Source organism: Arachis hypogaea, chromosome 12, assembly GCF_003086295.3.
Source record: "Arachis hypogaea cultivar Tifrunner chromosome 12, arahy.Tifrunner.gnm2.J5K5, whole genome shotgun sequence".
NCBI lineage: Eukaryota > Viridiplantae > Streptophyta > Magnoliopsida > Fabales > Fabaceae > Arachis > Arachis hypogaea.
In genome coordinates this window covers 31997157-32069245 of record NC_092047.1, presented here as the reverse complement: position 1 = coordinate 32069245, position 72089 = coordinate 31997157, and the positions used below count along the sequence as shown (strand labels likewise).

The window sequence follows — 72089 nt, the reverse complement described above, 5'->3', positions numbered from 1 at the left end:
CCTCTTTCCAGAATTTCCTTTTCTTGTGATCAGTTAGGCATTCTGCTTTAGCTTCCTCACCATCATTAACAAGTACGCCATCACCTAATTCAACTATCCTACCTCTTAACCGCACTTCAGTACCTCATTTCCGCTCTTGGCAACAACCTTCTAAGCAAATTAGGGTTCCTCGACCATGACCCTTTTACTATCAACACGGCCAAGCACTTTTTCCATACCACACTCGTCTTCTTCCTCGCCATCTTCACCAACACCAACCTCCTCCGCCACGCCAATGTCGACACCTTCATCGTCTTCCGATCTCTCACCCCTCTCCTCGTCGCCCATGTAGACATCGTCTTCCGCCACTAATCTTGCCCCTCCAAACTCACATTTATCTCTCTCGCCAGCGTGGGTATGTCGTGATTCTGCTTTACCTCACTGTTTATTCTTTGGATTTTGCTTATCTTGTCACAATCACACTAAGATGGTTTACATCAAGCATATGGTCATGAATCTAGAGTTGAACATTTAGGGTTTTATTTTGTACAATAATTTGTTCTCTCTCATGATTTTGTTCTGGTTCCTTATCTATGAGAATCTTGAGGTTTTTGATGCTGTGAAATTTCAATTTTGGGTGTTTGTTTGATCCTACAAAAAGGGGATGATGGTGGTAAAGGGTGATGATAGCTGGCGGTCGTGGGTCCTGACGGTGGGTAGTGGCACTGGAGAGGGGAGGGGAGGCGGTGATATTCAGGAAATGTGTTGGTGGTGGTGAGGGTTGTAAAAGTTTAGAATTTGGGAAAGAAGAAAAAGGATGGGGTAATTTAGGAATTTTAATAAAAAGTTAACAAAAAATTAGAGTTTGGATACTTTTGTCACACGAAACTCATCTTTCATGGGTACAACATTAATTTCTTTATTTGATGGGTACTTTTATTGGTATTTATAAAGTTTATAGATACAAATGGTAGTTTATTCTTAAGTTTAACCAACACTTAAATATTGTTGGCTATAAACTTTTGTGTGGTCCTGTACGATGCAATAGAAAGAGATAAATACTAATTTGGCACCCGAAAAATTCAGGCGCTGACAAAATAGTACCTAATAGATGTTATCTATAAAATGGTCATTGAACAATTTTTAAATTTGACAAAAGTGACCATCCATCGTTTAACTCTGTTTTCATTGACGAAAAAACTGAGTTAGCAAAAAAATTTGATGAAACTCCTAATTTACCCTTGATTCTACTGTCACTATATCTATCTCTTTCTCTCTCTTTCGTCTGTATTCTTTCTTTCTTCTTTTTCTTCACAGATGAAAATGAAAAATCATCATCATCAACCCCGTGGCATCACTATCAACAAGCCACACTCATTCATTTTTCGAGAGAAAGATTAAAACTTTAGCAACTAAATAATAATCAAAATTTATGAATGAACTAATTTTTTTTATCCATAATCACACAAGAAAATTCCGAGAGCGGGGAGGTGAGGAAGAAGAAAAACAGAAGCAACGACAACATAACCATAAAGAAAAATAGAAACGACAATAAAATATAATCGAAACAAAACATATTAAAGCAACAATCAAAAAGAAGAAGAAAAATAAAAATAGCACCGTAAAAGAGAAGAACACCACCACCACAACGAAGAAGAGAAGAAGAACATAAATACCAGATCCCAACCTCAGATAATATGCTGAGAAGGAAACAAAGAGAACCCCCAAGAGAAGCATGGAGTTACAACTATTCCCTAACGCTGTTCGGAAACTCGCCATCAATGGTGTTCACGCCTATTTCCGTGTATCACGATGGCAACGGAGAATTCTCCGAGGATTCCTCTGGATGGGTCCTTTGCAACGAATCAAGTTTCATCGTCAAAAGTTCGATTTGTCGGCGAAGCCTCTGAAAAATTTTGTAAAGAATTGTTTAACCAAGAGTTTGAATTCAAAAAAATGTAGCCAGATTTAGAACCATTGTTTTTTTTTTATTTTTTGTCTATAAAAAATTCATTCTTGTTATTGTTGATAAAGAACAAGATGATGATGATGTTGTGTGGTGAGAAGATAGAGTGATGGCAAAATTGAGATAGGGTGAGAGATAGGTGACAATGGGAGTTGGAGTGAGAGAGAATGAGATTATGATTTGTGACTAAGGAGTAAATTAAGGATTTTATCATTTTTTTTTTGCCAACTTAGCGTTTTTCATTAATGAAAATGGAGTTAAGCAACGGATGGTCACTTTTGTCAAAACTAAAAATTGTCTAGGGATTATTTTGTTGATAACATCTATTAGATACTATTTTGTCATTGTCTAAATCTTTCGGGTACCAAATTAGTATTTACCTTTTGGTCACTTTAATTTAATTGGATTGTTATAATTATTTTTGTTTTGATTCATGCACGTCAAGTGCCTCTATATAACACTTTGAATTTTGAATTATATATTATGTTTGTATATCTCTTAAGTAACAATTGAGCTAAAAGATTATTGATTCTGTTTAAAAATAATTATAAATATTAAAGTAATTTTACTTTTTTACATGTAATTAATGACTTTCTTGATTGACTTAGAGAGTTATTTGCTTATTTATTGAAGAAACAATGCAAGATCATCATGATGATTATATAAAGGAAATATTTGGGTTTTAATTCTGACAACTATTGAAATGTTCGTTTCTTGTTTTATTGCTTTAAATCAATCATATATAAATGAGTAGTGTAAATTATAATTAATTTTATATGTTATTTTTAATTTTTGTTTTGATTTGCCACATTTTTAGGAGTGTCAAAATGGTGACCACAAGACTTAAGAATATTTTTGATCTATTGATGATATTAATCTATTTAAAACTTTAATTTATGGTTAAACTTATAGAATTAACTTTTTTGTTATTCTACTTTAAAATAATTTTAGTTAAAATAAAAAATTTTTAAATTATTTACGTTATTATGTATTATACAAATATTGACTTCGTTAGTAAATTAGCAAATATATTAATTAAATAAAAAATGAATATCATTTGCTAAATTGCGTGTGTAATTTGTATTAAAAGAAATTATTACAAAATGAATGTTGTGTTTTTGTATCTAATTAATGAAATAGCTCTAGATAGTTGCTTATCCAATTGAAAGACATATAAATAATATTAAGGCATATTTGTATCTGGTTAGCCCATAAAAATTAAACTTAAAATTGTGTAATGGATCTAGTACTTTCAATTTTCCTACTAATATTAATAATAAAGAAATATCCAAACACAATATTAGTGGATTTGAAGATACACAAGTGATTGAGGTCTCATAATCTTCTCCTTTGTTAATTTATTATTGCTTTGAAAATTCTTTTAAAAAAATGGTCAAAATATATGTCTCCCTTTCTTTTTTATTAATCTAATCTATTAATATATCTTCTTCTCTTGTGCTTTAAGGGGCAATAATAAATAGAAAATGGGAAAAAAACATAAAAAAGAGGGAACACAAGTACACAACAACTCTAAATATTCTCTCCCAATTAGAGGGAAAAAAAACATAAAGAAAACAAAATAGTGTGACGCTCCGCCAACAGTAAGAGGGGAGGATTTTGAAAAAAAAAATAGAAAAATAAAAAAATTTAGTTAATTTTGCTTCTTTTTAACATGGAAAATCACGGGCCAAAACTGCACATGGCCCGACTTGCCTGGAAGATCCGGTTTACCTTCAAACATTTTAAAAGTTAATTTGATGTAATTTTATCGAGTTTAGACTGGATAAGGTGTCTTAAAAATAGATTCGGCCATTATTTTGGATCGAATCCGGTCAAGAGGAATCCAGTTTCATTCGACCCATGTGCATCCTAAGAGAACTAAAAATGATATATATATATATATATATATATATATATATATATATATATATATTTTAAATTTATTTTAATATTATGTTATATTAATTATAAGCTTATTGTTTTATTTTTAATCACACTTGTTGAATTAGAAAATAGATAAAAAAAGAATCAAATTAGAATTTATGGACAAATGCAAATTCAAATATGGATATCAACTTTTCGGTAACAAGTTTCTTCTTTATAAATAAATCTTTTTATAAATTATTGTTAAAACTTTAAAGACCTGATTTTCACCCGGTTTGGATCCAGTATAGTTGTGACCCGAAAATGTTTAGATTTCATCGGGTCTAGGGCCCGGATAGGGTCTAAAAAAATAGATCCGGTGTATATTTAGGGTCGGGTCTGGATCAAGACAAACTCAGTTTCACCTGGCCAATAAACAGCCCTATTTCTACCCATGAAATCTGCGAATACTAAAAAGTATTTATTAAACAAAAATATCTAACGTTATATTCATAAAAGATGAGTTTCTTGTTATAAAAGTATTCAAACTCTAATTTTTTTTCTTAATAACATTTTTAAAATACCTTACATTTTATCTTCTTTTTCAAATTCCAAACTTTTGCAACCTTCACCATTACCCACACCTTCTTGATTATTACTACCTCTCATCCCCCTCTTTCCAGAATTTCCTTTTCTTGTGATCAGTTAGGCAATCTACTTTAGCTTCCTCACCATCATCAACAAGTACGCCATCACCTAATTCAACTACCCGACCTCTTAACTGCACTCCAGTACCTCACTTCCGCTCTTGGCAACTACCTTCTTAGCAAATTAGGGTTCCTCGACCATGACCCTTTTACTATCAACACAGCCAAGCACTTTTTTCCTACCGCACTCGTCTTCTTCCTCGCCATCTTCACCAACACCATTCTCCTCCGACACACCAACGTCGACACCATCATCGTCTTCCGATCTCTCACCCCTATCCTCGTCACCCTTGTAGACACCGTCTTCCGCCACTAATCTTGCCCCCTCCAAACTCACATTTTTCTCCCTCGCCGGCATGGGTATGTTGTGATTCTGCTTTACCTCACTATTTATTCTTTGGATTTTTCTTATCTTGTCACAATCACACTAAGATGGTTTACATCAAGTACATGGCCATAAATCTAGAGTTGAACACTTAGGGTTTTATTTTATACAATAATTTGTTCTCTCTCATGATTGCGCTCTTGTCCTAGTTCCTTACCTACGAGAATCTTAAGGTTTTCGATGCTCTGAAATTTCAATTTTGGGTGCTTGTTTGATCCTACAAAAAAGGGGATGATGGTGGTAAAGGGTGATGATAGTGGTCCTAGCGGTCGTGAGTCCTGACGGTGGGTGGTGGCACTGGAGAGGGGAGGGGAGGCGGTGATATTCAGAAAATGTGTTGGTGGTAGTGAGGGTTGTAAAAGTTTGGACTTTGGAAAAGAAGATAAAGGATGGGGTAATTTCGGAATTTTATTATAAAGTTAACAAAAAATTAGAGTTTGGATACTTTTGTCACACGAAACTCATCTTTCATGGGTACAACATTAATTTCTTTGTTTGATGGGTACTTTTATTGGTATTTATAAAGTTTATAGATACAAATGGTAGTTTATTCTTAAGTTTAACCAACATTTAAAGATTGTTGGCTATAAACTTTTGTGTGGTCCTGTACGATGCAATAGAAAGAGATAAATACTAATTTGGCACCCGAAAAATTCAGGCGCTGACAAAATGGTACCTAATAGATGTTATTGACAAAATGGTCATTGAACAATTTTTAAATTTGAAAAAAGTGACCATCCGTCGTTTAACTATGTTTTCATTGACGAAAAAAACTGAGTTGGCAAAAAAATTTGATGAAATTCCTAATTTACCCTTGATTCTATTGTCACTATATCTATCTCTTTCTCTCTCTTTCGTCTGTATTCTTTCTTTCTTCTTTTTCTTCACAGATGAAAATGAAAAATCATCATCATCAACCCCGTGGCATCACTATCAACAAGCCAAACTCATTCATTTTTCGGGAGAAAGATTAAAACTTTAGCAACTAAATGATAATCAAAATTTATGAATGAACTAATTTTTTTATCCATAATCACTCACGAAAATTCCGAGAGTGGGGAGGTGAGGAAGAAGAAAAATAGAAGCAGCGACAATATAACCATAAAGAAAAATAGAAACGACAATCAAATATAATTGAAACAAAATACATTAAAGCAACAATAAAAAAAAAGAAAAATGAAAATAGCATCGCAGAGGAGAAGAAGAACACCACCACCACAACGAAGAAGAGAAGAAGAACATAAATACCAGATCCCAACCTCAGATAATATGCTGAGAAGGAAACAAAGAGAACCCCCAAGAGAAACATGGAGTTACAACCATTCCCTAACGTTGTTCGGAAACTCGCCATTGATGAGCGGATAATTTATACGCTTTTTGGCACTATTTTTAGGTAGTTTTTAGTATGATTTAGTTAGTTTTTAGTATATAATTATTAGTTTTTAAATAAAAATCACATTTCTGGACTTTACTATGAGTTTGTGTGTTTTTCTGTAATTTCAGGTATTTTCTAGCTGAAATTGAGGGACCTGAGCAAAAATCTGATTCAGAGGCTGAAAAAGGACTGCAGATACTGTTGGATTCTGACCCTACTGCATTCAAAATAGATTTTCTGGAGCTACCGAAGCCCAATTGGCACTCTCTTAATTGCGTTGGAAAGTATACATCCTGGGTTTTCTAGCAATATATAATAGTCCATGCTTTGCCTAAGATTTGATGGCCCAAACTGGCGTTCAAAGTCAGCCCAAGGAATTCTGGCGTAAAACGCCTAAACTGGTACCAGAATTGGAGTTAAACGCCCAAACTGGCACCAAAGCTAGCGTATAACTCCAGGAACAGCCTAAGCACGAAAAATTTTCAATGTTCAGCCCAAGCACACACCAAGTGAGCCTCGGAAGTGGATTTTTGCATCATTTACTCATTTTTGTAAACCCTAGGCTACTAGTTCATTATAAATAGGACCTTTTTACTATTGTATTTTCATCTCTGGAACATATTATGTAATTTATACGTTCTGAGACCTCCATGGGAGGCTGGCCATTCGGCCATGTCTACCCTATTTTCACTTATGTATTTTCAACGGTGGAGTTTCTACACCCCATAGATTAAGGTGTGGAGCTCTACTGTTCTTTATGAATTAATGCAAAGTACTATTGTTCTTCTTTTCAATTCAAGCTTATTCTTATTCTAAGATATTCACTCGCACTTCAACCGGATGAATGTGATGATCCGTGACACTCATAATTATTCTCACTTATGAACGCGTGCCTGACAACCACCTCTGTTCTATCTGCAATAGCTTGAGTGTGTATCTCTTAGCCTCCTGGTCCACAATGCATGGTTGCCTCTCCTGACAACAGAGCCTTCCATTCCGTGAGATCAGAGTCTTCGTGGTATAAGCTAGAATCAATTGGCAGCATTCTTGAGATCCGAAAAGTCTAAACCTTGTCTGTGGTATTCCGAGTAGGATCTGGGATGGGATGACTATGACGAGCTTCAAACTCGCGAGTGTTGGGCGTAGTGACAGACGCAAGAGGATCAATGGATCCTATTCCAACATGAGTGAGAACCGACAGATGATTAGCCTTACGTAACCCGTAGCCGGACCATTTTCACTGAGAGGATGGATGGTAGCCATTGACAACGGTGATCCCCCAACATAGAGCTTGCCATGGAAGGGAGTATGCATGACTGGATGAAGGCAATAGAAAAGTGATGACAAGTCATCTTAGCCTAGTTTCACTAGCTTTTTTATTTTGTTTTCGATTGATTTATGCACTTTCTTGAGCCATAAGCGAGCCAATTGGGTAGATTTCCATGTTTCCTTTGATTTAATCAACCATGGATGAATTAATGCAATTTCATGAGATTTTATGCTATAATTGTCATATATTATGAAAGGATAACAAACTCATGATTTTGAGCAAAGCTTTGATGTGTTTAGTTGATTGATGATAGGTGAAAAGAGTTTTGAAGAAGGTTGAAGAAAGAAGGAATGGCTAGGAGCAAGAGAGAATAAAAAGTTTGAGCCAAAGTTTGCCTCAAACTTTAGCTCAAACTTTTAAAAGAGTTGAAAACATACCAGAGGAAAAAAAAGCTTGAGCCAAAGTTTGCCTCAAACTTTAGCTCAAACTTCTGGAAGAATTGAAAACACTCCAGAGGAAAAAAGCTTGAGCAAAAGTTTGCCTCAAACTTTAGCTCAAACTTTTTGGCAAACGTTGGCATCACAAAACCAACACCCTGGAGGAGAAAAGTTTGCGCCAACGTTTGCCTCAAGCTTTTTGGCAAACGTTGGCGTCACACACATTTACAAGGGGGCCAACGTTTGAGCAAAAGTTTGACCTCAAACTTTGGCTCAAACGTTGGTAGCAGCAAGCTTAAGCCATCTGGTATAAAAAGTTTGAGTAAAAGTTTGCCTCAAACTTTTACTCAAACTTTTATGATTTCAACCCGGTTCACAATGGATCTTTCTCCAACTCCAAGAGCAATCAACCAAGGCCTTTATCAACCCAATTCCATCAAGAACAAAGGCCCAATTCAAGGCTTGAAGACCATTTGAAGAAAGTGTATAAATAGCTTAGGATTTAAGTTTTCAGGGAGTTTTTTTTTCCTTTTAGAGCTTTTCCTTTGAGTTTTGCTGAGTAGTTTTGGAGAGCTTTTCGGTTGAGAGTATTTGGAGATTCTGAGTCTTGGGGAAGGAGAATTGAATTCTCTTCCTCTTAGTTTTCTTGCTTTCAATTTCATTTACAATTTGTCTTGGATCTTGGGTTGGAGAATTGAAGGAATTCTGTTTCAATCTAATCCTGAGATCTCTCTATTTTATTTACTGCATAATTGAATTTAAATTTCTGTTCATTGTCTCTTCTTCTACTCATTCTGCTATTTACTTATCTCTATTTCTTGCAATTGAATTCTACATTTGGATCTAGGAAGGCATTGAGATCTAGACTCGGTTATCTAGTCTCTTGGGTCCTGAGATCTGGAGTTCGCAATTTTAAATTCTCTGTTTAAAGCTTTTCAAGTTCATTTACATTTCCGTTTTAGATCCGGTTCAATTCAAGTCACCTTCTACTTGTCTGATTAATGCAATTTACTTTTCCTTGTTTAAATTCTGCAAATCCACTTCCCAATTCCCTTTACAATTCAAGCCATTTACATTTCTTGCACTTTAAGATTCTGCAATTTACATTTCTTGCGTTCTAAGTTTCTGCCATTTAATTTCTTGCTCTTTAAGATTCAGCACATTTACCTTCTCTGCTCTTTAATTTACTGCAATTGTCCCTCTCCCTTTTAATTTCATGCAATTTAGCTCCTGTCGAATACAAACCACTCAAATCAACTCTTGATTCGCTTGACTAAATCAACCACTAAACTAAAATTGCTCAATCCCTCAATCCCTGTGGGATCGACCTCACTCCCGTGAGTTTTATTACTTGATGCGACCCGGTGCACTTGCCGGTTAGTTTTGTGTGTTTGGGATTCGTTTTTCGTTTTCCGAAAATACACATCAAGTTTTTGGCGCCGTTGCCGGGGATTGAAATAGATTGACAATGATTACGTGAAGTGGAGATCTAGATCAGGCACTTTTTCTTTTCTGTTTCTCTAATTTTTGACTAACACGCTAACTGTTTGAAATTTTGCTTGAACTAGACTTCATTCTAGCAATAGATTGAAGTGTTACTGGTGGTGTTTCTTTTGTTTTGCTTGTATGTCAGGTACAGGGAGATCCATTCCTGTTTTATCTGAAACTGACCAGAGAACTCTTAGAAGGTTAAGAAGAGCTGAAAGAGGGAAAAATATTGTTGGAGAGGAAGAATCTGAGGAAGAATATCACGAGATGGAAGGAGATCCATCTAATCCAGGAGGAGGGGTTAACAATAACCCACAACAGAGGAGAGTACTGGCCTCCTATACCTTTGCAAATGCTAGACATTGTGGAAGCAGCATTCTCACCCCCAATGTCAATGCAAACAACTCTGAACTAAAGCTTATAGAGAAAAAAATAATAGTCAAGGACAAAGGAATAATGAGAGGTCATAGCAGTGTGTTGCTTGATGCTTGAAGGAGACTTTCTAAGCCTAAAAGTCAATAAGAAGTGAGTATTTACATATCCACAGAAAACCCCATGAACTACCAATAATACTCTGCTAGCATGAACATCCTCTTCCATTTCATTCTTTCCTCTCAATGATTCTTTTCTTGCTTGGGGACAAGCAAGCTTTAAGTTTGGTGTTGTGATGACAAGTCATCTTAGCCTAGTTTCACTAGCTTTTTTCTTTTGTTTTCGATTGATTTATGCACTTTCTTGAGCCATAAGCGAGCCAATTGGGTAGATTTCCATGTTTCCTTTGATTTAATCAACCATGGATGAATTAATGCAATTTCATGAGATTTTATGCTATAATTGTCATATATTATGAAAGGATAACAAACTCATGATTTTGAGCAAAGCTTTGATGTGTTTGGTTGATTGATGATAGGTGAAAAGAGTTTTGAAGAAGGTTGAAGAAAGAAGGAATGGCTAGGAGCAAGAGAGAACAAAAAGTTTGAGCCAAAGTTTGCCTCAAACTTTAGCTCAAACTTTTAAAAGAGTTGAAAACATACCAGAGGAAAAAAAAGCTTGAGCCAAAGTTTGCCTCAAACTTTAGCTCAAACTTCTGGAAGAATTGAAAACACTCCAGAGGAAAAAAGCTTGAGCAAAAGTTTGCCTCAAACTTTAGCTCAAACTTTTGGGAGAAAAGCTTGAGCCAACGTTTGCCTCAAACTTTTTGGCAAACGTTGGCATCACAAAACCAACACCCTGGAGGAGAAAAGCTTGCGCCAACGTTTGCCTCAAACTTTTTGGCAAACGTTGGCGCCACACTTGCACACCCTGGAGGAGAAAAGTTTGCGCCAACGTTTGCCTCAAGCTTTTTGGCAAACGTTGGCGCCACACACATTTACAAGGGGGCCAACATTTGAGCAAAAGTTTGACCTCAAACTTTGGCTCAAACGTTGGTAGCAGCAAGCTTAAGCCATCTGGTATAAAAAGTTTGAGTAAAAGTTTGCCTCAAACTTTTACTCAAACTTTTATGATTTCAACCCGGTTCACAATGGATCTTTCTCCAACTCCAAGAGCAATCAACCAAGGCCTTTATCAACCCAATTCCATCAAGAACAAAGGCCCAATTCAAGGCTTGAAGACCATTTGAAGAAAGTGTATAAATAGCTTAGGATTTAAGTTTTCAGGGAGTTTTTTTTTCCTTTTAGAGCTTTTCCTTTGAGTTTTGCTGAGTAGTTTTGGAGAGCTTTTCGGTTGAGAGTATTTGGAGATTCTGAGTCTTGGGGAAGGAGAATTGAATTCTCTTCCTCTTAGTTTTCTTGCTTTCAATTTCATTTACAATTTGTCTTGGATCTTGGGTTGGAGAATTGAAGGAATTCTGTTTCAATCTCATCCTGAGATCTCTCTGTTTTATTTACTGCATAATTGAATTTAAATTTCTGTTCATTGTCTCTTCTTCTACTCATTCTGCTATTTACTTATCTCTATTTCTTGCAATTGAATTCTACATCTGGATCTAGGAAGGCATTGAGATCTAGACTCGGTTATCTAGTCTTTTGGGTCCTGAGATCTGGAGTTCGCAATTTTAAATTCTCTGTTTAAAGCTTTTCAAGTTCATTTACATTTCCGTTTTAGATCCGGTTCAATTCAAGTCACCTTCTACTTGTCTGATTAATGCAATTTACTTTTTCTTGTTTAAATTCTGCAAATCCACTTCCCAATTCCCTTTACAATTCAAGCCATTTACATTTCTTGCACTTTAAGATTCTGTAATTTACATTTCTTGTGTTCTAAGTTTCTGCCATTTAATTTCTTGCTCTTTAAGATTCAGCACATTTACCTTCTCTGCTCTTTAATTTACTGCAATTGTCCCTCTCCCTTTTAATTTCATGCAATTTAGCTCCTGTCGAATACAAACCACTCAAATCAACTCTTGATTCGCTTGACTAAATCAACCACTAAACTAAAATTGCTCAATCCCTCAATCCCTGTGGGATCGACCTCACTCCCGTGAGTTTTATTACTTGATGCGACTGGTGCACTTGCCGGTTAGTTTTGTGTGTTTGGGATTCGTTTTTTGTTTTCCGAAAATACACATCAAGTTTTTGGCGCCGTTGCCGGGGATTGAAATAGATTGACAATGATTACGTGAAGTGGAGATCTAGATCAGGCACTTTTTCTTTTCTGTTTCTCTAATTTTTGACTAACACGCTAACTGTTTGAAATTTTGCTTGAACTAGACTTCATTCTAGCAATAGATTGAAGTGTTACTGGTGGTGTTTCTTTTGTTTTGTTTGTATGTCAGGTACAGGGAGATCCATTCCTGTTTTATCTGAAACTGACCAGAGAACTCTTAGAAGGTTAAGAAGAGCTGAAAGAGGGAAAAATATTGTTGGAGAGGAAGAATCTGACGAAGAATATCACGAGATGGAAGGAGATCCATCTAATCCAGGAGGAGGGGTTAACAATAACCCACAACAGAGGAGAGTACTGGCCTCCTATACCTTTGAAAATGCTAGACATTGTGGAAGCAGCATTCTCACCCCCAATGTCAATGCAAACAACTCTGAACTAAAGCTTATAGAGAAAAAAATAATAGTCAAGGACAAAGGAATAATGAGAGGTCATAGCAGTGTGTTGCTTGATGCTTGAAGGAGACTTTCTAAGCCTAAAAGTCAATAAGAAGTGAGTATTTACATATCCACAGAAAACCCCATGAACTACCAATAATACTCTGCTAGCATGAACATCCTCTTCCATTTCATTCTTTCCTCTCAATGATTCTTTTCTTGCTTGGGGACAAGCAAGCTTTAAGTTTGGTGTTGTGATGACAAGTCATCTTAGCCTAGTTTCACTAGCTTTTTTCTTTTGTTTTCGATTGATTTATGCACTTTCTTGAGCCATAAGCGAGCCAATTGGGTAGATTTCCATGTTTCCTTTGATTTAATCAACCATGGATGAATTAATGCAATTTCATGAGATTTTATGCTATAATTGTCATATATTATGAAAGGATAACAAACTCATGATTTTGAGCAAAGCTTTGATGTGTTTGGTTGATTGATGATATGTGAAAAGAGTTTTGAAGAAGGTTGAAGAAAGAAGGAATGGCTAGGAGCAAGAGAGAACAAAAAGTTTGAGCCAAAGTTTGCCTCAAACTTTAGCTCAAACTTTTAAAAGAGTTGAAAACATACCAGAGGAAAAAAAAGCTTGAGCCAAAGTTTGCCTCAAACTTTAGCTCAAACTTCTGGAAGAATTGAAAACACTCCAGAGGAAAAAAGCTTGAGCAAAAGTTTGCCTCAAACTTTAGCTCAAACTTTTGGGAGAAAAGCTTGAGCCAACGTTTGCCTCAAACTTTTTGGCAAACGTTGGCATCACAAAACCAACACCCTGGAGGAGAAAAGCTTGCGCCAACGTTTGCCTCAAACTTTTTGGCAAACGTTGGCGCCACACTTGCACACCCTGGAGGAGAAAAGTTTGCGCCAACGTTTGCCTCAAGCTTTTTGGCAAACGTTGGCGCCACACACATTTACAAGGGGGCCAACATTTGAGCAAAAGTTTGACCTCAAACTTTGGCTCAAACGTTGGTAGCAGCAAGCTTAAGCCATCTGGTATAAAAAGTTTGAGTAAAAGTTTGCCTCAAACTTTTACTCAAACTTTTATGATTTCAACCCGGTTCACAATGGATCTTTCTCCAACTCCAAGAGCAATCAACCAAGGCCTTTATCAACCCAATTCCATCAAGAACAAAGGCCCAATTCAAGGCTTGAAGACCATTTGAAGAAAGTGTATAAATAGCTTAGGATTTAAGTTTTCAGGGAGTTTTTTTTTTTCCTTTTAGAGCTTTTCCTTTGAGTTTTGCTGAGTAGTTTTGGAGAGCTTTTCGGTTAAGAGTATTTGGAGATTCTGAGTCTTGGGGAAGGAGAATTGAATTCTCTTCCTCTTAGTTTTCTTGCTTTCAATTTCATTTACAATTTGTCTTGGATCTTGGGTTGGAGAATTGAAGGAATTCTGTTTCAATCTCATCCTGAGATCTCTCTGTTTTATTTACTGCATAATTGAATTTAAATTTCTGTTCATTGTCTCTTCTTCTACTCATTCTGCTATTTACTTATCTCTATTTCTTGCAATTGAATTCTACATTTGGATCTAGGAAGGCATTGAGATCTAGACTCGGTTATCTAGTCTCTTGGGTCCTGAGATCTGGAGTTCACAATTTTAAATTCTCTGTTTAAAGCTTTTCAAGTTCATTTACATTTCCGTTTTAGATCCGATTCAATTCAAGTCACCTTCTACTTGTCTGATTAATGCAATTTACTTTTCCTTGTTTAAATTCTGCAAATCCACTTCCCAATTCCCTTTACAATTCAAGCCATTTACATTTCTTGCACTTTAAGATTCTGTAATTTACATTTCTTGTGTTCTAAGTTTCTGCCATTTAATTTCTTGCTCTTTAAGATTCAGCACATTTACCTTCTCTGCTCTTTAATTTACTGCAATTGTCCCTCTCCCTTTTAATTTCATGCAATTTAGCTCCTGTCGAATACAAACCACTCAAATCAACTCTTGATTCGCTTGACTAAATCAACCACTAAACTAAAATTGCTCAATCCCTCAATCCCTGTGGGATCGACCTCACTCCCGTGAGTTTTATTATTTGATGCGACCCGGTGCACTTGCCGGTTAGTTTTGTGTGTTTGGGATTCGTTTTTTGTTTTTCGAAAATACACATCAAAAAGCAGAGGTTCAGAAGCAACAAGCATCTCCATACACTTATCTGAAATCCCACCAATGAATTACATAAGTATTTCTATCTTATTTTCTGTTTTAATTATATTTTAATTATCAAAACCCCAAAACCATTTGAATCTGCCTGACTGAGATTTACAAGGATACCATAGCTTGGTTCAAGCTGACAATCTCCGTGGGATCGACCCTTACTCACGTAAGGTATTACTTGGACGACCCAGTGCACTTGCTGGTTAGTTGTGCGGAATTGCAAAAGTGTGATTGTAATTTCGTGCACCAAGTTTTTGGCGCCGTTGCTGGGGATTGTTCGAGTTTGGACAACTGACGATTCATCTTGTTGCTCAGATTAGGTAATTTTATTTTATTTTTAAGCTTTTTATTTCTTATTTTCGAAAAATACAAAAAAAATTCTTCTTTTTCGTTTTTCCCAAAATAATTTTCGAAAAAACCAAAAAATTTATAAAACCATAAAACCAAAAATATTTTGTGTTTCTTGTTTGAGTCTAGTGTCAAATTTTAAGTTTGGTGTCAATTGCATGTTTTTCTTTTTCTTGCATTTTTTGAAATTTTATGCATTATGTTCTTTGTTGATCTTCAAGTTGTTCTTGATGATTTTCTGTGTTCTGATCTTTAAACTCTCCTGTTTGGTGTCTTTTGTTGTTTTTCATATGCATTTTCAAATTGTTATTGTCCCTAATATACAAACTTCTAAGTTTGGTGTCTTGCATGTCTTTGTTTTCTTGAAAATTTTCAAAAATATATTCTTAATGTTCATCATGTTCGTCAAAGTGTTCTTGCATGCATTATTTGTTTTGATCTTGATTTTCCATGTTTAGTTTAATTCTGTTGTTTTTCTCTCTCATCAAAAAAATTTTTAAAAATTCAAAAAATATATCTTTTCAAGTCAATAATACAGAGAATTGAAGATTCAGAACATACATCAGAGGAATTATAGAGAAAAAAGCTGGGTGTTCAAAACGCCCAGTGAGGAAGGAAAACTGGCGTTTAAACGCCTGGCTGGGCGTTAAACGCCCAAAAGGGTAGTATTTTGGGCGTTAAACGCCAGAATGGATACCATTCTGGGCGTTTAACACCAGGACAACACAAGGGAGGTAAGTTAGTTTTTAATTCAATCTTTTTCAAATCTTCATAATTTTTCAAAATTAATGCTAACATTTGATGTGATTGATTCAAAAATCTCAAGTTGTTACTTGCCTATTAAGAAAAGGTTCAAACTTTAAATTTTAAAATCATATCTTTTAGTTTCTTATTAGTCAAGTAATCAACTTTAATTTTCAAAATCAAATCCTTTTTTATTTCCTTTTCAAATCTTTTTCAAAATAAATTTCAATCATATCTTTTTCAAAATCAATTTCAAAATCTTTTCTAACTTCTTATCTTTTCAAAATTGATTTTCAAATCTTTTCAAATTAACTGCTTGACTTTTTGGTTGATTTTAAAAGTTTTCTATTTTGGTCATATCTTTTTTTAACCACCTAACTACTTTTCTCTTTCTAATTTTCGAATTCTAACTACATTTTAAAATAAAAACATAAAAAATATTTTCCTTTTATTTTAATTTAAATTCGAATTCTTTCCCCCTCCTCACTTTCTTCTATATAAGGACTAACACTCCTCCTCAATTAGCAATTCGGACTCTCTTCCTTCTTCATATGTTCGAATTCTATTCTACCTACCTCATCACTCTGTTCCTGTTTTTCTCTGACATCTCAAGAAATCTCTATACTGTGACATAGAGGATTCCATACTTTATTTGTCTCTTCTCTTTCATATGAGCAGGAGCAAGGATAAGAATATTCTTGTTGAAGCTGATCCAGAACCTGAAAGGACTCTAAAGAGGAAGCTAAGAGAAGCTAAAGCACAACACTCTAGAGAGGATCTTACAGAAAATTTTGAAAAAGAAAAAGACATGGCCAAACCCAACAACAATGGTGGAGATGCAAAGAAGATGCTTGGTGACTTTATTTTACCCTCTTCTAACTTCTGTGGAAGGAGCATCTCAATTCCTGTAATTGGAGCAAACAACTTTGAGCTTAAGCCTCAATTAGTTTCTCTAATGCAGCAGAATTGCAAGTATCATGGACTTCCATTGGAAGATTCTCATCAGTTTTTAGTTAAATTCTTGCAAATCTGTGACACTGTTAAGACCCATGGGGTTGACCCTGAGGTCTACAAACTTATGCTTTTCCCTTTTGCTGTAAGAGACAGAGCTAGGACATGGTTGGACTCACAACCTAAGGACAGCCTGAACTCTTGGGAAAAGCTGGTCAATGCTTTCTTGGCCAAATTCTTTCCACCTCAAAATTTGAGTAAGCTTAGAGTGGAAGTCCAGACCTTCAGACAGAAGGAAGGCGAATCCCTCTATGAAGCTTGGGAAAAATACAAGCAATTGATCAGAAGGTGTCCTTCTGGCATGCTTTCAGAATGGAACATCATATGCATATTCTATGATGGTCTGTCTGAACTATCCAAGATGTCATTGGACAACTCTGCTGGTGGATCTCTTCATCTGAAGAAGACGCCTGAAGAAGCTCAGAAACTCATTGAAATGGTTGCAAATAACCAGTTTATGTACACTTCTGAAAGAAATTCTATGAATAATGGGACAACTCAGAAGAAAGGAGTTTTGGAGATTGATGCTCTGAATGCCATATTGGCTCAGAACAAAATATTGACTCAGCAAGTCAATATGATTTCTCAGAGTCTGTCTGGAATGCAAGCCGCAGCAGGCAATACTAAGGAAGCTCCCTCTGAAGAAGAAGCTTATGATCCTGAGAATCCTGGAATGGAAGAAGTGAATTACATGGGAGATTCCTATAGAAACACTTACAATCCTTCATGGAGGAATCATCCTAACCTCTCATGGAAGGATCAACAGAAGCCTAATCAAGGCTTCAATAATAATAATAATGGTGGAAGAAATAGGTTTAGCAATAGCAAACCTTTTCCATCATCTTCTCAGCAACAAACAGAGAACTCTAAGCAAAGTTATTCTGGCCTAGCTACCATAGTCTCTGATCTATCTAAGACCACACTAAGTTTCATGAATGAAACAAGATCCTCCATTAGAAATTTGGAAGCACAAGTGGGTCAGCTGAGTAAGAGAATTACTGAAACTCCTCTTAGCATTCTCCCAAGCAATACAGAAGAAAATCCCAAGAGAGAGTGCAAGGCCATAACCATGACCAACATGGCCGAACCTGGAGAGAGTAAGGAGGACGTGATTCCCAGTGAGAAAAACCTCATGGGATGTCCTCTGAGCGAAAAGAAGTTCCCCTTTGAGGAACCAAGGGAATCTAAGGCTCATACAGAGACCATAGAGATTCCATTGAACCTACTTCTGCCATTCATGAGCTCTGATGAGTATTCTTCCTCTGAAGAGGATGAAGATATTACTGAAGAGCAAGTTGCTAAGTACCTTGGAGCAATCATGAAGCTAAATGCCAAGTTATTTGGTAATGAGACTTGGGAGGATGAACCACCCTTGCTCACCAATGAATTGAATGACTTGATTAGGCAGACATTACCTCAGAAGAAATCGGATCCTGAAAAATTCTTAATACCCTATACCATAGGCACCATGACCTTTGAGAAGGCTCTGTGTGATCTAGGATTAAGTATAAACCTCATGCCCCTCTCTATAATGGAGAAACTAGGAATCCTTGAGGTGCAAGCTGCAAGAATCTCACTAGAGATGGCAGACAATTCAAGGAAACATGCTTATGGACTTGTAGAGGATGTCTTGGTAAAGGTTGAAGGCCTTTACATCCCTGCTGACTTCATAATCCTGGACACTGGGAAGAATAAGGATGAATCCATCATCCTTGGTAGACCCTTCCTAGCCACAGCAAAAGCTGTGATTGATGTTGATAGAGGAGAGTTAGTTCTTCAAGTGAATGAGGACTACCTTGTGTTTAAAGCTAAAGAATCTCCTTCTGTACACATGGAGAAGAAGCATGACAAGCTTCTCTCAATGCAGAGTCAAACAGAGCCCCCACATTCAAACCCTAAGTTGGTGTTGGGAGGCCATCATCATGCTCTGAGTATCTGTGAGGCTCCATGAGAGCCCACTGTCAAGCTATTGACATTAAAGAAGCGCTTGTTGGGAGGCAACCCAATTTTTACTTATCTATGTTAAATTTCTATTGTTATGTTTTCTTTAGGATGATGATCATGTGGAGTCACAAAAACAACTGAAAAATCAAAAACAGAATGAAAAACAGCATTAAAAATAGCACGCCCTGGAGGATAAGCTTACTGGCGTTTAATGCCAGAAAGGGAAAAAAAGCTGGCGTTTAACGCCAGAAAGGGAAGAAAAGTTGGCGTTTAACACTAGAAAAGGGCACCAGATTGGCGTTTAACGCCAGAAAGGGAAGAAAAGCTGGCGTTAAACGCCAGAAATGGGCAGCAACCTAGCGTTTAATGCTAGGATTGGCAATCAAAGGGGCGTTTACACGCCAAAATGGTGCAAGGATGAGAAATTCTTGACACCTCAGGATCTATGGACCCCACAGGATCCCCACCTACCTCAACTCTCTCTCCCTCTTCTTCACACCTTCCCATAACACCTTTCCCCAAATACCCCTCACCAATCACCTCCATTTCTCTTCTCCATCACCTCTTCACCAATCACCACATAATTCAAATTCAAATCCATTCCCTCCCAAACCCAATCCCTAATACACGAATCCTGTCCCTCTCTCCACTCCTATATAAACCATTCATCCCTCCTTCATTTTCACACATCATAAACACTTCTTTCCCCCTTGGCCGAACCACTCACACATCTCCATCTCCTCTATTTTCTTCTTCTTATACTCCCTTCTTTCTTCTTTTGCTCGAGGACGAGCAAACCTTCTAAGTTTGGTGTGGTAAAAGTGTTGCTTTTTGTTTTTCCATAACCATATATGGCACCTAAGGCCAGAGAAACCTCTAGAAAGAGGAAAGAGAAGGCAAAAGCTTCCACCTCTGAGTCATGGGAGATGGAGAGATTCATCTCAAAGGTCCATCAAGACCACTTTTATGAAGTTGTGGCCAAGAAGAAGGTGATCCCTGAGGTCCCTTTCATGCTCCACTAAAAAGAGGATGGAGCAAATAAGAGAGCCCACCTATGGACCTCAACAAGAGCATGAGAAAATTTCTCATCATGAAATCCCTGAGATGCCTCAAGGGATGCACTTTCCTTCACAAAACTATTGGGAGCAAATCAACACCTCCTTAGGAGAATTGAATTCCAACATGGGACAACTAAGGATGGAGCACCAAGAGCACTCCATCCTCCTCCATGAAATTAGAGAAGACCAAAGAGCCATGAGGGAGGAGCAACAAAGGCAAGGAAGAGACATTGAGGAGATAAAGCACTCCATAAGATCTTCAAGAGGAAGAACTAGCCACCATCACTAAGGTGGATCCGTTCTTTAATTTCCTTGATTCTTTATTTTCTGTTTTTCGTTTCTTATGCTTTATGTGCTATCTATGTTTGCATCTTCATTACATGATCATCAGTGTCTAGTGCCTATGCTTTAAAGTTATGAATGTCCTATGAATCCTTCACCTCTCTTAAATAAAAAAAATGTTTTCTGAAAAAGAAAAAGAAGTACATGAATTTCGAATTTTAAAATACTTTAATTATTTTGATGTGGTGGCAATACTTTTTGTTTTTCTGAATGAATGCTTGAACATTGCATATTTTTTATAGTGAAGTTTATGAATGTTAAAATTGTTGGCTCTTGAAAGAATAATGAAAAGGAGAAATGTTATTGATAATCTGAAAAATCATAAAATTGATTGTTGAAGCAAGAAAAAGAAATGAATAGAAAAAAAAGAGGATGATATGCAGAAAAAAAAAGCAAGAAAAAAGCCCATAACCCTTTAAACCAAAAAGCAATGGTAAAAATGATCCAAGGCTTTGAGCATTAATGGATAGGAGGGCCTAAAGGAATAAAATCCTGGCCTAAGCGGCTAAACCAAGCTGTCCCTAACCATGTGCTTGTGGCGTGAAGGTGTCAAGTGAAAAGCTTGAGACTGAGTGGTTAAAGTCGTGGTCCAAAGCAAAAAGAGTGTGCTTAAGAGCTCTGGACACCTTTAATTGGGACTCTAGCAAAGCTGAGTCACAATCTGAAAAGGTTCACCCAGTTATGTGTCTGTGGCATTTATGTATCCGGTGGTAATACTGGAAAACAAAATGCTTAGGGTCACGGCCAAGACTCATAAAGTAACTGTGTTCAAGAATCAACATACTGAACTAGAAGAATCAATAACACTATCTGAATACTGAGTTCCTATAGATGCCAATCATTCTGAACTTCAAAGGATAAAGTGAGATGCCAAAACTGTTCAGAAGCAAAAAGCTAAGAGCCCCGCTCATCTAATTAAGACTGATCTTCATAGATGTTTTCGAAATTTATTGTATATTCTCTTCTTTTTATCCCACTTTGTTTTTATTTGCTTGGGGACAAGCAACAATTTAAGTTTGGTGTTGTGATGAGCGGATAATTTATACGCTTTTTGGCACTATTTTTAGGTAGTTTTTAGTATGATTTAGTTATTTTTTAGTATATAATTATTAGTTTTTAAATAAAAATAACATTTCTGGACTTTACTATGAGTTTGTGTATTTTTCTGTAATTTCAGGTATTTTCTGGCTGAAATTGAGGGACCTGAGCAAAAATCTGATTCAGAGGCTGAAAAAGGACTGCAGATGCTGTTGGATTCTGACCCTGCTGCATTCGAAAAGGATTTTCTGGAGCTAAAGAAGCCCAATTGGCGCGCTCTCAATTGCGTTGGAAAGTAGATATCCTGGGCTTTCCAGAAATATATAATAGTTCATACTTTACCCGAGATTTGATGGCCCAAACTGGCATTCAAAGTCAGCCCAAGGAATTCTGGCGTAAAGCGCCCAAACTGGCACCAGAATTGGAGTTAAACGCCCAAACTAGCACCAAAGCTGGCGTTTAACTCCAGGAACAGCCTAAGCACGAAAAAGCTTCAATGCTCACCCCAAGCACACACCAAGTGGGTCCCGAAAGTGGATTTCTGCATCATTTACTCATTTCTGTAAACCATAGGCTACTAGTTCATTATAAATAGGACCTTTTACTATTGTATTTTCATCTCTGGAACATATTATGTAATTTATATATTCTGAGACCTCCATGGGAGGCTAGCCATTCGGCCATGTCTACCCTATTTTCACTTATGTATTTTCATCGGTGGAGTTTCTACACCCCATAGATTAAGGTGTGGAGCTCTGATGTTCTTCATGAATTAATGCAAAGTACTATTGTTCTTCTATTCAATTCAAGCTTATTCTTATTCTAAGATATTCACTCGCACTTCAACTGGATAAATGTGATGATCCGTGACACTCATCATTATTCTCACTTATGAACGCGTGCCTGACAACCACCTCCGTTCTATCTGCAATAGCTTGAGTGTGTATCTCTTAGCTTCCTGGTCCACGACGCATGGTTGCCTCTCCTGACAACAGATCATTCCATTCCGTGAGATCAGAGTCTTCGTGGTATAAGCTAGAATCAATTGGCAGCATTCTTGAGATTCGAAAAGTCTAAACCTTGTCTGTGAGAACCGACAGATGATTAGCCCTACGTAACCCGTAGCCGGACCATTTTCACTGAGAAGACGGACGGTAGCCATTGACAACGGTGATCCCCCAACATACAGCTTGCCATGGAAGGGAGTACGCATGACTGGATGAAGGCAATAGAAAATCAGAGGTTCAAAAGCAATAAGCATCTCCATACACTTATCTGAAATCCCAACAATGAATTACATAAGTATTTCTATCTTATTTTCTGTTTTAATTATATTTTAATCATCAAAACCCCAAAACTATTTGAATCTGCCTGACTGAGATTTACAAGGATGACCATAGCTTGCTTCAAGCCGACAATTTTTGTGGGATCGACCCTTACTCACGTAAGGTATTACATGGACGACCCAGTGCACTTGCTGGTTAGTTGTGCGGAATTAAAAAAGTATGATTGTAATTTCATGCACCAGCCATCAACGGTGTCCACGCCTATTTCCGTGTATCACGATGGCAACGGAGAATTCTCCGAGGATTCCTCCGGATGGGTCCTTTGCAACGAATCAAGTTTCATCGTCACAAGTTCGATATGTCGGCGAAGCCTCTGAAAAATTTTGTAAAGAATTGTTTAACCAAGAGTTTGAATTCGAAAAAGGTAGCCAGATTCAGAACCGTTGTCTTTTTTTATTTTTTGTCTGTAAAAAATTTATTCTTGTTATTGTTGATAAAGAACAAGATGATGATGATGTTGTGTGGTGAGAAGATAGAGTGATGGCAGAATTGAGATAGGGTGAGAGATAGGTGACGATGGGAGTTGGAGTGAGAGAGAATGAGATTAGGATTTGTGACTAAGGAGTAAATTAGGGATTTTATCAAATTTTTTTTGCCAATTTAGTGTTTTTCGTTAATGAAAATGGAGTTAAGCAACGGATGGTCACTTTTGTCAAAACTAAAAATTGTCTAGGGACTATTTTGTCGATAACATCTATTAGGTACCATTTTGTCATTGTCTAAATCTTTCGGGTACCAAATTAGTATTTACCTTTTGGTCACTTTAATTTAATTGGATTGTTATAATTATTTTTGTTTTGATTCATGCACGTCAAGTGCCTCTATAACACTTTGAATTTTGAATTGCATGTTTACTTGTATATTATTTTTGTATATCTCTTAAGTAACAATTGAGCTAAAAGATTAATGATTCTGTTTAGAAATAATTATAAATCTTAAAGTAATTTTACTTTTCTGCATGTAATTAATGACTTTCTTGACTGACTTAGAGAGTTATTTGCTTATTTATTGAAGAAACAATGCAAGATCATCATGATGATTATATAAAGGAAATATTTGGGTTTCAATTCTAACAACTATTGAAATGTTCGTTTCTTGTTTTGTTGCTTTAAATCAATCATATATAAATGAGTAGTGTAAATTATAATTAATTTTATATGTTATTTTTAATTTTTGTTTTGGTTTACCACATTTTCAGGAGTGTCAAAATAGTGATCATATAGGAGTGTCAAAATGATGACCACAAGACTTAAGGATATTTTTGATCTATTGATGATATTAATCTATATAAAACTTTAATTTATGGTTAAACTTATAGAATTAACTTTTTTGTTATTGTACTTTAAAACAATCTTAGTTAAAATAAAAAATATTTAAATTATTTATGTTATTATGCATTATACAAGTATTGATTTCTTTAGTAAATTAGTTAATATATTAATTAAATAAAAAAATAAATATAATTTGCTAAATTGCGTGTGTAATTTGTATTAAAAGAAATTATTGCAAAATGAATGTTGTGTTTTTGTATCTAATTAATGAAATAGCTTTAGATAGTTGCTTATCCAATTGAAAGACATATAAATAATATTAAGGCATATTTGTATCTGGTTAGCCCACAAAAATTAAACTTAAAATTGTGTATCTTTATCATATATATCATATAAATTAAAAGTATTATTAGACTTGTGTAATGGATCTAGTACTTTCAATTTTTCTACTAATATTAATAATAAAGAAATATCCAAACACAATATTAGTGGATTTGAAGATACACAAGTGATTGAGGTCTCATAATCTTCTCCTTTGTTAATTTATTATTGCTTTGAAAATTCTTTTAAAAAATGGTCAAAATATATGTCTTCCTTTCTTTTTTATTAATCTAATCTATTAATATATCTTCTTCTGTTGTGCTTTAAGGGGCAATAATGAATGAAAAATGGAAAAAAATCATAAAAAAGAGGGAACACAAGTACACAACAACTCCAAATATTCTCTCCCAATTAGTGGTAAAAAAAACTATAGAAAACAAAACAGTGTGACGCTCCGCCAACAGTAAGAGAGGGGAGGATTTTGAAAAAAAAATAAAAAAATAAAAAATCTAGTTAATTTTGCTTCTTTTTAATATGGAAAATCACGGGCCAAAACTGCACATGGCTCGACTTGCTAGGAAGATTCGATTTACCTTCAAACATTTTAAAAGTTAATTTGGTGTAATTTTATCGAGTTTAGACTGGATAAGGTGTCTTAAAAAAAGATTCGGCCATTATTTTGGATCGAATCCGGTCAAGAGGAATCCAGTTTCATTCGACCCATGTGCATCCTTAGAGAACTAAAAATGATATATATATATATATATATATATATATATATTAAATTAATTTTAATATTATGTTATATTAATTATAAGCTTATTGTTTTATTTTTAATCACACTTGTTGAATTTGAAAATAGATAAAAAAAGAATCAAATTAGAATTTATGGACAAATACAAATTCAAATATGGATATCAACTTTTCGGTAATAAGTTTCTTCTTTATAAATAAATTTTTTTATAAATTATTGTTAAAACTTTAAAGACCTTATTTTTACCCGATTTGGACCCAGTATAGTTGTGACCCGAAAATGTTTAGATTTCATCGGGTCTAGGGCCCGGATAGGGTCTAAAAAATAGATCCGGTGTGTATTTAGGGTCGGGTCTGGATCAAGACAAACTCAGTTTCACCCGGCCGATAAACACCCCTATTTCTACCCATGAAATCTGCGAATACTAAAAAGTATTTATTAAACAAAAATATCTAACGTTATATCCATAAAAGATGAGTTTCGTGTGATAAAAGTATTCAAACTCTAATTTTATTCTTAATAACATTTTTAAAATACCTTACATTTTATCTTCTTTTTCAAACTCCAAACTTTTGCAACCTTCACCATTACCCACACCTTCTTGATTATTACTACCTCTCATCCCCCTCTTTCCAGAATTTTCTTTTCTTGTGATCAGTTAGGCATTCTGCTTTAGCTTCCTCACCATCAACAACAAGTACGCCATCACCTAATTCAACTACCCGACCTCTTAACCGCACTCTAGTACCTCATTTCTGCTCTTGGCAACTACCTTCTCAGCAAATTAGGGTTCCTCGACCATGACCCTTTTACTATCAACTCGGCCAAGCACTTTTTCCCTACCGCACTCGTCTTCTTCCTCGCCATCTTCACCAACACCAACCTCCTCCGCCACGCCAATGTCGACACCTTCATCGTCTTTCGATCTCTCACCCCTGTCCTCGTCGCCCTTGTAGACACCGTCTTCCCCACTAATCTTGCCCCCTCTAAACTCACATTTTCTCCCTCACTGGCGTGGGTATGTCGTGATTCTGCTTTATCTCACTGTTTATTCTTTGGATTTTGCTTATTTTGTCACAATCACACTAAGATGGTTTACATCAAGCACATGGTCATGAATCTAGAGTTGAACACTTAGGGTTTTATTTTGTACAATAATTTGTTCTCTCTCATGATTTTGTTCTGGTTCCTTACCTATGAGAATCTTGAGGTTTTTGATGCTCTGAAATTTCAATTTTAGGTGCTTGTTTGATCCTACAAAAAAAGGGATGATGGCGGTAAAGGGTGATGATAGTGGTCCTGGCGGTCGTGAGTCCTGACGGTGGGTAGTGGCACTGGAGAGGGGAGGGGAGGCGGTGATATTTAGGAAATGTGTTGGTGGTGGTGAGGGTTATAAAAGTTTGGAATTCGAGAAAGAAGATAAAGGATGGGGATAATTTAGGAATTTTATTAAAAAGTTAACAAAAAATTAGAGTTTGGATACTTTTGTCACACGAAACTCATCTTTCATAGGTACAACATTAATTTCTTTGTTTGATGGGTACTTTTATTGGTATTTATAAAGTTTATAGATACAAATGGTAGTTTATTCTTAAGTTTAACCAACACTTAAATATTGTTGGCTATAAAGTTTTGTGTGGTCCTGTACGATGCAATAGAAAGAGATAAATACTAATTTGGTACCCGAAAATTCAGGCGTTGACAAAATGGTACCTAATAGATGTTATTGACAAAATGGTCATTGAACAATTTTTAAATTTGACAAAAGTGACCATCCGTCGTTTAACTCTGTTTTCATTGACGAAAAAAACTGAGTTGACAAAAAAATTTGATGAAATTCCTAATTTACCCTTGATTCTACTGTCACTATATCTATCTCTTTCTCTCTCTTTCATCTGCATTCTTTCTTTCTTCTTTTTCTTCACAGATGAAAATGAAAAATCATCATCATCAACCCCGTGGCATCACTATCAACAAGCCAAACTCATTCATTTTTCGGGAGAAAGATTAAAACTTTAGCCACTAAATGATAATAAAAATTTTTGAATGAACTAATTTTTTTTATCCTTAATCACTCACGAAAATTCCGAGAGTAGGGAGGTGAGGAAGAAGAAAAATAGAAGCAAAGACAACATAACCATAAAGAAAAATAGAAACGACAATCAAATATAATCGAAACAAAACACATTAAAGCAACAATCAAAAAGAAGAAGAAAAATAAAAATAGCACCGTAGAGGAGAAGAAGAACACCACCACCACAACGAAGAAGAGAAGAAGAAAATAAATACCAGATCCCAACCTCAGATAATATGCTGAGAAGGAAACAAAGAGAACCCCCAAGAGAAGCATGGAGTTACAACCATTCCCTAACGCTATTCGGAAACTCGCCATCAACGGTGTCCATGCCTATTTCCGTGTATCACGATGGCAACAGAGAATTCTCCGAGGATTCCTCCGGATGGGTCCTTTGCAACGAATCAAGTTTCATCGTGACAAGTTTGATTTGTCGGCGAAGCTGATGAGCGGATAATTTATATGCTTTTTGGCACTGTTTTTAGTATGTTTTTAGTAGAATCTGGTTACATTTAGGGATGTTTTCATTAGTTTTTATGTTAAATTCACATTTCTGGACTTTACTATGAGTTTGTGTATTTTTTTGTGATTTCAGGTATTTTCTGGCTGAAATTGAGGGACTTGAGCAAAAATCAGATTCAGAGGTTGAAAAAGGACTGCTGATGCTGTTGGATTCTGACCTCCCTGCACTCAAAGTGGATTTTCTAGAGCTACAGAACTCAAAATGGTGCGCTTTTAATTGCGTTGGAAAGTAGACATCCAGGGCTTTCCAGCAATAGATAATAGTCTATACTTTGGCCAAGTTTAGATGACGTAAAAGGGCGTTGAACGCCAGTTCTACGCTGCTGTCTAGAGTTAAACGCCAGAAACACGTCACAAGCCAGAGTTGAACGCCAGAAATACGTTACAAACTGGCGTTCAACTCCAAGATTGACCTCTACACGTGTAACATTCAAGCTCAGCCCAAGCACACACCAAGTGGGACCCGGAAGTGGATTTATGTATCAATTACTTACTTCTGTAAACCCTAGTAACTAGTTTAGTATAAATAGGACTTTTTACTATTGTATTAGACATCTTTTGATCATTTTTAGATCTCTAGACCTCCATGGGAGGCTGGCCACTCGGCCATGCCTGGACCATTATCACTTGTGTATTTTCATGCGGTAGAGTTTCTGCACTCCATAGATTAAGGTGTGGAGCTCTGCTGTTCCTCAAAGATTAATGCAAAGTACTACTGTTTTTTTCTATTCAATTCAACTTATTCCGCTTCTAAGATATTCATTCGCACTTCAACCTGAATGTGATGAACGTGACAATCATCATCATTCCCTATGAACGCGTGCCTGACAACCACTTCCGTTCTACCTTAGATTGAATGAGTATCTCTTGGATCTCTTAATGAGAATCTTCGTGGTATAAGCTAGATTGATGGCGGCATTCATGAGGGTCCGGAAAGTCTAAACCTTGTCTGTGGTATTCCGAGTAGGACTCTGGGATTGAATGACTGTGACGAACTTCAAACTCGCGAGTGCTGGGCGTAGTGACAGACGCAAAAGGAGGGTGAATCCTATTCCAGTATGATCGAGAACCTCAGATGATTAGCCGTGCTGTGACAGAGCATTTGGACCATTTTCACAAGAGGATAGGATGCAGCCATTGACCACGGTGATGCCTCCAGACGATTAGCCATGCAGTGACAGCGCATCGGACCATTTTTCAGAGAGGATGAAAAGTAGCCATTGACAATGGTGATGTCCTTACATAAAGCCAGCCATGGAAAGGAGTAGGACTGATTGGATGAAGACAGCAGGAAAGCAGAAGTTCAGAGGGACAAAAGCATCTCTAGACCTTTATCTGAAATTCTCACCAATGATATACATAAGTATTTCTATCATTATTTTCTATCTCTTTATTATTTATTTTCGAAAACTCCATAACTATTTTATATCAGCCTAACTGAGATTTACAAGGTGACCATAGCTTGCTTCATACCAACAATCTCCGTGGGATCGACCCTTACTCACGTAAGGTTTTATTACTTGGACGACCCAGTGCACTTGCTGGTTAGTTGTATCGAAGTTGTGAATGAAAAACGATTTATTAAGACGTGCGTACAGAGTTTTTAGCGCCGTTGCCTGAGATCACAATTTCGTGCACCAGAAGCCTCTGAAAAATTTTGTAAAGAATTGTTTAACCATGAGTTTAAATTCAAAAAATGTAGCCAGATTCAGAACCGTTGTCTTTTTTTATTTTTTGTCTGTAAAAAATTCATTCTTGTTATTGTTGATAAAGAACAAGATGATGATGATGTGTGGTGAGAAGATAGAGTGATGGCAGAATTGAGATAGCGTGAGAGATAGTGACGATGGGAGTTGGAGTGAGAGAGAATGAGATTAGGATTTGTGACTAAGGTGTAAATTAGGGATTTTATCAAATTTTTTTGCCAACTTAGCATTTTTTGTTAATGAAAATGGAGTTAAGCAACGAATGGTCAGTTTTGTCAAAACTAAAAATTGTCGAGGGACTATTTTGTTGATAACATCTATTAAGTACCATTTTGTCATTGTCTAAATCTTTTGGGTACCAAATTAGTATTTACCTTTTGGTCACTTTAATTTAATTGGATTGTTATAATTATTTTTGTTTTGATTCATGCACGTCAAATGCCTCTATAACACTTTGAATTTTGAATTGCATGTTTACTTGTATATTATGTTTGTATATCTCTTAAGTAACAATTGAGCTAAAAGATTATTGATTCTGTTTAGAAATAATTATAAATCTTAAAGTAATTTTACTTTTTTGCATGTAATTAATGACTTTCTTGGCTGACTTAGAGACTTATTTGCTTATTTATTGAAGAAACAATGCAAGATCATCATGATGATTATATAAGGGAAATATTTGGGTTTCAATTTTGACAACTATTGAAATGTTCGTTTTTTGTTTTGTTGCTTTAAATCAATCATATATAAATGAGTAGTGTAAATTATAATTAATTTTATATGTTATTTTTAATTTTTATTTTGGTTTGCCACATTTTCAGGAGTGCCAAAATAATGATCACATAGGAGTGTCAAAATGATGACCACAAGAGTTAAGGATATTTTTGATCTATTGATGATATTAATCTATATAAAACTTTAATTTATGGTTAAACTTATAGAATTAACTTTTTTGTTATGGTACTTTAAAACAATCTTAGTTAAAATAAAAAATATTTAATTTATTTATGTTATTATATAATATACAAATATTGATTTCGTTAGTAAATTAGTTAATATATTAATTAAATAAAAAATGAATATAATTTACTAAATTGCGTGTGTAATTTGTATTAAAAGAAATTATTGCAAAATGAATGTTGTGTTTTTGTATCTAATTAATGAAATAGCTTTAGATAGTTGCTTATCCAATTGAAAGACATATAAATAATATTAAGGCATATTTGTACCTGGTTAGCCCACAAAAATTAAACTTAAAATTGTGTATTTTTATTATATATATCATATAAATTAAAAGTATTATTAGACTTGTGTAATAGATATAGTACTTTCAATTTTCCTACTAATATTAATAATAAAGAAATATCCAAACACAATATTAGTAGATTTGAAGATACACAAGTGATTGAGGTCTCATAATCTTCTCATTTGTTAATTTATTATTGCTTTGAAAATTCTTTTAAAAAAAATGGTCAAAATATATGTCTCCCTTTCTTTTTTATTAATCTAATCTATTAATATATCTTCTTCTCTTGTGCTTTAAGGGGCAATAATGAATGAAAAATGGGAAAAATCATAAAAAAAAGGAACACAAGTACACAACAATTCCAAAAATTCTCTCCCAATTAGAGGGAAAAAAACCTAAAGAAAACAAAACAGTGCGACGCTCCGCCAACAGTAAGAGGGGAGGATTTTGAAAAAAAAATAAAAAAATAAAAAATCTAGTTAATTTTGCTTCTTTTTAACATGGAAAATTACGGGCCAAAACTGCACATGGCCCGACTTGCCTGGAAGATCCGGTTTACCTTCAAATCATTTTAAAAGTTAATTTGGTGTAATTTTATCGAGTTTAGACTGGATAAGGTGTCTTAAAAATAGATTTGGCCATTATTTTGGATCGAATCCGGTCAAGAGAAATCCAGTTTCATTCGACCCATGTGCATCCTAAGAGAACTAAAAATGATATATATATTTTAAATTAATTTTAATATTATGTTATATTAATTATAAGCTTATTGTTTTATTTTTAATCACACTTGTTGAATTAGAAAATAGATCAAAAAAGAATAAAATTAGAATTTATGGACAAATACAAATTCAAATATGGATATCAACTTTTCGGTAACAAATTTCTTCTTTATAAATAAATTTTTTTAAAAATTATTTTTAAAACTTTAAAGACCCGATTTTCACCCAGTTTGGACCCAGTATAGTTGTGACCCGAAAATGTTTAGATTTCATCGGTCTAGGGCCGGGATAGGGTCTAAAAAATAGATCCGATGTATATTTAGGGTCGGGTCTGGATCAAGACAAACTCAGTTTCACCCGGCCGATAAACACCCCTATTTCTACCCATGAAATCTGCGAATACTAAAAAGTATTTATTAAACAAAAATATCTAACGTTATATCCATAAAAGATGAGTTTCGTGTGATAAAAGTATTCAAACTCTAATTTTTTTCTTAATAACATTTTTAAAATACCTTACATTTTATCTTCTTTTTCAAATTCCAAACTTTTGCAACCTTCACCATTACCCACACCTTCTTGATTATTACTACCTCTCATCCCCCTCTTTCCAGAATTTTCTTTTCTTGTGATCAGTTAGGCATTCTGCTTTAGCTTCCTCACCATCATCAACAAGTACTACATCACCTAATTCAACTACCCGACCTCTTAACCGCACTCTAGTACCTCATTTCTGCTCTTGGCAACTACCTTCTCAGCAACTACCTTTGGATTTTGCTTATCTTGTCACAATCATACTAAGATGGTTTACATCAAGCACATGGTCAAGAATCTAGAGTTGAACACTTAGGGTTTTATTTTGTACAATAATTTGTTCTCTCTCATGATTGCGCTCTTTTTCTGGTTTCTTACCTATGAGAATCTTGAGGTTTTTGATGCTCTGAAATTTCAATTTTGGGTGCTTGTTTGATCATACAAAAAAGGGGATGATGGTGGTAAAGGGTGATGATAGTGGTCCTGGCGATCGTGAGTCGTGACGGTGGGTAGTGGCACTGGAGAGGGGAGGGGAGGCGGTGATATTCAGGAAATGCGTTGGTGGTGGTGAGGGTTGTAAAAGTTCGGAAATTTGGGAAAGAAGGTAAAGGATGGGGGTAATTTAGGAATTTTATTAAAAAGTTAACAAAAAATTAGAGTTTGGATACTTTTGTCACACGAAACTCATCTTTCATGTGTACAACATTAATTTCTTTGTTTGATGGGTACTTTTGTAAGAATCACGGCTAATCGACTGATTAATTAAGTGATTAATTGCCCAAATTAGATTCTGATAAAGGTGATTTTTGGACTCAGTGGGTTTTTCTGAGTCTGAAAATGTGCCTTCCACGAAAAATCGTGAAAAATCGTGAACCGATAGTTGAACCGGTTGAACCGGTTTAAGTCTGCCCGGTACCGCATGAAAAAAAGTGAAAACCAGCAAAAATATTAGAAAAATGTTAGAAATGGAAAATCGGGCGTTAATTTAAAGGTTTGGCCCGAAGTTGGGCCAAACGGGCTAAAAATGCTAACGGGTTGGACCGGACCCAAGTTGGGCCCAAGCCCAACATCTAAATACACTTAAATGAACCCATTTTCAGCACAACACATAACCAAACACTACACTTGCATGCTGAAAAGGGGGAAGAAGAGAAACCCCATGGTTTCTGTTCATCCCAAATTTCTAAAGCTCATATCTTGAGCTACGGTGCTCTGATTTGCGTACCGTCAGTGGCTACGCGTTCCTTGTGAAGATCTCTACAAAATCCACTTAAGAAACCCTCAAGGTATTTACGAAATCTTTCCAGTTTCTCTCTTGAAAATTTTGGGTATATAGAGTTTTTGGTTGAATGAGTTTTTGTGATTTTGGATGTTTTGGTTTGCTCTAATTCTTGCTTAGCCTTGGATTGTGACCATCAAATCTGTTGGGAGAGGTAAGAGATACTAAAACCTTGTGAGATTTGATTTATGTTAAGCCCTAGGTTGATTGGTGGTGATTTATATGTATATGGTTTGATTGTTGTGGCTTTGGGAGCTCTTGGAACTTATTTGTGCTTACTGGAGTGGATTTGAAAGCTTGGATTGTGATTGGAAGCTTGTTTGTGCTAAGTTGGAAATTGGGTGCATAAAGAGAATCAGCCAAGGTATGGTTTCGGTTTTCTCTATGTAGTATATAATATTCATGGACACTTAGGCTAGTGACCTATAGGATAGGTTGGAAATTGTATGATGTTGATGATTGTTAGTGTTGATGAGTCATAATGTATTGATGTGTTGTTGTGATTACATGATGAAGTTGAAATATGATAGATTAGATGCTTGAGTTTTGTTGATTATGAATATGAATCTTGGTTGAGTTGATGATGAGACTTGGTAATGAGATGATGATGATTGGTGGATATGTTATATATATGTGATAAATGAAAGGTGAAAGAAATTGTGGTATGATTAGTGTGATATGACCCAAAAAGGTAAATTCTGATGAGAGAAGGGGGTTTGGAATGGTATGGTACGGTTTGGAATGTATATGGTAAGAAATTGTGTAAATTGTGAAGTTGGTAAAATTGGGTTTTTGGTGAACTTTGCACGATCATAACTTTTGCCTTGGTTTTCAAAATTGATTGAAATTTGTTTATAATTAAAGATCTTTGAAAACTCTTTAGATCGATATAAAATTTGTGAAAATTGGAATTTTGTAGAGGAAGTTATGATCCTTCAAAGTTGGTGTGAAAAATCTGAAATTCTGCAAAGTTGCAGAATTTTATGATTTTTTATGTGTGCAGGCGCACACCCTCGTGCGGACGCACACCCTGCAAATATTGTGACCTGTGCGGACGCACACGTCTGTGTGCACGTACAGGCAGGGAAGTGCATTTTTTTCGTAGCGCCAGCACAGCTTGTGCGCACATCTAAGAAAAAACTTCAACCTATGCGGACGCACAGGTCTGTGCGGATGCACACGTCGGGAAGGTCAGTCTGTTGGGGGCGTTGGCACAGGTTGTGCGAGCGCACAGATCTTTGTAAAAATTAACACCTGTGCGTATGCGCACATTTCAAAACTCTCAGGAGTGTCCGCACGCACAGACCCTTGTGCGGCCGCACAAGTCCTGATTCTCAAAATTTTATTTGTTTTCAACTATTCTACCTTTCCAACATGGTTGTAAGCTTCTAAAACACCATTTTAAAACTTATGGGCTTAATTTTTGAGTATTGGAACATGGGATGTAACTTAAGGTTTTTAGAACATGGTTTTATGATAAATTAGAAAATGGAGGTTTAGGTTTCTGGCGTGCTGAGAATGATTTGACGTTGGGTGGAGGATAAGAGATATATGAGATAAGGAATGATGAACTTTTGACCTTGGAAACTGAGTTATGAAAGGGACAGTGGTTGAGATGAGTCGAGGACTCGGATTGAGACGAAGGATCTCTGTATACTGAAATTTTTTTCTGAAAACCACTGAGATATTGTTTTTACTTAGAATATGAGACGCTATGCGCCCGACAGGGACGACGATTGGATCTCGCCTGTCGAGGTAGCGGCAGCGGCGTAAGGGCGGTAGTTCGTCCTGCTTGCGTTGAGATGTGAGGTCTGTGGCAAGAGTATCCCACTCGCATCCCTTCGGACCTATAGAGCGTGCAGGCGCCAGTACCTGGACAGTGATCCGGGCACTATATCTCGGGGGTTCCCATATGAGTAATCCGAAGGGCGACGTCTCCATGGAGATGTGTCGGGTTGGCAGTTGAACCGACAATGTGATATCACAGCCAGTAGGGCAGGCATTCATCATATGCATTTCTACCTGTTTGTTTGCTTTGACGACTTGTAATTGTATGCCTAATTGAATAACATGTCTATTTGCTTACTTGATCTACTTGCCTTGTATGCTGTTACTTGTGAATTACTTGCATTGTTATTAATTGTGCTTTCTACTGGGATTGAGGAGGTTCGGTAGGCGGTGGCGATGGGATCGCATGGAGGATAGGTTGGTGAAGGCCGTGGGACAGCGGTGTATGGTTAGAGTAGAAATCCTTTAAGATAGTTCACCCGGTTTATTTATGATAAGGTTTATATTATGCTTATTTGTTTTATAATGCTTTAAGCTTGAATCTTGTGATGGATATGGAGCTTAGGATTGCCTTTGGCGTCCCGGGGTCTTATATCCTACATCACTGGGCACTGTTACCATACTGAGAACCTCCGGTTCTCATACCATATCTTTGTTGTGTTTTTCAGATGCAAGTCGCAACCCACCTTGGTGAGTTGTTTTGGATGGTGACAGGAGCGGAGGATCTTGGTTTCATTTGGAGTCTTTTTGGTTTATTTTGTTTATATGTCTCTCACTTTTGTATTTTGTTTAGCCTAGAGGCTTGTATTTGAGAGAACAACTTGTATAAGCTATTTTTAAACTGCTAGGTTTTTGTATGGTCTGTATATGGCCAGTCGGCTTAAACTCCGCGAGTCGAGGCTAGTTTCCTATGATATTATATACTTATATTTTGTTGTATCTTATCTGTTTCCTGTGCCTTAAGCTAGTAGCTCGTTAGTACGCTTTGCGCTTTTCAAATCCAATATTTGAGCTATATCTTTCATCGGGCTTCTAGATATTATATTATTCTTCTATATATTATACGTATGAGCTTAGAACTGTCGTAACCTCTGATTAACCTTTGCTTTACGACGCGAGATAAGGCTTAGGCTAATTAGGGTGTTACATTTAGTGGTATCAGAGTTGTTTGTCCTCGTGAGCCTGAGGGATGGACCGATTGTGCTTCATTATATACTCTATGTGTCTTTTCTTTGATGCTATTAGGTTATCTACTTGATATATGCATAGCATGCTTGTTTGTGAGTGCCTGTTTGGGATAATTGAAGCACTAGGCTTTTGATATTGAGACTGATCACCTTGATATCGATTGTTTGGTGTAGACAGGAACCCTACATGGCCACTCGCGGGTGAGGTCGAACACGTACGCGAGAAAGTAAGAATGAGCAGCCAACTGATAACCATGCCAAGTTTCTGGCGGCCATGGCTAACTTAGCAAATACCATGGAGGCGAATGCTGCTGTGACTCTGCAAGCTGTGCAGAGGTTAGGCCAACCGGCAGGGAATGATAATGGGAACGGAGAAGGAAATGCCAATGATAATGTTGAGGGAAACGGCGATAACACGGGAGTAGTTCCGATGACCTTGGCAACGTTCCTCAAGGTTCATCCGCCAACTTTCCGAGGGTTCACAAATCCTACTAAAGCAGACCACTGGTTCCAGGCTATGGAGCGTGCTTTACAGGCGCAACATGTTCCTATTAATCAATATGTAGAGTTTGCCACTTATCAACTAGCGGGAGAGGCCCAGCCCTGGTAGTAAGCTGAGTGGCGTTTGCTACAGCTTCAAAACGCCGACATTCCATGGGAGGTGTTCCAAACGACTTTCTATAAGAAGTATTTCCCTGAGTCTGCAAGGGAAGCAAAGGAGATGGAGCTAATGCAGCTGAAGCAAGGTTCCATGTCTGTGACCGAGTACACTAACAAGTTCGAAGAGCTTTGTAGGTTTTCTCGGGTGTGTCAGGGTGACCTGGAGACTTACGAGAGCTGGAGATGCGTTAAGTATCAGAGGGGGTTGAAGGACAACATTATCACTGCTGTGGCTCCGATGGAGATCCGTGTCTTCTCCGACTTGGTGAATAAGGCTAGAGTAGTGGAGGAGTATGCCAAGACCGTGGCGGCATCTAAGGATACTCATGGAGGAAGCTCTAGTCGTGGGCGTGGCAAGTACCTTCATCCGAGAGGACAAAGCTTCAAGAGAGGAGGATATGCACCTCAAGGTCAAGGAGGCTTCAGAAAGAACACACATGACCAGATTCAGCGTGGCAAAGGGAGAGGAAATCAGAGTAAGGGTTCTTCGGATTTAGCTTGTGATCGTTGTGGACGTTTTCATCCATATGACTCTTGCAAGATTGGTATAGGTGGGTGCTTCAACTGTGGCTTGCCTGGTCATTTTGCGAGGGATTGCACTCGTGGCAGGAATCAGAATGTGGGCCAGAGTCAGCATCAAGGTCGGGTCTTTGCTGTGAATGCCAAGGATGCTTCTAAGGTGGATCCGTTGATGAGAGGTATATATCTAATTGGTGATAAATCCTTAGTTGCATTATATGATACTGGAGCTTCGCATTCGTTTATTTCTTTTGCTAAGGTTGAGGAATTAGGCTTGAAAGTGTCAGAGTTGCCTTTTGATCTGCATGTACATACTCCGTATCAAACAGTTATGACTAGGTCAGGTTGTAGACAAGTAGGTTTCAAGCTTGAGGGGAGAGAGTTTGTGCATGATTTGTTCTGTTTACCAATGGTAGGGCTTGAAATGATTTTGGGGTTTGATTGGTTGTCGAAGAACTGGGTTTTGTTGGATTGTTTTGAACAAACAATTTGGTTTATGCCGGAAGGAGAAAATGGAGCAATGGTAGCTACGGGATATTACCTAAACTCTGTAATGGTGCATTGTAGTGGGGAGGAGTGTCAGGGATTTATTCTATTTGCTGCTAATGCATTGGGGATGCCCAAAGCTTAGATCAGATACCGGTGGTTAGAGATTTTCCAGAAGTATTTCCGAAAGATATCCCTGAGTTCCTACCTCAGAGGGAAATTGAATTTGCGATCGAATTAGTGCCGGGAGCCGGACCAGTATCAATTGTGCCGTATAGAATGGCTCCGATAGAGCTGGCAGAGTTAAAGACTCAGTTGGAAGAGCTTCTGAACAAGAGGTTCATTCGACCGAGTGTATCACCGTGGGGAGCGCCAGTTTTATTGGTGAAGAAGAAAGATGGAGGAATGCGCTTGTGCGTGGATTACTGACAGTTGAATAAAGTGACTGTGAAGAATAAGTACCCGCTGCCAAGAATAGATGACTTGATGGATCAATTGCAAGGAGCTGGAGTGTTTTCCAAGATTGATTTGAGATCCGGTTACCATCAGATAAGAGTGAAGGAGGATGATATTCCTAAGACTGCGTTTAGGACACGCTATGGACACTACGAGTTTATGGTAATGTCCTTTGGGTTAACGAATGCACCTGCTATTTTCATGGATTACATGAACAGAGTGTTTCGTCCCTTTTTGGACAAATTCGTGGTGGTTTTCATAGATGACATCTTGGTTTACTCTAAGACGGTAAGAGAGCATGAGGAACACTTGAGGATTGTGTTGCAAATCTTGAAGGAGCGGAAGTTGTATGCTAAGTTGTCAAAGTGCGAGTTCTGGAAGGAGGAAGTAAAGTTTTTAGGCCATGTGGTGAGTAAAGGAGGAATAGCCATAGATCTTTCTAAGGTAGAAGCGGTGATGGAATGGGAAAGACCGACGACTGTGATGGAAGTCAGGAGCTTTTTGGGTTTAGCCGGATATTACCGGAGATTTATTGAAGGATTTTTCCGGATTGCACTACCGATGACGAAATTAACAAGGAAAGAGGTGCCATTCGTGTGGACGTCGGAGTGCAAAGAGAGTTTTTAGACGTTAAACAGAGATTAACTTCAGCACCTGTTTTGATCTTACCGAAACCGCATGAACCGTTTGAAGTGTACTGTGACGCTTCCTTGAAAGGTTTGGGTTGCATGTTGATGCAACATCAGAATGTGGTGGCTTACGCATCGCGTCAGCTGAGACCGCATGAGGTAAATTACCCCACTCATGACTTGGAATTAGCGGCGATCGTGTTTGCATTGAAGATTTGGAGACACCACTTGTACGGAGTAAGGTTTAGCGTCTTTTTTTATTATAAGAGTCTCAAGTATATCTTTGATCAGAAGGAGCTAAATATGCACCAGAGAAGATGGATGGAATTGCTTAAAGATTATGATTTTGAGTTGTGTTATCACCCTGGAAAGGCGAACGTGGTAGCAGACGCTTCGAGTCGGAAATCTCTAACAATAGCTTGGATGAGAATCAAGGAAGAAGAGCTAGTGGATAAGTTTGTAGATCTTAAGCTGGATATTGGTGAAGTTGCCGGAAGAGCTTGTTTGAACCAACTACAAATCTCAAGCACGTTAAAATCAGAAATACAAAGAGCTCAACAAGATGAGCAGAGGCTTCGGCAATTGTTTCAGCCAGTTGGTGATAAGAGGCGCAAAGAATTCACTAAGGATGATGAAGGGTTATGGAGATACAAGGGAAGAATTTGCATACCGGATGTTTGGGAAAGAAGGTAAAGGATGGGGGTAATTTAGGAATTTTATTAAAAAGTTAACAAAAAATTAGAGTTTGGATACTTTTGTCACACGAAACTCATCTTTCATGGGTACAACATTAATTTCTTTGTTTGATGGTACTTTTATTGGTATTTATAAAGTTTATAGATACAAATGGTAGTTTATTCTTAAGTTTAACCAACACTTAAATATTGTTGGCTATAAACTTTTGTGTGGTCCTGTATGATGCAATAGAAAGAGATAAATACTAATTTGGTACCCGAAAAATTCAGGCGCTGACAAAATGGTACCTAATAGATGTTATTGACAAAATGGTCATTGAACAATTTTTAAATTTGACAAAAGTGACTATCCGTCATTTAACTCTGTTTTCATTGACGAAAAAAACTGAGTTGGCAAAAAAATTTGATGAAATTCCAAATTTACCCTTGATTCTACTGTCACTATATCTATCTCTTTCTCTCTCTTTCGTCTGTATTCTTTCTTTCTTCTTTTTCTTCACAGATGAAAATGAAAAATCATCATCATCAACCCCGTGGCATCACTATCAACAAGCCAAACTCATTCATTTTTCGGGAGAAAGATTAAAACTTTAGCAACTAAATGATAATCAAAATTTATGAATGAACTAATTTTTTTTATCCATAATCACTCACGAAAATTCTGATAGCGGGGAGGTGAGGAAGAAGAAAAATAGAAGCAACGATAACATAACCATAAAGAAAAATAGAAACGACAATCAAATATAATCGAAACAAAACACATTAAAGCAACAATCAAAAAGAAGAAGAAAAATAAAAATAGCACCGCAGAGGAGAAGAAGAACACCACCACCACAACGAAGAAGAGAAGAAGAACATAAATACCAGATCCCAACCTCAGATAATATGCTGAGAAGGAAACAAAGAGAACCCCCAAGAGAAGCATGGAGTTACAACCATTCCCTAACGCTGATCGAAAACTCGCCATCAACGGTGTCCACGCCTATTTCCGTGTATCACGATGGCAACGAAGAATTCTCCCAGGATTCCTTCGGATGGGTCCTTTGCAACGAATCAAGTTTCATCATCACAAGGTTCGATTTGTCGGCGAAGCCTTTGAACAATTTTGTAAAGAATTGTTTAACCAAGAGTTTGAATTCAAAAAATGTAGCCAGATTCAGAACCGTTGTCTTTTTTTATTTTTTGTCTGTAAAAAATTCATTCTTATTATTGTTGATAAAGAACAAGATGATGATGATGTTGTGTGGTGAGAAGATAGAGTGATGGAAGAATTGAGATAGGGTGAGAGATAGGTGACGATGGGAGTTGGAGTGAGAGAGAATGAGATTAGGATTTGTGACTAAGGAGTAAATTAGGGATTTTATCAATTTTTTTTTACCAACTTAGCGTTTTTTGTTAATGAAAATGGAGTGAGAGATAGGTGACGATAGGAGTTGGAGTGAGAGAGAATGAGATTAGGATTTGTTATTAAGGGGTAAATTAGGGATTTTATCAAATTTTTTTTGCCAACTTAGCGTTTTTCGTTAATGAAAATGGAGTTAAGCAACGGATGGTCACTTTTGTCAAAATTAAAAATTGTCTAGGGACTATTTTGTCGATAACATCTATTAGGTACCATTTTGTCATTGTCTAAATCTTTCGGGTACCAAATTAACATTTACCTTTTGTTCAAAACTTAAAAAGTGGTGGTGGGTTATGGGCCTCCTATATCTATCTAGAAGTGTGGTAATTGGTAAATAATTAAATATAAATTAAAAGTGTTATCTTTAATTTTTTTTCTTTTTTTAAACTAAAAAAAATATCATTTAGGTTATGTTTATTTACAGAGACAGGGATACAGAGACACAAAATCGTGTTTGACGGAGGAGACATAGACAGAGATAATGTCTCCAGAGACACTAAATTAGTGTTTTTTGTATCCATCTTGATAGGAAGGACACAAAGATACTAATAAGGGATACAACTTATTTTTATTTTTTCTTTCATTATTCTTATTAATTTTTCATAATTATATTTTTTATTATTATATTTTTCTTCTCAAATTCTTTAAATAAAAAAATGAGAATAAATTATATTTTTATAATTTGTTTTAGTTTATCACTAAACAAATACAAAAGCACAAAATTTTATATCTCTATCCTTTATGTCTTATTTTTAATGTCTTTTTTTGTCCTATTCTCAAAAACAAATACAATCTTATGGATGAAATTTAAAAAAAAAATTGTCCAAAAACTGCAAGAATTGCTCCCAACTTATCTAATTTATCAGTTAACTACCGGTTCAGTTAATTTTTTATTGGTTCATTGCAAACAAAATTTACCCAAGAATTGAATAAGTCAAAGAACTAATTTTTGATCAACCCAATCGAATTGATTAATTCGATTTTAGAACTTTACTACCGTCCTCTTTTATTTTTTACTCTTTTTTAAGAACTTTTTTTGGTAAAAACTTTATGGAATTGAGAGCCAAAATTTTTACTAAAATTATATAGAATATGTGCAAGATAATTTTTTTAAGATTTTTCTTTATTAAAAGAAGCAATCTTTGTTCTTCACCAAAAATTCACTCTTTACCACTATATTAATATTTTCTTAAATAAAAAATCAAATTAGTATTATAAAATCTTTTATACTAGTTAAAAAAAAGACAAAGTTGTTATAATTTACTAGAATATTTTATCTATACAAATGCAACGTTATAATAAATAAAATATCTAATATTATATAGGATAACTTATTGAAATTGTCCCTGACAAAATTTATTAATGATAAAAATGTCATCAAAATATTTAACACGACAAAAATCCGTTCACTATATATTTTCAAAAATTTTTTAAAAATGACATTTTAGTGCAATTTTTTATAATTATAATTAAAAAATTAGACATTTTTTACGTTAAGTAGATTTTTTGTGATTTACTCTTTTTTAACGGCCAAGAAAAAATAAAAAAAAGTCTAAAAATCAAATTTTTATCTATTTTTTATGTACTTTTTAAATAATTATTCAAATATTTTTATAAAATTTTAGATCAAATATATAAATAATTTACGAAATACAAAATTTGTTTACTACTTATAAAAAATAATATTTTTTTAGTTATTTTTGTAGCATTTTATATTATTTTAAAGATATTTTTGTTGTTATCACAAAATGGAGAATAATTTTGTTAATGACTTCGAAAATAAGAATGGTTTCAATGGGTATTTATATAGAGTATTTACCTATTTTGGTCTCCAAAAAATTTTAGATTAGACACTTCAGTCTCCAACTAAAATTAATTACTCAATTGATCTCTAATAATGAATTTCGTTAGTCATTTGGGTCCTTTGCTTCGTCAATTCTAATGGAGGACAAAATGATCCTTGACAACTCTAATAATGAGGGACAAAATGGTCCCTGCTGATACAGATTTTACAAACCACAAAACACCGGCAAGTGTACTGGGTTGTATCAAGTAATAACTCACGGTGAGTAAGTGTCGATCCCACGAAAATTAACGGATTAAGTAAACAATAGTCAACCGATTAATCTAGTCATACAATCAAATTAGGGTTTTAGAAAGCTTGAAGCATAAATAGCAATTAAACAAAAGCAAATAGTGAATAGTAAAGAAGAATATAAGTAAAAGAGTTAAGGTTTCGGAGATGTTAAAACTTTCGGATCAATACTTTTCACTTTCCACCTTGATCATGCAAAGATACGACCATGGCAAATCATTAGTAATTAAACCCCAATCCCTTGGTGATTCAATTTCTCTTTAACCTAATTAATCGCTAATCCCTTAGTCAATTACTTAAGAAAAGAGTTGAAGAACATTCACTGATTTATAAAGCCACACAATTCATAAGACTAACCCCCAGTTAATTTTATGTCACTTATCAAGTCTAGTTTCAGAACTTAAGAGTTATGAGAATCGATTTTCAAGCTTAATTCAATTAATCAACTTTTCCAAGAAGTTAAAAAAATTCAAATCAAAGAAGAATTGTTTTCCAACACATTCAAGCCGTTTAGGATAAAGAACAAAAACCTTTTCTTGAAAAGATATTAATGTATAAATCAAAGGTAGAAAAAGCTAATATATTAATCTATGGAGTTAATAGAACTTCTAACCTTAACAAAGGAGAATTAGTTGCTCATATTCTTCAAAGAAATCCTTAATTATCAAAAGTAAAAACTGCTGAAGAAGAAGCCCCCCCTTGGAGTCTCTAACTTCTCTTCTTAAAGACAAACCATAAGGAAATTCAAATTCAAACTAAAACAAAATCAAATTCAAAATAGAATCAAATTTAACTAATTAATGATTGCCTCCAGCAAAACTTTCAATCTTATCTTCTTCCAAATCCTTAATCATTGCTGTCATTAGTGGGCTTGAGTTGAGCCTTGAATTGATAAAAAATTGAAGGTTCATTGGCTTAGTTTAAGGTCCTAGAGGTTGCCCAAGGTCCCACGTCCCATGTGAGGTATCGACGTACAATGTGAAGTCCAATCCTTGTTTGATTTGCTCTCTATAATGCCCACGTACCACGTGAAGGATCCCACGTTGTACGTGGGCTTAAGCTTGTTCAATTGTTGCCTTTCACATTGTACGTGGTGATTTACACGTCCCACGTGAGCATAACTACAGGTACGAGGAGATCGAGATCGAGGATGGAGATCGAGGAGACTTGAGATCGAGGTCGAGGATGGAGATCGAGGTTGGAGGAGATGTTCCGATCGATGCAGAAGATGTTGCAGCACTTCGATTTTTGAATGGATTTGTTCAAAAATCGTGCGCCTAATTGGAACGCGCGTGGCACGGCAAGGCTCCCTTTCTTCATCCTTTGGCTTCCTCTTTGCTTCTCTTTCTTACTTTTCTTGCTTTTTTTTTCTTCAATCTTTGTCAATTCTCTTCCAAATTTTCTAAAATCAATGAATGCACACTAACTCAAAGTATTACTCAATTAATCCTGAAATCACTGCTTTTCTTGCAATAACTCTTAGTTTATTGATTGGAATTCTAAGAGTAAAATACTAAAGATGCGCACGCATCACTTGTCCCTTCTGTTCAGAGATGACGCCGTTCTCCCCCAATTTCTATCGTATCTTGCATAACCTCATTCATACTTTCCTTCTTCACCTTCACAGTCTTTTTCTCTATCTTCTCCTTCCTCCTCTTTAGCTCTAAGATCAAGCCATGGTGTAACTGTTATGTGTGTTGCACCTACCTCAACATGTCATGTGTAAACTCCACAAAATTAATAAATAATTAGTCAATAAATTAATTATTATTCAAAAAAATTAGAAAATTAAATTTATAGTTTAAACGAGTAAAAATATTTAAAATACGAATTTTAATACTATTTTTAAAGATTTTGACCTAAAGTTGGGCCAATGAGCCAAACCAGTTGAATCGGGCCCAAAGTCCAACCCATATAACCCCATTTAGCCTCTTTCAGCCACAACATTTCTGATTTCATTAGGAGAGTTTCACGGTGAGAGGGGAAAGGGAAGAAGAACATTGGTGTTACTATCCACTCCAACGTTCAATTGCTCATAACTTTCGATCCAGAACTCCGATTGACGAGTCATTTGTGGCCACGCACTCGTCTCGGAGTCCTCTTCAATTCTATTCAAACAAAGTGATGAGTATCTTTGAATCTTGTGCCCAATTCTCGAGCCTTCTGTTTTTCACAATTTTGGTTTAATATTGAGTGATTTTGATAATTTTGGTGGTTTAGGTACAATCTAACATTGGATAATTTTTGGGTTTTATCCCAATCATCAATAGGTAAGGTAAGAAAACTCTAAACACTTGTGGTTGGTCCAATTTTGTGGGCCTTAGTACTAATCTTAAGGAATTATATGAATTAGATTGATATTGTATTAAATTGGAGTTGATTTGGCAAAATTGGAGCAATTGGAATCAAATTGGTGGATGTTGGATGCTTGAAGTGAGCCTTGGAAGCTGGAAATTTTATTTGGTGTGGAGTTGGAGACTTGGAACTTGTGGAGGAGAGGACTTTTGAGGCATTTTTGGCTTAGCAAGGAATCGGCCAAGGTATGGTTTTGGTTTCTCATAGTTAATATATAATGTTGCGTGAAAATTTAGGCTAGTTATCTTAGGATAGGTTTGAATGACGTGAATTTAGTTGGTTTGATTGATTAGAAATGGTATATGTATATAACTTAATTGTTGATGATTAATGCAGAAGTGGTTAGAAATTATAAATGGAATTGTTGAATAGATGAAAATTGTGATATGGGTGAGAATTGTGAATGGTGAGATGTGAATTTAATTGAATAATTATGAGTGGTATGATTGATGTATGATAAAAAGGGCTATGGTATTGATTTGGTTGGTGTTGAATTGAGATTTGCTGCTGTTCTGGGTTGTGATTTATGGTTTTTGAATTGAGAATTTGGGAAAATAGAGGTTTGAATTCTTTTGGTATAAAACTGATTTTTAACTAACTTTGGTAGGACATAACTTGGCTTCTAGAGCCTCATATTTTTCAAAACTTGTTTTGAATAAAAATGGGGTCCGTGAAGTTCATACCGTTCGAAGAACAGACTAAAAATGATTTTCTATGAAAAAGTTATGCGCATCCGAAGTTGGGTGTGAAAAACTGATTTTTATGATTTAACAGCTTTTTGAAGTTTTTGATGCAGCTGCGTACGCAAACATGTACGCTACGTGGACCCTGGGCCCACCTAGACGTCCCGCGTATGCGATGTGGGGATGTTTCCCTACCCAAGAGCTCGCGTACATGGACAAGGGCCACGTATGCGAGATTGTCCAATTTCACACTTTCGCGTATACGGACATGGCCTGCATACGCGGGAACCCCTATTTGATGAAAATCTTGTTTTTAAGTTTCAAACCATTCCTCTAACTTTCAAACCTCTGTGACTACTATTTAAGGTCCAATAGCTAGTGCTTAGGATTTAGGATGAGCGAAAGTATATTGGGTTAAAATAAAAGAGGTAGTTTTTGTTCTGTAATTAGAGCCGGAGACTTAGAGTTACAAAGTACTGTGGGTAGATTATCTAAAGTAGTTTCATAAAGTATTTTGATGTTGATTAGAGAGAAGATGATAAAGTATAATGGGGATGAGTTTGAAGAACTGTATGTTAATTATAATTATAATATTGGGCGTAATTTGATTATAAATATGATTGTTTCTCAAAAGTACAACCCCAGTGAGATGGTGGAAGGTGAGGATCCCCTTCTTTGCTCCTCTTGATATTGTAAAATCACCTCCAGCGAGATGGTAGGAGGTTAGGATCCCCTCCTTTGTTCCTCCTGGACATATGAGAATGTACCTCTTGGGTAGACGCAAGGGTTGTGGTTTGCCCTACTTGCTCCAAGTTAGTTAGTTAAGGCTCCCCGAGTAGATGCAAGGGTGTGGTTTGTCCCATTTGCTCCGGGATAAGATGGTTTGAGCTCCGTAGGTAAATGCAAGGGTGTGATGCGCCCCACTTGCTCTAGGTTGAGATGACTGTGATCTTCCTGGGTAGATGCAGTGGTCACCCCACTTGCTCTAGAATGGTATTTATGATTGATCTTAGTCTCCCTAGACAAACGTAGTGACTTGCCCCCCACTGGTTTCAGTTAAGATTTGAGGTCCCTTTGACCCAGCCGCGCGATGGATTATTGATTATTTATATATATGCATATGCTTGAGCTCCGCGTCGCTGGGATTGTCCAGGGTTCGCTACCGGACATGTCAGCTTTGGCTGGATAACCAACAGATGATATCATCGGCCATAGGGCAGACATGCATCATGTGCATTTGTATATTTTGTTTGAGTATGCATATCTTGGTTTGCCTAATTGTTTATATATGTCTATATGTTACATGACTTAACTGCTGTACCTGTTCTTTAATTGTGTAGTACTTGTATGCTTTGTGTGTGTTTGCAACTGAAAGATCCATCATGCTGGCAGAGGTGATGCTGAGGGTAGTTCCACCGGTGATGATGAGGTTTGAGATGACAGGAGGTGAAGAGTTAGATTAGAAATAGAACCTCTTAGATAGATTACCAAAATTTCTGGTTTAGAATAAATCCTAAGTTCGATTTTGAATGTCGGAGTTCTAGGATTGTCTCTGACTTTCCCGCGACCTTATATATTATCTATGTGGGCACCTCTATCATGCTGAGAACCCCCGGTTCTCATTCCATACTATTTGTTGTTTTTCAAATGTAGGACGTGACGCGCATCGATGAGGGTGCTGGATTTGCTTTCCTGGAAGGAAAGACTTATCTTTTGGGCTTTTTATTTTATGTACTTAGTTATATATGTACTCTCTCCGATTTTCTATAAGAACATGTTTTATCCCTCTTAGAGGTTGACTTTGCTGAATTAGGATCTGTATCTTGTCTTTTGGATTTTCTATTGGGTTATATATATATATATATATATCGACCTTTACTTCGCAGGTTAAGTCAAGGACTTGAATATGTAGCTATCCTTTGGAACTCTAGTTATACGTATGTCTCTTTGGTTTTCTATATAAGCCTTCTATCTTAACACTTTTCAAGTGTAACAAATTGTCTGGTCTTGGTTTTTGCATAATATTTTTCTTCAAGGCTTCTAGATATATTATCCTTGCTATATTTATATGTATGTACTTTGTTTTTAGAGGTCGTAGCACCTTACCACCTTTGATTTACGACCTAGGCATAAAGCTCTGTGTAGTAAGGTGTTACATCATGGACTACACACTTCTCTAATCTCTGTGACTGGTTCACCCACCTCCTCCGCACTTCACCCATAAAAAACAACCACCTCCACGTCCTCGATAACAACATCACCTCCAATCCCAACAACGTTCACCACATCCTCAAGACCAAGTTCCACAACTACTCAAGCAATATAGATTGTTGGATATTAGGACATCATGAGAAGATTCTTCTTCGACACCATATGCAAATTCTCATTTGGAATGGACCCTGAGTGTTTCATTCCTTCTCTCCCGGAGTCTAAGCTGGCAAACAGCTTCGACTTTGCATCCGAGCTATTAGTACAACGAGTAATGTCCTTGTCGCCGCTCATATGAAAACTAAACCGATTACTGAACATTGGTTTAGAGAAGAAGCTGAAGGAAGCGATCGGAGTGGTGGGCAATGTGGCCATGGAGATGATAGGGAAGATGGGGAGGGAGATGACGACGACGACGGGTCTTAATAAATCAGACATGTTGTCTAGATTCATGGGATCCATCAAAGATGACAAATACTTAAGAAACATAGTCATTAGTTTCCTGAATATGAATTGGTTGAGAACAACTTGAGGATTTTTCTTCTTGTAAACATTGTAGTTGCAAAGTGTGCATTGTGTAGCTTGAAGTTGCAGTGTTAGACTGTTAGGGTTACGCGATATATGATGGAAATTAGGAGAGAATAGTGTCGTTTCTGAACAGAGGGAGTCATGGACCATTTTGTCTCCCGTTAAAGTTGTCAGGGACCATATTGTCCTCAGTTAGAGTTGATGAAGCAAGGACCTAAGTGATTGATAGAGTTAATTGTTAGAGACCAATCGAATAATTAATTTTAGTTAGAGACTAAAGTGTCTGGTCCGAAATTCTTTGAGGATCAAAATGAGTAAATACTCTTTTATATATATTAATTGAAAAAGATAGAAAAATAGGTTTTTAACTTTTATATCTACATGACATTATTTGCATAGTATAAATTTAATACTACTTTGAATTTTAAAGTACTTTTAATATTTGCATGAACGTACATGCAACATAATTTTTTTTAAATATTAGAAACAATATATTTAATTTTATACACACTACAAGAAAAAGGTCTGTCGTCACGCTTTTTTGTTACGCTTCAAAAGCGTAGCTGAAAGGGTTAATAGCCACGCTTTTATGAGGGTGGCGAATGATTAGAGATTTGGCCACGCTTTTTCTTGCCACGCTTTAAGGATCAATGGCCATGCTTTTATGAAAGTGGTGATTGATTAGTGATTTGGCTTTGTCTTTTCTTGCCACGCTTCAAAAGCGTGCTTGTGCTTTTGAAGCATGCCCAGTGATATTTGTTATGGGCACGTTTTCAAAGCATGCCCAGACGTGTGCCCATTTCCTGTAAATATTTGGGGACTCTAAAAAGCGTAGCAACAAAGTTTCTAACAAAAATTTAGATTTTCCCCATATTTTTTTCTCAGTGCACTTTTGGTCACCAAGAAGTGAGAAGAAACACACTCCAACCTTCTTATGGCGCCTAACACACCAACCCTAACACACTCGAACTGCTCATCATCGCACCGACGCTCCCTCCAACCCTCGTCGGTCAACTTCGCTCCAACTTTCTTACATAATCCCTCCCTCGGCACTCTGATAGAGAGGATTAACGTTGGTTTATAATTTTGCAAAAATACAGAATCTCGTTGCAAGCATAGTCTAGACCAACAATTAACTCTCTATCAAAGTTTACATCAAAGATGTCACAATCAACACAAAATAACCGGGAGTTTTAAATCCCGGGTCGTCTTCCCTAGGAGTTACAATGAAATGCTCAATTATTGGCTATGTGGAATTGAGGGTTGATGGCAAGAGAAGCAAGTAATGTCAATAGCAAGAAAGTAAATAAACATGCAAGAAATTAAATGAAAGCAATTAAATTCAAAGAAAAGGGAAATCCAAATGCTAAGAAACCTCTTGCAAAGGATTGAGAGTCAATGTTACCTATCCTAGCCATTGACCACAAACATATGATGATTATGAAGAGTTAATCCTACTTAGTCAATCCTAACATCGAGGATAAGTCAAATAGGCATAATTGATTTCAATCCACAAGTCCTAGCCAACTCTATTAATGGAAGGCTTAGAGTTAGTGGAAACCAAATCAACTAACTACTCTAATATATCAATCAAGAATGGACATTAATGACATAACGTCACCAAAGTCCTCAATTCCAAACCAAGAGTGAGGAAAAACTAAGTAAAAACTAAGCCAAGCATTCTTATCAAACACTTGGTGTGTATGAAAATAAAAAAAATAAAATCTAAAGCTACCAAGTGCAAGAAAATAATAATAACAACTCAATTAAATAACAATAAGCAAAAAAAATATTAAATTGCATTAATAGAAATTCAAAATAACAAAGGTTCATTACAATGAAATAACCAAATAAAAGAAATAACAAGTAAAACTAAAAGAAATAAGAAGCTAGAAGAAGAAATAGTAAAGAAACTAAATCAAGACAAGAATTAAAGCATCAAACCAAGAGAAAATTAACTAAACCTAATCTAATTCTAGAGAGAAGGGGGAGCTTCTCTCTCTAGAAAACTAAGACAAAAACATGGAAAATTCTAAACCTAATTGCTCCCCCTTGCCTCCTCTTGGATTAGGGTTGAAATAGCTTCAGAAGTGAGTTTGATTGGGTTTTGGAGGCCCAAAATTCACTGCCAGCGAATTGCATTAGTGAGGTCACGTGCTGGGACCTGTGTGTACGTACAGATGTGTGCGTACGCACACTTTCTGATTTTTCCACTTGTGTGTATGCACAAGGGGTTGTGCATATGCTTAACTACACGCTTCCACATGTGCTTACGCACATAAGGTTGTGCGCACGCACACTTGCTGAAAAGCTCCAAACTTTATTTTTTCATGATTTCTCCACTTTGGCATGCTTTTTCTTCACTTCTTCAATCCATATTAGCCTTATAAATCTAAAATCACTCAACAAACACATCAAGGCATCAAATAGAATTAAAGTGAATAAAATTTAGCAAATAAGGGATTAAAAAAGCATGTTTTCACTTTTGAGCACAATTTATGGAGAATTTACAAAACCAAGCTATTTCATTGGATAAGTGTGGGAAAAGTTGATAAAATTCACCCAATTAGAGCAAATAAATTCCATGAAATGTGGATTTATCACACTCACTCACTCTCGCAAGGCTTCACTCGGTGCTTGCAAAATACCCTAATCTCTCTACTTAGTTGTCGCCGCTAGCTTGCCTCTAGGTCGCGAATGTCGCATACCTCAGCCTCGTGCTTCCTCTGCTTGCTAGTGACTTGCCTTCAATTTTCCATTGCCATCTTTCTCTACTCCATGCCTCAGCCTGTTTACTGTTAGTCACTGTTAGCCTCTACTCATTCTTCCTCTGTTTAGGTCTCTCTCTCTCTCTCTCTCTCTCTCTCTCTATTTCTCTCTCCCTTTTCGATCTGTAATTCAACGACTAGGACTTATTTTGTTAATTTTTTCTGTACAGATCTTGAACATTAGTTAGTTTTAGAAACGACCCAATGAAAATGATGTGGTCGCTTTTTAGTTTTGAAGAACGGAGAAGGATGACAAGCTGGCGATGGCAATGGCGATGGCGAACTAACACAATACTCCAATAGCACCGAATAGAGAAGGATTTTTGATCTGGTTCTATGCAGTTTTGGGTGGAAGGTTGGTGTTCTGAATTTAGGAATTTTATTATTCTATTTTCATGAGGGTTCAATGTTTACTTTTTTATTATTGCAATTTGCTTATGATTTTGTATGCTTCTATGTTAGGGTTTATTGATTTTGCATTTTGCTTCATTATGATTCTGCATTTTGCATTTTAGGCATATAAATAAACAAAAGAAAATTCCATTATGCTAGTTTATGATGTTTACCATTTTCTTAGCAAAACTATATTATGATTCATTTGCTTTGTTTTATCTAAGATTATGTTGGAGATTGAGATTTGAAGAAATTTCAAATTGTTTTCTAAATTTATAATATCAATTAGAAAAATGTAAAAATTATTTACGAATCTTCTCTTGTTTTATCGTAGTATTGCTTCCTTCTTCTGTTGGAGGTTGTAATTACACAATCAATGTATGAGTTTCAAATCCTAGGAGTTTTTTCCGTAATTGATTAAGCACAATTCGTAGTCTATTCTGCAATGATTTGATGTTTGAGGTAAGGTTCAGATTCATCTAGCCCAACAAGCAGCTGATCCTGTTACGTTAGGTTCCTAGTCCAAGCTCTCTCATCTATCCAATTGAGCTAGAACCTTGTTTAGATTGTCCAGATCTTCTAATATTTCAAGTGTCATTGTCTGAGTTATCATTATTGATGCTTTTTTGTTAGAATATCTTGTCAACATGTTTAGCTCATGTGCCACTTACCAAACCTCTTTTAGCTGCTTCTTGGTTCTTTTCAAGTGGCCAGTGATTCAAATTCTACCTTTTTTTAGTTTACTGCTTTTTGTTGCAAGAGTCCTTTGCCTAATTCTGTCCATGGTCTTATCATGTGTTGAGTTTTAGGAGTATCTTTAATAAAAAGTAGCCAAGAAAACGTAGATCCATATCACCTCTATTTCTCTCATGGACGACATATACTTTGAATCTCATTCTACTTATAATCCAAATTCTTTGATAATTGATTCAGGTGCCTCCGATAATGTAGCTAATAATCGAATTAGATGTACCCTTTCTACAATAATTGATTCAGGTGCCTCTAGACTATAGTCACATAATTTCCTCTAGACTAGCATATTATTCTGCATTTTGCATTTCGATGTATATTACTTCATTTTGGTTTTGGTAGTGGTTATATCATTGGATGTGTTCTAATATTTGTGGACTATAATGGTTTTAACCTTGAAAAAATTTGGTGGAATTTTGCAGTTAGGGGCATTCAAAATATCTAGGGAAGGTTATGTTCTGCTTCAGTTTGCACCCGCAATTACTTCATGCCAGTATGATTGGACTAGAAAGCAGGTAAGTTTGCCTATTCTGTAATTTGAGGATAATGACATGTTGAGTCTATTTCATAATATCTATCACTTCGGAATTCGGCACATTCATAACTCAATGTACCTTTCTTTCTTCAGAAACTAAAATAAATTATTCTGTTAACTTAGTGAGTTACTCTTGTAGTTCTCATTATTACTGGCTGGATTCTTTTGCTGATTAGTATTATTTTTAAGATGTAATGAGTAAATTGGCATAGATCAAATATTTTGTAAGATCTAACTTAATATATTTTTACAAAATATCTTTTGATTTATTTTGGAACTTATATTGGATTGTCCCAAAATTTTTGGTTATTTCTGTAGGTCCAACACCAAGCTAAAGAAGATTTTTTTTCCTGAGCACTTATCTGACGTATTAGATGATGAACCATTAAAATGCTATTTGTAATATTTTGTAATAACTTGATTTTTTGAATTATTATCTTATAGTTTTTTATTATTTTTAGAGCAGATTGAAGTATACATGAATGCACATTCGACCAGACGGTGAGCCCCTTGCCATCAGTGTTGCATTTTTCCAACCAGCTGGTAAGCAGCAAATTTGACCAGCTGACCCCGGAGGCACTTACTATGTTCGTAGGGCCCTTTCCATTTCTTGAAACCAATTATCGAGCTCCGTTGGATCAGTTGAGCCCTTGAAGATCAGAGGATTAACCTTTAGAAAAGTTGCTAAGGTCATCGGACCTCCTCCAGCATAATGATTTTCGAGTCCATTGCTGTTCCCGTTCATTCTCTCCATAGCCTGGTTAGTAGCCGTAGTATTTACATGCATCACACTCACAAGGGTAGTCATAATGGCCAAGAGCGCAGCTGGGTTATTCCCCGAGGTGCCTTCCTCATTTTCTCTCCACGTACGGGTTCGACCACCCCCACAAGTTGTCATTCGGGTCTTATCCACACCAAACAAGTGATATCAAGGTAATCAATCTCAATATCTCAAGTCAAGTGCTTCAAATTCTCAAAGTATACTCATGAACTTCATGCTAAACATATCACTTAGATATCCTAAATAGCATCGGCGTAATTTAGAGTATGCATTGAAGCATAAACAATCCATCCATCATGCTCACGAGGATGAACTGCTCTGATACCATAATGTAACACCCTAATATTCAAATCCTTATGTTCGAGTCATAAGTCAATGATAATAAGGTGGTACGACTCTCAAGGTGGATTTAAAATACATATAATATATAATTGAAAGGAAGTATTAAACGAGAAGCCTGAAAATGAATAAAATAAAATCGCGATCATAAACACTCTCGTAGCGAAGAAAGGGATAAAACACATACGAAAAGTGGATAAAATTAACTAAAACATTAAAGGATGAATAAAATAAAGGCATATTATATATAATAAGATAAGTATGATAGCCACTAGCCACAACCTGCGGAATTTAGGTCGATTAGGGTTACAAAATTTAAAACAGTTGACAACAATGTTTATCTCTCCTAGAGATACATCACAGCCTCTATAGGCAAGTTCCTGGTGTGGAATTTACAATTCACAAACTAACCGGCAAGTGCACCGGGTCGTACCAAGTAATACCTCAGGTGAGTGAGGGTTGATTCCACGAGGATTGATGGATCAAGCAATAATGATTGAGTGATTGGCTTAGTCAGACAAATAGAAAATGGAGTTTTGAGAGTTCAAAAGCATAAAACAGTGAATTCAGAAAATCAGAAAGCAAGCAGTAAACGGTTTGTGAAATATATGGAGAAAACAGTTAAGGCTTCAGAGATATCTATCTTCCGAATTGACTTTTCTTACTAACTATTTTAATCATGCAAGATTTAATTCATGGTAAACTATATGTGACTAAACCCTAATTCCTTGACCTTTTTAGTCTCCTCTAAAATTCATCAACCGCCAATTCCATGGTCACTTAATTCCAATTAGAGGGTGAAGTTCAATTCTAGTTATATGCCACAAAAACCCTAATTACCCAAATATAAGAGGATTATACGTCACGTATCCCGTTAAGTCCAGATAATTAGAAGTTTATGAGAAATTGTTTTCAAGCTGTTGTTCAAGTAAAGAGCTTTTCCAAGTTATACAAGAACTCAATTAGAACCAAGTTATACTTCCATTCCACCCAGATTCATAAGATAAAGAACGAAAATAATTCTTGAATGATAAATCAGTACATGAATTAAAATAGAAAAGTAATATTATCAATCCATACAATAGACAGAGCTCCTAACCTTAATAGTGGAGGTTTAGTTGCTCATGGTTCAGAGAGAAAACTAGGATTCAAAAAAACTATAAATTGCAGAATGAGGTAGAAGAGAAGGGATGAGCCCGAAGGACTGATTCTTTTTCTTTTTATATCTAATCCTAATTAATGTGAAATATATTTCCTAAAAACTAAATAATATCTTTTTCTAATTAAATTAATAAAAGTTTAATTCAAAAAATCATTGACTGATTCGTGCAGCCTTGTGTGAGTGAATGGGGACCACTCTTGCGTTGAAGGTTGGCGCCGAACTTGGAATAATCCAAGTTCGGTGTGGACTAGGCAGCACGTATTCCCTTGGCTTCCTTTGAGTTGGCGCCGAACTTGAGTGAACTCAAGTTCAGCGTGGAGATGGCAGAGATTTTATTGGGCTTTCCTTCATTGGTGCCGAACTTGAAGAACTTCAAGTTCGGCGTGGAGGAGTACGCATGTCTTCCTTGGGAGGCCTTGTGCTGGCGCCAAACTTGAGCTTCCTCAAGTTTGGTGTGAAGTGGTCCGTACAAAATGGAAAAAAGGGTATACTATTATATATCGTTGGAAAGCTCTGAAAGTTAGATTTCTAATATCACTAGAATTACATCAATTGGACCTTTGTATCTCAAGTTATTTCTGTTTGAGTGCAAAGAGGTTGGGGTTGACAGCATCATTCGCTTTCTTCCTTTTCTGCCACAAAACTCTGTCAAATCCATCCGAATGCTACCTGAAATAAACAGAATTACACACAACTCAAAGTAACATCCATAGTGGCTAAAATATATCAAATCTTGATTAAACTTAGCAATTCAAGTGCAAATTCACTAGAAAAAGATAGAGAAGACGCTTACGCATCAATTACCAAAAAAAATAATTACATACATCATAAAAGGTTTTACAAAATAAGGAAAAGAGAATCTAAGAAAAATGTAAAATAGGAATCAAGTAAACTTCTCCGCCTCCCAGATGAATCATAGCTCACTGCTGAGAACCTGGACCTGCATCTGAAAAATAGAGAATATATACGGAATGAGAATCCTCGACCCATGGGTTCTCAGTACGGTGAAAGTGCCAAATAAATACAATGCACTATAATAAGAACTCACTAAGTATCTTAATCTTTCTTTCATCAATTATTCACCCTAAATTCTCACTAATCCATGAATTAGGAAACTATCCTAGGGAATACTGAGCTTACTTTAATTTCTCTTCTTTTCCACTCTCCGACTTCCACTTTATAACAGAACCATAACCAGAATCAGCACCAGCTCTCAGTGTCAACCAACACTAGCGTGAGGGACCTCTCAATTGAGCAAACACAAGCAATACAGACAAGTAGAACACAAGTCAATTTCAACTATAGCACATAGTATATATGTAACACCCTATCACATAGAGCTTTACGCTTAAGTACTAAAATAGAGTTAGTAAGGTATTATGACCTCTAAGAATAAAATATATATGTAGATATAGTTGAAGAAATTTATAACTAGGAGCCTTAAAGAAAGGTTTAAGCAAAAATTGCGAAAAGAAAAGCGCATTACACTCGTAAACGTAAAACCGGAGAAAAGATAAGAGTAAGACATTAGTATATACAAAGAGTTGAGTGTCAAAATACAGAATATCAAGCTCTGGATGCAACCTGCGAAGTTAAGGCTGGCCAGAGTATAAATACATATATAAGCATAAGTATATATCCCAAGATAACCCAACATGCATAAAGAAAATACCTAGTTCTCCAAAAAGCCTCGATTAAACATCATTTATCTATATATATACATAGGAGAATCTATAAACAGAAAATAAATAACAGACAACCCCAATATATAATTTTCCAACTTTGCTTGCCAGAGAAACCTATAGATGCTCTTCGAGATACATCTCGACCTGCATCTGAAAATAACAACATAGATATGGAATGAGAATTGGAGGTTCTCAGCATGGTAATGGTGCCCACATACATAATATATAAGGTCCCGGAAAAGTCAGAGGTGATCCTAGAACTTCGATACTCAGATTTAAATCTTAAAGTTTATAAATGAAAAACCATAAACATGGTAGGTTATCTAAGGTTCTTATTTCTAATTTCTTTCTAATTTAAGCCCTAATTTCCGCCTTCCTTCAATCCTCCAAAACTCCGGTGCACAGACAAGCAATACAGACAAAGCAAACACAAGTAAGATACAGATACAACAAGTAGCAAATATAGCAGGTAAGCATAGTAATCACATAGGCAAGCCCAATTAATGCACAATCAAGTAAAACACACATATGCATATGATGTATGCTTGCCGTATGGCTGATGAGTCTCATCTGTCGGTTATATAGCCAACTCGACATGTCCGGTAGCTAACCCGGACATCGTCCTCTTGAAAACTGGTCAGCGGTACAGTACCACCATCCTGACCTGGATGGTGGGCGGTAAACCACTTCGATCTCCACCATCTCCGGGCGGTAAACCACCTAGATCCCCACAAACGTTTTCAATTAGAAAACATCACACACATAGGTGGTAAATAACCATGATCCCACAAAATAATTTCTTATCAAACCTGGTGGGCAGAAAATAGCCACGATCCCCTCAAAACAATTTCTTATCAAATTCATCCTCTTCATCATTCAATTCATTTAACAATTATCATCATCACACCTCCCATTTTGTTTATTAATAATTCACACTCAAAACATAATTCTCTTCTGGTGGACGAAATTGTGATTACACTTTGATTATGTAAAATTCACTGCTCTTTCTTTCCCTGGCAATGGCGCCAAAAACATGATGCCAATACCATGGTTCACAACTTCGCACAACTAACCAGCAAGTGCACTGGGTTGTCCAAGTAATACCTTACGTGAGTAAGGGTCGAATCCCACGGAGATTGTTGGTATGAAGCAAGCTATAGTCACCTTGTAAATCTCAGTCAGGCAGATATAAAATAGTAATGGGGTTTTCGAAAATAATACTAAAATAAGGATAGGAATATTTATGTAATTCATTGGTTAGAATTTCAGATAAGCGTGTAGAGATGCTTTCGTTCCTCTAAACCTCTGCTTTCCTGCTGTCTTCATCCAATCAATCTTACTCCTTTTTATGGCTGGCTTTATGTAAGGATGTCACCGGTGCCAATGGCTACTTTCGATCTCTCTCGAGAAAATGATCCAAATGCTCTGTCACATCACGGCTAATCGTCTGGAGGCATCACCTTTGTCGTTGGTTGCATCCTATTCCTCCCTGTGAAAATGGTCCGATGCGCTGTCACTGCATGGCTAATCATCTGGAGGTTCTCGATCATGCTGGAATAGGATTTACTATCCTTTTGCGTCTGTCACTACGCCCAGCACTCGCGAGTTTGAAGCTCGTCATAGTCATTCAATCCCAAAATCCTACTCGGAATACCACGGACAAGGTTTAGACTTTCCGGATTCTCATGAATGCCACCATCAATCTAGCTTATACCACGAAGATCCCAATATCTCGGACTCGGTCCCCTGTATTAGTAATCTAAGAGATACTCGTTCAATCAAAGGTAGAACGGGAGTGGTTGTCTGGCACGCGTTCATAGGGAATGATGATGATTGTCACATTCATCACATTCAGGTTGAAGTGCGAATGAATATCTTAGAAGTGGAATAAGTTGAATTGAATAGAAAACAGTAGTACTTTGCATTAATCTTTGAGGAACAGCAGAGCTCCACACCTTAATCTATGGAGTGTAGAAGCTCTACCGTTGAAAATACATAAGTGAAGGTCCAGGCATGGCCGAGAGGCCAGCCCTCAAAACATGATCAATAGATCAAAAGATAATCCAAAGATGTCTAATACAATAGTAAAAGGTCCTATTTATAATAAACTAGCTACTAGGGTTTACAGAAGTAAGTAATTGATGCATAAATTCACTTCCTGGGCCCACTTGGTGTGTGCTTGGGCTGAGCTTGAGTGTTACACGTGTAGAGGTCATTCCTGGAGTTGAATGCCAGTTTTGGTGCCAGTTTGGGCGTTGAACTCCACTTTGCAACTTGTTTCTGGCGCTGGACGCCAGAATTGGGCAGAGAACTGACGTTGAACGCCAGTTTACGTCGTCTAAACTTGGGCAAAGTATGGACTATTATACATTTCTGGAAAGCCCTGGATGTCTACTTTCCAACGCAATTGGAAGCACACCATTTGAAGTTCTTTAGCTCTAGAAAATCTACTTTGAGTGCTGGGAGGTCAGAATCCAACAGCATCAACAGTCCTTCTTCAACCTCTGAATCTGATTTTTGCTCAAGTCCCTCAATTTCAGCCAGAAAATACCTGAAATCATAGAAAAACACACAAACTCATAGTAAAGTCCAGAAATGTGACTTTAACATAAAAACTAATGAAAACATCCCTAAAAAAGTAACTAGATTCTACTAAAAACATACTAAAAACAATGCCAAAAAGCGTATAAATTATCCGCTCATCACAACACCAAACTTAAATTGTTGCTTGTCCCCAAGCAACTGAAAATCAAATAGGATAAAAAGAGGAGAATATACTATAAATTCCAAACTATCAATGAAACATAGCTCCAATCAAATGAGCGGGACTTATAGCTTTTTGCCTCTTGAATAGTTTTGGCATCTCACTTTATCCATTGAGGTTCAGAATGATTAGCATCTATAGGAACTCAGAATTCAGATAGTGTTATTGATTCTCCTAGTTCAGTATGATGATTCTTGAACACAGCTTCTTTATGAGTCTTGGCCGTGGCCCTAAGCACTTTGTTTTCCAGTATTACCACCGGATACATAAATGCCACAGACACATAATTGGGTGAACCTTCTCAGATTGTGACTCAGCTTTGCTAAAGTCCCCAATTAGAGGTGTCCAGGGTTCTTAAGCATACTATTTTTTTGCTTTGGACCTTGACTTTAACCGCTCAGTCTCAAGTTTTCACTTGACAGCTACACGCCACAAGCACATGGTTAGGAACAGCTTGGTTTAGCCGCTTAGGCCAGGATTTTATTCCTTTAGGCCCTCCTATCCACTGATGCTCAAAGCCTTGGGATCCTTTTTATTTGCCCTTGCCTTTTGGTTTTAAGGGTTATTGGCTTTTTGCTCTTGCCTCTTGGTTTTAAGAGCTTTTGGCTTTTTCTGCTTGTTTTTTCTTTTTCTTTCTATTTTTTTTCGCCTATTTTTTTTTCTGCAAGCTTTGTTCTTTGCTGCTTTTTCTTGCTTCAAGAATCATTTTTATGATTTTTCAGATTATCAAATAACATGTCTCCTTGTCATCATTCTTTTAAGAGCCAACAGTATTTAACATTCTTAAACAACAACTTCAAAAGACATATGCACTGTTCAAGCATTCATTCAGAAAACAAGAAGCATTGTCACCACATCAATATAATTAAGCTAAGTTCAAGGATAAATTCAAAACTCATGTACTTCTTGTTCTTTTGAATTAAAACATTTTTCATTTAAGAGAGGTGATGGATTCATAGGACATTCATAACTTTAAGACAAAGTTACTAACTACTAATGATCATGTAATGAAGACACAAACATAGATAAGCACTTAACATAGAGAAAACGAAAAACAGAGGAAGTAAGAACAAGGAATGAGTCCACTTTAGTGATGGTGGCGTTTCCTTCTTGAGGAACCAATGATGTCCTTGAGCTCTTCTATGTCTCTTCCTTGTCTTTGTTGCTCCTCCCTCATTGCTTTTTGATCTTCTCTTATTTCATGAAGGATGATGGAGTGCTCTTGATGTTCCACCCTTAGTTGTCCCATATTGGAACTCAATTCTCCGAGGGAGGTATTGATTTGCTCCCAATAGTTTTGTGGAGGAGAATGCATTTGAGGCATCTTCGGGATCTCATGGTGATGAGCTTCATACGCCTCTTGAGCTCCATGGATGGGCTCTCTTGCTTGCTCCATCTTTTTCTTAGTGATGGGCTTGTCCTCTTTAATGAGGATATCTCCTTCTATGTTAACCCCAGCCGAATTGCATAGGTGGCAAATGAGGTGAGGAAAGGCTAACCTTGCCATAGTGGAGGACTTGTCAGCCACCTTGTAGAGTTCTTGAGGTATAATCTCATGAACTTCCACCTCTTCTCCAATCATGATGCTATGGATCATGATGGCCCGGTCTATAGTAACTTCAGACCGGTTGCTAGTGGGAATGATTGAGCATTGAATGAACTCCAACCATCCTCTAGCTACAGGCTTAAGGTCCAGTCTTCTTAGTTGAACCGGTTTGCCTTTTGAGTCAATCTTCCATTGAGCTCCTTCTACACATATGTCCATGAGTACTTGGTCCAACCTTTGATCAAAGTTGACTCTCCTTGTGTAGGGGTGTGCGTTCTCTTCCATGTTTGGTAAGTTGAACGCCAACCTCACATTTTCCGGACTAAAATCTAAGTATTTCCCCCGAACCATTGTAACATAATTTTTTGGATCCGGGTTCTTACTTTGATCATGGTTCTTGGTGATCCATGCATTGGCATAGAACTCTTGAACCATTAGGATGCCGACTTGTTGGATGGGATTTGTTAGAACTTTCCAACCTCTTCTTTGAATTTCATGTCGGATCTCCAGATACTCATTTCTTTTGAGTTTGAAAGGGACCTCGGAGATCACCTTCTTCTTGGCCACAACATCATGGAAGTGGTCTTGATGGGCTTTGGAGATGAACCTTTCCATCTCCCATGACTCGGAGGTGGAAGCTTTTGTCTTCCCTTTTCCTTTTCTAGAGGATTCTCCGGTCTTAGGTGTCATCAATGGTAATGGAAAAACAAAAAGCTTATGCTTTTACCACATCAAACTTAGAATTTTGCTCGCCCTCGAGTAAGAGAAGAAAGAATAGATGAAGAAGAAGAAAAAATAGAGGAGAGGGAGAAGGGGTTATGTTTCGGCTAAGAAGAGAAGAGAGGGTTGTGTTGTGTGAAAATGAGGAAGAATGGAGGGTTATATATAGGGATGGGAGGGGGGTGGAGGTTCGGCCATTTAGGGTGGGTTTGGGTGGGAAATTGATTTTGAATTTTGAAGGTAGGTGGAGTTTATGAGGTAGGTTTATGGGGAAGAGTGGATGGATGTGAGTGGTGAGGAGGTGATGGGGAAGAGAGATTGAGGTGATTGGTGAAGGGTTTTGGGGAAGAGTGTTTATGGGATTGTGTGAAAGAGGGGTGAGAAGAAGTGAGTGGAGGTAGGTGGGGATCCTGTGGGGTCCACAGATCCTGAGGTGTTCAAGGATTTACAACCTTGCACCTAATTAGGCATGTAAAATGCCCTTGCACACAACTCTGGGCATTCAGCGCCAGGTTGGTGCCCATTTTGGGCGTTCAACGCCCATTTGTTGCCCATTTTTGGCGTTGAACGCCAGAACCATGCTTGTTCTGGGCGTTCAGCGCCAGCTCCTCTCCAAGGTGCAATTCTGGCGTTCAGCGCCTAGATACTGCCCTTTTTGGGCGTTCAGCGCCCAGATACTGCCCATTTTAGGCGTTCAGCGCCAGAACCATGCTCTGTTCTGGCGTTGAACGCCAGGCAGATGCTTCCTCCAGGGTGTGATTTTTCTTCTGCTGTTTTTGATTCCGTTTTCAATTTTTATATTTATTTTGTGACTCCTCATGATCATGAACCTATAAAGACATATAACTAAGAAAAATATAGTTAGATAAATAAAAATTGGGTTGCCTCCCAACAAGCGCTTCTTTAATGTCAATAGCTTGACAGTGGGCTCTCATGGAGCCTCACAGATGTTCAGAGCATTGTTGAGACTCTCCAACACCAAACTTAGAGTTTGAATATGGGAGTTCAACACCAAACTTAGAGTTTGGTTGTGGCCTCCCAACACCAAACTTAGAGTTTGACTGTGGGGGCTCTGGTTGACTCTGCTTTGAGAGAAACTCTTTATGCTTCCTCTCCATGGATGCAGAGAGAGATCCTTGAGTTGTAAACACAAGGTTGTCCTCATTCAATTGAAGGATCAATTCTCCTCTGTCCACATCAATCACAGCTCTTGCTGTGACTAGGAAAGGTCTTCCTAGGATGATGGATTCATCCTCTTCCTTTCCAGTATCCAGGACTATGAAATCAGCAGGGATGTAAAGGCCTTCAACCTTTACTAACACGTCCTCTACTTGTCCATAAGCCTGTTTTCTTAAATTGTCTGCCATCTCTAATGAGATTTTAGCAGCTTGCACCCCATAGATTCCCAGTTTCTCTATTACAGAGAGGGGCATGAGGTTTATTCCTGAACCAAGGTCACACAGAGCCTTAAAGATCATGGTGCATATGGTACAAGGTATTATGAACTTTCCAGGATCCTGTCTCTTCTGAGGCAATGTTAGTTGATCCAGATCACTTAGTTCATTGGTGAACAAGGGAGGTTCATCTTCCCAAGTCTCAATACCAAATAATTTGGCATTCAGCTTCATGATTACACCAAGGAACATGGCAGCTTGCTCTTCAGTAACATCCTCATTCTCTTCAGAAGAGGAATACTCATCAGATCTCATGAATGGCATAAGGAGGTTCAATGAAATCTCTATGGTCTCTAGATGAGCCTTAGAGTCCTTTGGTTCCTCAGAGGAAAACTCCTTATTGATCACTGGACGTCCCAGGAGGTCTTCCCCCTTGGGATTCACGTCCTCCTCTCCCTCTTTGGGTTCGGCCATGGTAATTAATTCAATGGCCTTGCACTCTCCTTTTAGATTCTCTTCTGTATTGCTTGGGAGAGTACTAGGTGGGATTTCAGTGATCCTTTTACTCAGCTGGCCCACTTGTGCTTCCAAATTTCTAATGGAAGACCTTGTTTCATTCATGAAACTCACAGTGGCCTTAGATAGATCAGAGACTAAATTTGCTAAGCTAGATGGATTCTGCTCAGAATTCTCTGTCTGTTGCTGAGTGGATGATGGAAAAGGCTTGCTATTGCTAAACCTGTTTCTTCCACCATTATTAAAGCCTTGTTGAGGCTTTTGATCCTTCCATGAGAGATTTGGGTGATTTCTCCATGATGGATTGTAGGTGTTTCCATAAGGTTCACCTAAGTAATTCACCTCTGCTATTGCAGGGTTTTTAGGATCATAAGCTTCTTCTTCATAAGAAGCCTCTTGAGTACTGTTGGATGCAGCTTGCACTCCATTCAGACTCTGAGAAATCATATTGACTTGCTGAGTCAATATTTTGTTCTGAGCCAATATGGCATTCAGAGTATCAACTTCAAGAACTCCCTTCTTCATAGGCGTCCCATTACTCACAGGATTCCTCTCAGAAGTGTACATAAACTGGTTATTAGCACCATGTCAATGAGTTCTTGAGCTTCTGCAGGCGTTTTCTTTAGGTGAATGGATCCACCTGCAAAAGTGTCCAATGACATCTTTGATAACTCAGACAGACCATCATAGAATATATCCAGGATGGTCCATTCTGAAAGCATGTCAGAAGGACACTTTTTGGTCAACTGTTTGTATCTTTCCCAAGCTTCATAGAGGGATTCACCTTCTTTTTGTCTGAAGGTTTGAACATCCACTCTAAGCTTGCTCAGCTTTTGAGGAGGAAAGAACTTGGCTAAGAAAGCCGTGACCAGCTTATCCCAAGAGTTCAGGCTGTCTTTGGGTTGAGATTCTATCCACACTCTAGCTCTGTCTCTTACAGCAAAAGGGAAAAGCATGAGCCTGTAGACTTCAGGATCTACTCCATTAGTCTTAACAGTATCACATATCTGCAAGAATTCAGTTAAGAACTAAAAAGGATCTTCAGATGGAAGTCCATGAAACTTGCAGTTCTGCTGCATCAGAGAAACTAGCTGAGGTTTCAGCTCAAAATTGTTTGCTCCAATGGTAGGAATGGAGATGCTTCTTCCATGTAAATTGGAATTAGGTGCAGTAAAGTCACCAAGTATTCTCCTTGCATTATTGTTGTTGGGTTCGGCTGCCATCTCCTTTACTTGTTCAAAATTTTCAATAAGGTTGTCTCTGGATTGTTGTAATTTAGCTTCTCTTAGTTTCCTCTTCAGAGTCCTTTCAGGTTCTGGATCAGATTCAACAAGAATGCCTTTTTCTTTGTCCCTGCTCATAAGAAAGAAAAGAGAAAAAGAAAAGAAGAGGAATCCTCTATGTCACAGTAAAGAGGTTCCTTATTGTTAGTAGAAGAAGAGAAGAAGAAGAAGAAATTCGAACACAGATAGAAGAGGTGGGTTCGAATTTGGTGAGTGATGTGAGGAAGAGGTGTTAGTAGATGAATAAATAAATAGCATAAGATGAGAGAGGGAGAGGATTTTCGAAAATAATTTTTGAAAAAGAGTTAGTAATTTTCGAAAATAGTTTTTGAAAAATGTTAGTAGTTTTCGAAAATTAAGATTTTAAAAATTGAAATAATTAGTTAATTAAAAAGAAATTTTGAAAAAGAGGGAAGATATTTTCGAAAATTAGAGAGAGAGAGAGTTAGTTAGGTGGTTTTGAAAAAGATAAGAAACAAGCAAAAAGTTAGTTAGTTAGTTGAAACAAATTTTGAAAAGATAAGAAGTTAGGAAGTTAGAAAAGATATTTTGAAATCAAATTTTTGAAAAAGATAAGATGAGAAGATATTTTTGAAAAGATATGATAAAAATTAGTTTTTTGAAAAAGATTTGATTTTTTTTAAAATCACAATTAATGACTTGATTCACAAGAAATCACAAGATATGATTCTAGAACTCAAAGTTTGAATCTTTCTTAACAAGCAAGTAACAAACTTGAAATTTTTTAATCAAAACATTAATTGTTATTGTTATTTTCGAAAATTTGATACAAAAATAAGAAAAATATTTTTGAAAAAGATTTTTAAAATTTTCGAAAATAACTAAGAAAAATGAAAAAGATTTGATTTTTGAAAAAGATTTTGAAAAAGATAAGATTTTCAAATTGAAAATTTGATTTGACTCATAAGAAACAACTTGATTTTTTTTAAAAATTTTTGAAAAAGTCAACTTAATTTTCGAATTTGATGAGAGAAAAAGGGAAAGATATTTTTTTTTGAATTTTTTATGATGAGAGAGAAAAACATGAAAATTATGCAATGCATGAAGATTTTTAGATCAAAACAATGAATGCATGCAAGAATGCTATGAATGTCAAGATGAACACGAAGAACACTATGAATGTCAAGATGAACACCAAGAACATATTTTTGAAAAAAATTTTAATGCAAAGAAAACATGTAAGACACCAAACTTAGAATCCTTTAATGCTTAGACACTAAGAATTCAAGAATGCATATGAAAAACAAGAAAAGACACAAAACATGCAAATGCAAAGATCAAACAAGAAGACTTACCAAGAACAACTTGAAGATCATGAAGAACACTATGAATGCATGATTATTTTCGAAAAATGCAAGATGCACATGCAATTGACACCAAACTCATAACATGACTCAAGACTCAAACAAGAATACAAAAATATTTTTTTTTTTTGATTTTTATGATTTCATGATTTTTTTTTGTATTTTCTTCTAATTTTTTTTTCGAAAATCATTTTGAAAAAGAAAAATAAGGATTCCAAAATTTTTAATATGAATTCCAGGAATCTTATGCTCTTTAGTCTAAAGCTCCAATCAAAGGGTCAGGCATGGCTTAATAGCCAACTAAGCTTTAGCATGTAACAGGTAGATCATGAACAGCAGTAGGTGGATTAGCACCAACTAACTTGCTCTTGATAACAAATTGGAAGCCTCAGTCCAAATGAATTTAGACATGGCTTTACAGCCAGCTAGGCTTCACATGCTTCATGAAACACTAGAATTCATTCTAAAAAATTTTGAATAAAATTATAAAATTTTTGAAAAAAATTTTATTTAAAAATTTTTTTTTTCGAAAACAAAGGAGAAAATTTTTGAAAATTTTTTTTGAAAATTTTTTTGAAAAGAAAACGAAAAGAAAGTTACCTAATCTGAGCAACAAGATGAACCGTCAGTTGTCCAAACTCGAACAATCCCCGGCAACGGCGCCAAAAACTTGGTGGACGAAATTGTGGTTACACTTTAATTATGTAAAAATCATTGCTCTTTCTTTCCCTGGCAATGGCGCCAAAAACATGATGCCAATACCATGGTTCACAACTTCGCACAACTAACCAGCAAGTGCACTGGGTCGTCCAAGTAATACCTTACGTGAGTAAGGGTCGAATCCCACGGAGATTGTTGGTATGAAGTAAGCTATAGCCACCTTGTAAATCTCAGTCAGGCAGATATAAAATAGTAATGGGGTTTTTGAAAATAATACTAAAATAAGGATAGGAATACTTATGTAATTCATTGGTTAGAATTTTAGATAAGCGTGTAGAGATGCTTTCGTTCCTCTGAACCTCTGCTTTCCTGCTGTCTTCATCCAATCAATCTTACTCCTTTCTATGGCTGGCTTTATGTAAGGATGTCACCGGTGCCAATGGCTACTTTCGATCTCTCTCGGGAAAATGATCCAAATGCTCTGTCACAGCACGGCTAATCGTCTGGAGGCATCACCTTTGTCGTTGGTTGCATCCTATTCCTCCCTGTGAAAATGGTCCGATGCGCTGTCACTGCATGGCTAATCATCTGGAGGTTCTCGATCATGCTGGAATAGGATTTACTATCCTTTTGCGTCTGTCACTACGCCCAGCACTCGCGAGTTTGAAGCTCGTCACAGTCATTCAATCCCAGAATCCTACTCGGAATACCACGGACAAGGTTTAGACTTTCCGGATTCTCATGAATGCCGCCATCAATCTAGCTTATACCACAAAGATCCCAATATCTCGGACTTGGTCCCCTGTATTAGTAATCTAAGAGATACTCGTTCAATCGAAGGTAGAACGAGAGTGGTTGTCAGGCACGCGTTCATAGGGAATGATGATGATTGTCACGTTCATCACATTCAGGTTGAAGTTCGAATGAATATCTTAGAAGTGGAATAAGTTGAATTGAATAGAAAACAGTAGTACTTTGCATTAATCTTTGAGGAACAGCAGAGCTCCACACCTTAATCTATGGAGTGTAGAAGCTCTACCGTTGAAAATACATAAGTGAAGGTCCAGGCATGGCCGAGAGGCCAGCCCTCAAAACGTGATCAATAGATCAAAAGATAATCCAAAGATGTCTAATACAATAGTAAAAGGTCCTATTTATAATAAACTAGCTACTAGGGTTTACAGAAGTAAGTAATTGATGCATAAATCCACTTCCTGGGCCCACTTGGTGTGTGCTTGGGCTGAGCTTGAGTGTTACACATGTAGAGGTCATTCCTGGAGTTGAACGCCAGTTTTGGTGCCAGTTTGGGCGTTGAACTCCACTTTGCAACTTGTTTCTGGCGCTGGACGCCAGAATTGGGCAGAGAACTGGCGTTGAACGCCAGTTTGCGTCATCTAAACTTGGGCAAAGTATGGACTATTATATATTGCTGGAAATTCCTGGATGTCTACTTTCCAACGCAATTGGAAGCGTGCCATTTCGAGTTCTGTAGCTCCAGAAAATCCACTTTGAGTGCAGGGTGGTCAGAATCCAACAGCATCAACAATCCTTCTTCAACCTCTGAATATGATTTTTGCTCAAGTCCCTCAATTTCAGCCAGAAAATACCTGAAATCACAGAAAAACACACAAACTCATAGTAAAGTCCAGAAATGTGACTTTAACATAAAAACTAATGAAAACATCCCTAAAAGTAACTAGATTATACTAAAAACATACTAAAAACAATGCCAAAAAGCGTATAAATTATCCGCTCATCATCTTCTTAACTAAGTAAAACTCAAAACATAATACTTTTCTTGATAAATTGAAACTCTAACATAATACTTTTCTTAATAAATCAAGTTCCAAAATATAATGCATTTCTTTTCTTTATAAATCAAAGTCAAATTATATAATTCTTTTATCCATACTTTTCTAAATAATACTTCAAACTAAATCTCTAATTTTTATAAAAATTTCAACAGCATCTTCTTTAAAATTCGGACTTTGCCATCTTTCTCGGGTCCCAATCAAACCACCTTTCAAACTCTTTTTCAAATCGTTTCCAATAAGCCAAACCAATTCCAATATCAAAATCATTTCCAACTCTCAATTCATTCATTATTCAACAAACACATATCTATATGTATAACTCAACCAATCCTCAATCTTTAATCATTAATACTCACATTCATCAATAATCAATCATCAACTCCCATCAACAACATTAATTAACACAAGTCCTACAACCAACTCAACAAAATCATCATTCAACTCATTTGCAATACAATTTCACATTTTCATCAAGATTACCAGAATTAACATATTCCCACATTTCCAACCTATCCTATGGTCATCTAGCATATGTTTTCACAAAACATTATATATTATCTATGAGAAACCAAAACCATACTTTGGCCATTTCCTCCTTAAGCTTGGAACACCTCAAAAACCTCTCCTTTCACAAGCTCCAAGCTTCCAAACGTTAATTCCTCAAGCTTAATTACCCAGATTTTGTTCTAAACCTCCCAATTGAACTCCAAATCAACAAGAACACAATCTATTTCATACAATATCACTATAATCAACATAGAGTTCACTAAATTAGAAATTCACCAAGAAATAAGAGTTCCTTACCTTACCCATGGCTCAAATAAACAAAACCCAATAGTTTTCTCAAGCTAACTCAAGCCTAGAATATCAAAATCACATAATCTATCAAACTCAAAACCTTAAATTTCGAAATTAGGAAAAAGTAGCTGAGTAAGAAACTACTAGATTCTTACCAAATTGATATGTGGATTTTATAGAGAATTTTGAGACGAACGCATGATCGCTGACGACTTGTCAATCGGAGCTCCGGATTAAAAGTTATGGACGATTGAAATTGGAAGTGGGTTACGCACGTTCTCTCTTCTTCGACGTGCTTCAACTGAAGTAATGAGGAAGAAAATGGGCAAAGCCATGTTTATATAAATGGGCCTTGGGTCTGGTTTGGGTTCGGTCCAATCGGTTCGGTTCGTTAGCCCGGTTTTGGGGCCAAAATCTTTAAAATTGGTGTCAAAATTCGTATTTTATTTATTTCTTCCATTCTAAATTATAAAATTTAATTTTTTATTTTCTTTAAATAAAATTAATTTATTGGCTAATTATTTATTAATTTCGTGAGTTTTACATCCTACCCACTGGTGCACGAAATTGTGATCTCAGATAACGGCGCCAGAAACTCTGTACGCACGTCTTAATAAATCGTTTTTCATTCACAACTTCAATATAACTAACCAGCAAGTGCACTGGGTCGTCCAAGTAATAAACCTTACATGAGTAAGGGTCGATCCCACGGAGATTGTTGGTATGAAGCAAGCTATGGTCACCTTGTAAATCTCAGTCAGGCGGATATAAAATAGTTATGGAGTTTTCGAACATAAATAATAAATAGAAAATAAGGATAGAAATACTTATGTAATTCATTGGTTAGAATTTCAGATAAGCGTATAGAGATGCATTCGTTCCTCTGAACCTCTGCTTTCCTGCTGTCTTCATCCAATCAATCTTACTCCTTTCCATGGCTGGCTTTATGTAAGGGCATCACCATTGTCAATGGCTACATCCCATCCTCTTGTGAAAATGGTCCAAATGCTCTGTCACAGCACGGCTAATCATCTGAGGTTCTCGATCATGCTGGAATAGGATTCACCCTCCTTTTGCGTCTGTCACTACGCCCAGCAATCGTGAGTTTGAAGTTCGTCACAGTCATTCAATCCCAGAGTCCTACTCGGAATACCACAGACAAGGTTTAGACTTTCCGGACTCTCATGAATGCCGCCATCAATCTAGCTTATACCACGAAGATTCTGATTAAGAGATCCAAGAGATACTCATTCAATCTAAGGTAGAACAGAAGTGGTTGTCAGGCACGCGTTCATAGGGAATGATGATGATTGTCACATTCAGGTTGAAGTGCGAATGAATATCTTAGAAGCGGAATAAGTTGAATTGAATAGAAAAATAGTAGTACTTTGCATTAATCTTTGAGGAACAGCAGAGCTCCACACCTTAATCTATGGAGTGTAGAAACTCTACCGTTGAAAATACATAAGTGATGAAGGTCCAGGCATGGCCGAATGGCCAGCCCCCAAAACGTGATCACAGGATCAAAAATACAATCCAGGATGTCTAATACAATAGTAAAAAGTCCTATTTATAATAAACTAGTTACTAGGGTTTACAGAAGTAAGTAATTGATGCATAAATCCACTTCCGGGGCCCACTTGGTGTGTGCTTGGGCTGAGCTTGAATGTTACACGTGCAGAGGCTCTTTCTGGAGTTGAACGCCATGTTGTAACGTATTTCTGGCGTTCAACTCTGGTTTGTGACTTGTTTCTGGCGTTTAACTCCAGACAGCAGCGTAAAACTGGCGTTCAACGCCCTTTTACGTCATCTAAACTTGGCCAAAGTATGGACTATTATATATTGCTGGAAAGCCCTGGATGTCAACTCAATTGGAAGCGCGCCATTTTGAGTTCTGTAGCTCCAGAAAATTCACTTTGAGTGCAGGGAGGTCAGAATCCAACAGCATCAGCAGTCCTTCTTCTACCTCTGAATCTGATTTTTGCTTAAGTCCCTCAATTTCAGCCAGAAAATACCTGAAATCACAAAAAAACACACAAACTCATAGTAAAGTCCAGAAATGTGAATTTTGGCATAAAAACTAATAAAAACATCCCTAAAAGTAACTAGATTCTACTAAAAACATACTAAAAACAATGCCAAAAAGCGTATAAATTTTTCGCTCATCACAACACCAAACTTAAAT

At 36.6% G+C, this 72089-nt stretch overlaps 1 protein-coding gene, 1 non-coding gene and 3 pseudogenes across 2 annotated transcripts; all 5 read left to right on the top strand.

The window, feature by feature from the left end:
* The window catches only part of LOC112729939 (GDP-fucose transporter 1-like), a 1744-nt pseudogene extending 1116 nt beyond the window's left edge, over positions 1-628 (top strand).
* A 1163-nt stretch (positions 629-1791) lies between these two features.
* On the top strand, positions 1792-5115 carry LOC112729938 (GDP-fucose transporter 1-like; annotated as a pseudogene).
* A 17655-nt stretch (positions 5116-22770) lies between these two features.
* Positions 22771-32137, top strand: LOC112729937 (GDP-fucose transporter 1-like; annotated as a pseudogene).
* A 4548-nt stretch (positions 32138-36685) lies between these two features.
* LOC140176695 (uncharacterized) lies at positions 36686-47398 on the top strand. Its single transcript, XM_072208239.1, has 5 exons — positions 36686-37657; positions 37771-37878; positions 38170-38238; positions 38362-38661; positions 47276-47398. The coding sequence occupies exons 1-5, from the start codon at positions 36686-36688 to the stop codon at positions 47396-47398; spliced, it is 1572 nt and encodes a 523-aa protein (XP_072064340.1).
* Positions 47399-64740: 17342 nt separating this feature from the next.
* LOC112731576 (small nucleolar RNA R71) lies at positions 64741-64848 on the top strand. The gene has a single exon (XR_003167349.1). It is a non-coding gene; the product is annotated as a small nucleolar RNA R71 (small nucleolar RNA).
* Positions 64849-72089: the final 7241 nt, after the last annotated feature.

What these genes read in the sequence shown, in the direction of transcription:
- LOC140176695 (XM_072208239.1), top strand. Translation starts at nt 36,686, where the DNA reads ATGCAGCTGAAGCAAGGTTCCATGTCTGTGACCGAGTACACTAACAAG. An exon ending in AAGGAGAAAATGGAGCAATG is followed by an intron (nt 37,658 to 37,770) that starts GTAGCTACGGGA and finishes AGCTTAGATCAG; the next exon opens with ATACCGGTGGTTAGAGATTT. An exon ending in CGAAATTAACAAGGAAAGAG is followed by an intron (nt 38,662 to 47,275) that starts GTGCCATTCGTG and finishes TTAATTGTGTAG; the next exon opens with TACTTGTATGCTTTGTGTGT.